At 32.9% G+C, this 70198-nt stretch overlaps 1 protein-coding gene across 1 annotated transcript; it reads left to right on the top strand.

The window, feature by feature from the left end:
* Positions 1 to 12941: 12941 nt before the first annotated feature.
* PPP1R3A (protein phosphatase 1, regulatory subunit 3A) lies at positions 12942 to 47617 on the top strand. The gene is made up of 4 exons (XM_004676955.1): positions 12942 to 13754; positions 43049 to 43107; positions 43197 to 43321; positions 45227 to 47617. The coding sequence occupies exons 1-4, from the start codon at positions 12967 to 12969 to the stop codon at positions 47615 to 47617; spliced, it is 3363 nt and encodes a 1120-aa protein (XP_004677012.1). The 5' UTR covers positions 12942 to 12966.
* The last annotated feature ends 22581 nt before the right edge of the window (positions 47618 to 70198 follow it).

Below are 70198 nucleotides of genomic sequence, written 5' to 3'. Positions count from 1 at the left end.
CTCATGCAGAAGTGGCTTTAGCTTCTTAGTGCTGCTCTTTAACCCGCTGTGCCACCAGGAAGGGCCATATATATATATATGTCAAACAAATAATATCTAAAGAAAGGTTCATATACTAATGTACTGGAGGACACTTTCAGGAAAGGCCTAGGGGTACATTTTAAGCAATTCCCTCAATCATTCAACCAGATCTACTTAATGAATTTGAGGGCAAAGACCAAAGACTTGTGCCAGCTGACTAAGTACTAACAATATACATGTTGCTAGAGCACAAATAAGGAGGAGGGCAAACAATCCATTTTTTCTGTAGACTTAACTTTTTAAAATAAAATGCAGCAGATATTAAATATGTTCTAATATGCAAACATCTTGTGCTAAGGCTATGTACTTGGAGTTGTGGGAGACCTCAATCACATTAATGCTTTCCCAGTCACCAAGATCTAGCTTACCTACTTCATAAGAGAAAAAAGTGGAGAAGACAAACCAGTCCTGCATTATTATGCAAGTAATGGAAGGATCCCATAAGGCTGTTTGTTCTGAATGTGATTATAACTATGATAATTTCTCAATGTATCCTTTTTTGAACATGTAGATTACATGATATACATGAAAATGTATTAATCACAGCAACCCAGTATTGTTCACCCTGATAAATACTTGATGTAGGTAAATTACTTAAATATCATGTGGGAAACTATGGACTAAAATTTAAAAAAAATAAAAGACAATCATAGATTGACTTTTAAGGAACTAAAAGATAACTCTAGCCATTGTATCTTACAGATATTAGTCAAATCACAATGAAGCGATTTAAATTACAATTTCTGTGATATATTGTGTTCTACTGGAAAGCAAGCAATCATTCCTATTTACCCTGGCATAAGCTAAGGTTAGCATTAAATGCTTACTGTAACAAACCTTATAAAAATTGAAGTTTTGGGAGTCAATTCATATTGCTTCTCCTGACATTACACATGCACTGAACAAATAGAAACAATTTGAATTACAAATTCAATATAAATTTCATGGGCATATGGTCAAAATATATAAAATTTAAAAGGAAACGAGATCATATGATTGTTTTTGATAGTGAAATTTTATCTTAATGAGAGAACTTAACTAGAAATCACATTCTCATTCTGTGGGAATTGGGAAGGAGAAATAATTTACCATTTAATATTTGAGGGAATATATTCAATCAAAGTATGCTCAATTTCCAGAAGTGTAGAAAAGAATCATATATTTCCTATTGCCACCTCTTTATCCTTTATGCTTCTAGGAACTTGTGGCTTTTTTTAGTTATTTGGGTGTGGTTTGGGAGGAGAGATGGGAGTTTCTCAGATGGACTGATGGGATTTGGGGTAGGAGATAGGAAGACGAAGAGTTGATGTCTTCAATGGAATATCACAAAATAACTACAAGCCTTTCACTTGGGTTGTTCAAGTACAAACTGAACACTGCAAGTTAATGTTTTAAAGGAGTACCACACAAAACAGACACAAGAAAATATTTGTTTAAAAGAGTATCTGGGCTCTCCCTGGTGGCACAGCACTTTGGAGCGCTGCACTGAGAAGCAAAGCTAAGCCAAGCCATGGCCGCTTCAGTGCGGGTTCGATCCCTGTCTTGGAGGTGACCCAGATGGCGCAGCAAACCTCTCCTGTCTCACCCACTGCTCCCCTCAGCAGTGTACTTTGTCAATCTACCTGTTCTGCTCCCTACTGTTTCTGGCGAATCCTCTCACTGCCCCTGCACCTCTGGCCTTTATATATCACTTTTCTATATGCATAAATAAATAAAATCTTTAAATAAAAAAAAATCTTAAAAAATAAAAGAATATCTAATTCAAATTGTGCTCAGAAAAATGTAATTTTTATGGAGATTTAATATAACACATTACTTTTAAAGTCAGTATATGCTACTGCCAATGGACAATTACTATGTACTAGGCACTGGGCTTGGTACTTAAAAGTATATATTATCTCATTTAATACCTGTAACTACTATTTTATCATCTGCTTTACATATAAGTGTATATATAGATGTATTTATCTCTATATACATAAATCAAAAGAGTATCCTTTAGAAAAGTGGAATACTTGTTTAAGTTCACAAGACTGCTAAAGTATGAACCATTATATGAATAAAATATTCTTCACTCTAGTGCTCTTTTCATAATTGTTGCATTGAATTTTAGTAAATTGAATTCACTGGAAAGTGGTGCACAGATGAAGGGTACTAGCTCTGGAACTAATGCAAAGTCTTCTCTTACTAACTAGCTATACTGGAGCAAGATAGCCCATCTCTCTACCCTTTAAGATGAACATGTGTAAAAACAATAGGTTGTAGTTAAAGTTCAATATTCCTCTAGAAAAATGTTCTAATTTAATATTTTCAAAGACTTTCTTATAAGTTTATCTAAAAGATCCAAAAAGTAGTGTTTTTTTCTTCTTCTTTGTTTCTTTTAATCAGGATAGTGTCTTAAGTTATCAGATGTTTGTAAATGCAAGGATAAAGAATTTTGATTGCATCACAACTTGGGACACTCACTGTAACAAAAGTACTATAACTAACATGTAAGCTAGATGCTTTAGCAGATGAAGGAAACTGACAAGAATATTATTACCTTAGATTTAGGTTCATAAATTTGATTCTGCAAATATAAACTGAAAGATAATTAGCACAATTAAAATATAGAGATATTGACTTTCCTTCCTGCCATTATGCCATATCTTGTGGCAAAGTAATGATCCTACAAAGAATGAGAAATGCAGATAAATGGTTATTAGACATGATGACAAAATCACAATCCTGGTGATCAGTAAGTTCAATAAAAGTGCAAAATGGGGCCCTCCTTGGTGGCACAACGGGTTAAAGCACAACACTAAGAAGCTTAAGCCACTTCCGCATGAGTTCGATCCCCACCTGCCCCGGAGGAGATCCACATGGCATGGCAGACCTCTCCTGACTCACCTGCTGCTCCCTTCAGCAGTGTACTTCGTAGATCTGCCTGTTCTGCTCCCCACTGTCTCTGGTGAATCCTCTAACCCTCTGCATCTCTGGCCTGTACCCCAGTTCTATATGAATAAATGTTTTTTAAAAAAAAGTGCAAAATGAAGATATTTAAAAATTGATACATAGTTCACAAAGTTTTAATATTCACCCTACAAAAGTGCACAATGCAGTTTTCTCTTCAGTATAGCCACAGACCTGTACAACACTACCACTATCTAATAGACATTTTATCATCCCCCAAATAAACCCAGCAGCCATTTCCCATTTTCCCTTTCTTTCAACCTATGGCAACCACTAATTATTTATTTTTTGTCTCAATTGATATGAATATACTTGACAAAATATAAAATAGGGTATTATATAGAAATGAGAAAGGGTAAATCTGAAAAGGTGCTAGGTGCCAATGAGTAGTACTGTATAGTTAATTGAAATTAAGTATAGGAACCAGCAAAACTAACCAGTGGTGTGTTAGAAGTCACAATAGTCGTTACTTTTTTTTTTTAATTATTTATTTATTCATTCAGAACTGGGATACAAGCCAGAGGCTCAGGGGCGGTGAGAGGCTTCACCCAAGACAGAGTGGGGAGCAGAACAAGCAGAGTGATGAAGTACACTGCTGAGGGGAGCAGCGGGCAGGGTCAGGAGAGGTCTGCCACACCATGTGGGCACCTCGGGGGCTGATGATCGAACTCGCATTAAAGCTACTGCTGCCAGCTGGCAGTGCTGCGTCCTAACCTGTTGCTTCACCAGGGAGCCCAGCCTTTACTTTTGAGAGATAGCTATTAAACATGGATATGAGGGCCTTCCCTGGTGGTGCAGTGGGTTAAAAAGCACAACACTAAGGAGCTAAAGCTACTTCAGCATGAGTTTGATCTCCACCTGGGAGGTGATCCACATGGTGCAGCAGACCTCACCTGACCTACCAGCTGCTCCTCTCAGCAGTGTACTTTGTCAGTTTGCCTGTCCTTATCCCCCTCTATCTCTGGTGAATCCTCTCACAACCCCTGTACTTCTGGCCTGTACCCCAGTTCTTTATGCATAAATAAATAAATGTTTAAATAAAAAATGAATGGGTATGAGACAAATTTCCAGAGAGAGAGTGCTACTAATCTTCCATTTTTCAAACTAGTTGGTTTGAAATGAGTAAGTTCACTTTAAGAAAAAACAGCGATAAATATATTTAGGATTTGTGGACTGTTCTTTATGAATGCAATACTTAAGTTTTACTTCAGTTGACAATTTTTATGAAGATATTGTTTAATAGGATACATACCCTGCCTCCGACAAAAGTAAAAACACATCACAATAGCTAATGTAAATGAGACTGCAACACAGATTATTGCATAAGTAAAATGGGCTCCCTTAAGAAGCAGTAAGTTTGCTATAACTTGATGCATCCAAGGTTAAGATAAAAACGTAATGGTCTGAGGTGGTACATTATGGGTGAGTTGTTGGTAGATACACTATGATGATAATACCTGATAGATACATGCCAATGTATTTTAATCTCCGTTAAAAATAAATAAATAATACATTTTAAAAATAATACAAACCGTCCTGTTAATGTCTTCAAAGCGTATTTAAAGAGTGGAAGTTAGATAAAATGACTTCCAGGGAACTTTCCGACTCTAAAACAATGTACATTTAACCTTACAATGAATAAACACAAACTCCTAGTGGATTATCCCAACAACTTATCAGTGTTCAGCAGTGAACAAATCATTTAAACTTTAAAACTGATTAAACATGAAAAATCATTTCACATTTGATAATATTGTGCTATTTGATTCAAAAATATATATTGCTAAGCTACTGGTCAAGCAGGACATTATGCCTATAATTTTTTTTCACTATCCTTAAGAATAATTTAAAATAATCCAAAAACAGGTGGTAACTCAACTGATAAAAAATGATTTGACACAGGAAAATTTAGAATGATGCTAAATATATCTATTCACAATACCAGTAAGTGCCTTATAAAATATTAAGTAAGTTCTATTTATCTCTCACCTAAAAAGCTAGATTAAATATGCATAGTATGTATGTACTTATATAAACAGCATCATGCATTTTCATATTATATAGAAAAAGGAATTTTTATAATAGATACTGATTCATTTCGGGCTGAACTTCCACTGCATGCATGAAAGGGATAGACTGGTACATGTCCTACTTTTAATTCATAGAGTCAACTACTTCTCACTTCAAGTAATCATTTGCTGATATTAATAATTCTCACATTTTTGCTTCCAGACCTGGATAAAAATTGTGTATGCTCAACATAGTAAAGTATAGGCATGTACAAATTTAACATCAAATCTATTAAGTGTCTATAAATCGATTCAATGCATTTATATATTGCAAAGTGATTACAGTTGTAGTTAGTCAACATATCACATAATTGAGTTGATGGGCCGATAAGAGATCTTTTTGCTTATAAATTTTTACCATAATAATTATAAGTGATAATTGTGTGTGTGGGGGTTGTTATTATTCACAAGTTTATACATGTCATAATTTCATCCTAACAATAATTCATAGGAAAAACAGTAGGCATTTGAGCCAGGCCTGTTTGACTTAAAAACTCTTAATCAACATGAAACTTTTTCCAATTAAATACATTTAATTAAATTAATATGTGTTCCAAAAATTAAGACAAATGTGCTCCAAAGTGAACTCCAATAGATATTACTTAAAGAATAATTTCAAATATTAGGATAATGTTTAAAATGATATTTTGGTAATTTGCATTTTTAATACAATTAGAATAACCTTTACTTCTGCCTTCTTAATTGTGTAAAATAGTTGTTTTAGGCTAGGGTTATCTTATAATAGCAGGGAGTATTCTACTGTGATATGAAATTCTAAGACTTTTTTAGCTGATGTTTTCACCTACAGTGAAAGTACAAGAAATGAACAGAGTATTTTTTGGTTAGTATTCTAACACACTAGAGTCTCTGCAGCTGAACAGCCAATGAAATTAACAAAATAAATAAATGCTATAATAATTGGTCTTTTGTAAGGTTTGGAGATCAGTATTTTGTGAATAAGGGATGGAGAGCTCCTAGCTGCTGACAACAGAACTAAAAATAAGAGTCCAATTCTGATACAATAAAGAGGCGAATATGGACAGAACCCCTAAAATTAAGTTCACAAGTATTAGTCTCAAGATTTCCCAATCAATAACTAAGGCCATTAGTATAAGAAGTGAGCTGTATCATGATGGAAAGACTATTTTCCTTCTCGATGCCAGGTTATTGAGAGTAGATACCACATTTTATATTTAACTTTGCAACTGTAAGATCTAGCACAGTATCTGACATAGGGAAGGAAGTCAATATATTTTTGCTTCACTAATAGATGAAAATATTGATGATAATTGAAATATTCATGATAACAAAAATATTCACTGCTGAAGTGTATAGATTCTCCAGTACTGAAGAGATTTTAAATATCAGACATTTACATAAAGCAAGTAATTGACTTCTAATGCCATGCAGTTTCCTAATGAAAAGATGACCAAAAATATAGACCAAGTGACTCCTAATGCAGTGTGCTTAATAATACTTTTTATATCCAAATGCACAAAAGATACATATCTTATAGACCAATTAATAATTTAAACATTATCCTGTGATATATATATATATATATGTTCCTACTAGGGCTAGTGTTGGCATCCCTTGTAACGCAAGCTAAAAATCCAGCTGACCATTTAGATTTCTACTTTCTTTTATGGAAAAAATGGTTAACCCCAATGCTTGCTTGCTAACTGCCCTCAGAGCAATACTTTCTATAACTCTATATTGATATGCTTTTATTTTGGTCAAAGGAGTTTCACATTATACAACTTATATAAAAAAAATATTGGTACTCAATTTTGTATTACTTGTTTTTTTTGTTTTTGTTCTTTTTTTTCTTTACAATTAAGTTAAAGAATATGGATGCAGCCTTTGGTAGCAAATCTTTTCTGCTATACTATGATCGATATTACCTACATGGAGTCATTCCTTTCTCCTTGTAATAATGGCACATGCCTTTAAAAATTTGCCTTTATTTGGCAAATTTTCATTCTCCACTGACTTATCTATGCATAATCTTCTGGTTGTGAACAGTTTCAGATATTTTTCCACAATGATTGGCATCTAAAATCATATCTGTTTTCTCAAACTAGTACTATAGTAAAAATCTCCTTTTAAAATACTAAGTATCATTTTTAGTGCTAAAGAGATCACATAATTCACTTGAATAACTTACAGCAATCATTCCCAAATAACAGTATAACAGACTCTGAAAGAAAGGATACTATAAGATATTATATTTACCAAGTTAAGGAAGGTTGAGAGACTGTCACAAAGAAAAATTACTTGTACACCTATTTCATCAGTTGGAAAAGAAAGTTCACAAAGTTAATTAGCTGAAAAATAAATATAAGCAAATGAATTTTTTGGTATATTGTGTTAAAGAACCTGGATGTTTCTTTTGGTAACAAAACTTCTCTGCTACAGGATGATCAAGATGATTACCTCTAAGAATGATTGTTAAATTTTTAACTCTAAAACTAAAAGTCGTTGTATGTATAGTATATATTATACTATACAGTATAGTATAATATGGAAAAGCAAAGAGAGCTGAGTTCAAGTTTTAGCTCTGTTACAAAACGATGGGGTAGTTCACTATTAAGAATGTCAGTTTTCTTTTAAATTAAAAATATGTTTATTATTATTTTTATTGACCTTATTAGTGTTTCCACTGTACAGGATTCCCCAATGTCCTCTCAGGTACAGCCCCCATAACATTCTGATCACCCACAGTCCTCCAGGATCTTCAACTGTGCTCTCTCTGGCCCCTTTTGCCTCCCCCCTGGACTCTTCCTTTTTGATGCCTCAGATACAATACATGGTCATCTTTCAAGAGTTGGTTTTAATGTTTGTCTTTATCTGACCCTTTGTTTGATTTCTCTACATTCCACATATAAGTGACATCATCTGGTATTTATCTTTCTCCTCCTGTCTTTATTTCACTAGCATAATCCATTCTAACTCATCTATGTTTCTGCAAATGACATGAGTTTATGTGTTTTGAGTGCTAGGCAGTTGAATTTCAGTTTTCTTAGTTATACATGAAGGGACTGGATTATAGGATCACAATCTTAAAATGCTGTTACCCCATAATTCTACTAAATTGTACGTCATTTTTGTAAAAGTATTTTATAGCCTCTATACTAATTTTAAAAAAGCACATGGCTCTTGAGTGGGGGTAGCTACAATTCATAGAAAGTAAGTCCTGAGTCTGTGGCCAACAGACTGATGGATGATGAATCATAACCAGCCTACATACCAGACTGACATGTGGAACATCATCAATCTGGAAAATTTTATTCAGTAGATCTGATAGTATTGCTGAGTTTGATCATTTCTTTTGGCGATTTTGACATGGACCCATAATTAAGGACTACTATTCCAGTTTCTCTTTTGAAGAAGTTTGCTGAGTTTAGGTTGTAGATGAAGACTTATGCTAAGAAAGGAGCCAAATTTAAAAAAAAAAAAAACAAACTATAAAAACTATAATTATTCTAAAAAAAGTCCTTTCTTTCTCAGTAATCTGTGTATAAATGGTCTATTTCTTATTTGTGACTTCCACTAGATCAGAGTTCACATATGTAAGATAATTTAATTCTTGCTTGGCCCTGTGACAATAAAAAATTGGGTAACAGAAACTTAGTTGGCATTAATATAACATGAATAAAGAAAACCAACACATATATTTACTTTAAATTAAATAGGTTTATACTGCATAAAACCATAGAGGTAAGTATACACTAAACCTTTAATCTCTGATTATTTTTTGTTGGCTCCTCTTTTCACTAGTCATTTCACCCCACTGTGCCCTGTTCTCTGGTCAAGAAGACTCACCTGAAAGGACTGGAATAGCCCCCCATACACTCTGGTAAATGGGTGACATGGTAGAATACATAAAAAAGGATAAGAATGAATTTGGTATATTTTGCTATTGGATCATTCCTGGCAAAGTGATCTTCAGCTGGGTGTGCCCTTTGATCAACAATCACTAATCCTCTCTAACTTGCAAACACTTTATAGCATTCTTTGCTTTCGGATTCTAATGCTTACTTCCTTTCTTCACCCTTTGAGGAATAACAACTCTGTAGAAAATGGCCTTCAGTTCACTAAATGAGAAATTGTGACTGTGCTATTATCCTTTGTATAAAGACCCTCGTAAATAAGCCCTGCTGTAATTTTCTTATTTTGCACATGCTATCTGGTTTTACTGTCTACTAGGACCTTGAATAATACAGTCTTTTATGTTAAAGGTGCCGTTGGGAATTTTTGACTCATTCAAAATAAGTGCAGTATGTAGAAACTTGAGTTGTATTATGTAACAAATGCTCCAACACTTTTCCTAGTACACCAAAATACACCAAAAAAGCTGAGGAAGAATTTAGTAAAATTGAGACAGTAGTGAACATGAGAAAATGGTCTGTGGTTTAATCTATACTATAGAAAAGAAGCAAGATAATGTGAATTTTATCTGACTACAAGTACCACATAACAAGAATGGTAGCATTCAAATGTTCCAGAGACACTTGCTCTGTTATATTGCATTCATCTTGGGGCAGCTCATTAACAGAATAATACAAGCACGTTGGAAGGAGTTCAGCTTCAGCGAGAAGTAACAAAATGATAAAAAGGAAAAAAAAAAGTAGCACTAGAGGATTGACATGTGAGAAGAGATTAAAAAGATGAAATCACACTGCTTTAGCTAAGTGATGACTAAGGAGGAGCATGTCAACCATCTACAATTATGTGAAGGTTATAAACTCCAAAAGAAAGGCAGTGATTACTACAAATCAAGGGAGTAGTACTTTATGTAAAAAGACAAATTAACAAGGGAAATTTTTTGCTCAAATAAGAGCACCGTTTTCTAATGTAGAGCTATTTTATGTTTATAAATCTACATTACATACTACAGCTTTTTAAAAAGACAAAAATGAAGCACTACATCATTGCTTAATATATATTGATGGGATTTTACCTATCTCTCTCATCTGTTTATTGATCATATCTCTATTTTGTATCTTACTGTCTTTCAAAACTTACATAGGGGTAAAAATAACTGATATTATTACTGCCGATATTCTGCTTGAAACTTAATAAGTATCGTGTTTAATTGTTAACATTGCATTTAAACAACTAAGAAAGCCTAGCACTAGAAAACATTAATAGCATTCTGAATGTCTACCAATTAATAAATGCAGGGCTGTTGTATAAACCAAGGCTCTTTATCTCTATACATTTGTTAGTAACCCTTGGGTAATTAAATGATTTTACTACACTACTGTATCTATAATTTTTTTATTTTTTGAGTTAAATTTGGTTTACAACTTTGCATATGACTTAGAGGTATAGGTTCACACTATTTCAGATGTTAATTACCACACCACACCTACCACAAAAGAGCACATACCTTCCACCAATGTCACCTGGTTTATCCCTCCAATACTAGCCATCTCCATTTTCCGCATACAGTAGCCTGAGATGTACAGTCAGATTACTAGAATCTGTTTTGATTTAGTCGTGTCTGTTCCTTTGTTTTGTTTCTCTATTTTCCACAAATTAATAAAATCATCTGCTATTTATCCTCTGACTTATTTTATTTGGTACAATCTCCTTCAGTTCCATCCATGTTGTCCCAAATGCAAGATTTCTTTTTTTTTTTTTAAAGTTTAGTAGTATTCCATTGTGCCATATGCCACATCATTTTTTTATTACTTGGACTGATGGATTATTTTAATAATTTCATGAAGTATTTTGTTATGAATTTTCTTAAATTATTGCTCAATGTCACTAAAGTTTGCAAGGGATAGCTACTTCCACAATCATTTCCTCACCCTGAACAACTGATATGTTCACCCATCCTAGTTATATGGAAGAGGTAACATCTAAAACATTTCATTTCCATGTTCTAGACACTATTCATTTTTAATCTTGAAAAATTTCTAATTTCTCAATCTACTTCTTTTAAGGATTTAAAAAAAAATCCTTTTTTAAAAAAATTCTGCATAGAATTGGGTATAGGCCAGAAGTGCAGAGGATGAAAGGATTCACTACAGAAAGAGAAAGAGTGGGGAGTAGAACAGACAAGTTTACTGAGATAAATTGCTGAGGGGAGCAGTGAGGGACACAGGAGAGGTTTGCTGCACCATATGTGGGTTAGCTCTCTGGCTAGGGATTGAGTTAAGGCCATAGTGGTGATGTCTTAACACAATGTTGAGACATATCCCCTAGGCCACCACGAAGACCCTCTTAATCCACTATTTTATAAAATTGAAATTATCCAGTAATCTATAATAGTTATGAAGGCATCATTTAAAAGATAGGCTATTAAGATATCTTTAAAAATAGTTACCTCTCACATTTAATTTGAGCTGAAGATATTTTGAAGAAAAAAAAAAAAAAAACAAAACACCACCCTTGAACTTTTGGCTAACAGTTCAAACAATATGGGAGACAGTAAAATGAACTGAAGAAAAAAAATGCTCTATTAAAATACGCTATAGTCCCAGCTCTGCCACTCCCTGGCAGAGCTTTTTCCCTTTCAAGATAACCACCTAACAGCTTCTTCTTTTGTGTCTTTCCAGTAATTTTCAATCCATATATCTGTGCACATTATTTTTTCACTTATCCATTTGTTGTGGTTATCTTTCCATATCAATACATAAGTTATTTTTAATCTCAAAATGTTCTCTATAGTATGGGTATAAAATTATCCAGAGAATGATGATTATTTAGAAAGTTCCTGGAGCTTTTAAAATAATCCACTTACTGTGTACACATATCTAGATTTATCTTTGCAAATTTAATCCTTATAGGGCAAATTTTTAACTAGGTCATTTATAGATCAAAGCTTATGTATAAAGTGTCTATAGATTATTTTTTTACCAATTACTATCCCCCAAATAGGTTTTACACTAACACAAAAAATATGGGTCTAAACAGGCTGTTCATACTTTAACATTTCCATCAAACTCTAACATAACATGGTATTATCTTCTTTTTGGGGGCAAAAAATGGCAATTTGCCCAAAAAAGGACATTAAAATGTAAGTATTTTACTGCTGAAATATTTTATGTTGAACTAGACTTACTTTCGTTAACTTAGATTTTCAAGTAAGTAAACAAATTTATATATTTTACTAAGGCTTAATGAAAAGAAAGTTACTTAAAACTTAAAATAACTGATTTGACCAATTCTTCATTCTAACTCTTGACTCAGACTTAGCGCTCCTCACTGCCACTTGCACATCAGGGTTTATTTCAAAAGCCATTGCCTCCATCTAATTCATATTTTCTTCCTCAGAAATCCCAATGCATATAAACTTTTTTATAATACACATTTTACAATAAAAGTCTCTGACAAATGGCAGCTATCATTATTATGAGGCACTGAGTCTTTCAAGCTTTATAAGTGTTTTAAATCTTCTCTTGTCTGTTGTTGCCTGTTCCAATGGATTAATTAGATCAACTGGATATCTATTACTGTGATACCATTTTAATTTTATTTTAAAATAAATATTTCTGGTATTTATTTTTCATATCACCTGACTGAAGTAATAATTTTATCCTAAAATTTCAAATTTTCTGATGCTGCAACATGATGGTTTTAAAAAACTTCTTTAAACTCAGCTCACAAACATATGCCACTTTAAAAACTCAGAGTTAAATCTGAAACATGCTGGTGAGCATGACATGAATACTATCATATTAAAGGCCTCTGGAGGCAAGCTAGCATAGTTTACACGCCATCAAAACTATTTATAGAGCTGACTCCTTTTGCAATGTCAACGGTAACACTATACTTATTTTAAGCTTTAGCATCTCAAATATCAGTCTCTACAAGTTGTACAGTTCTCCTTTATTTGATATCAGAGAGGCCAATGGAGCCTTCTAAAGAACCTAGTCACATCAGCAAAGATAAATTTTTAGAAGTTCCTAATTTATCTGACTCTCTTTCTAAAGATGAAGAAGTTAAAGCTACCTTCAAACCTGATTTTGCCCCTCAATCTAGTAGAAGAGGTTCAGATACTTTCGAAGATATGTACCTGGATACTGCATCATCAGGTACAAGAAGAGTTTCATTTGCTGACACCTTTGGATTCAATCTTGTGTCTGTCAAAGAATTTGATAGCTGGGAATTACCAAGTGTTTCAACCAATTTTGACTTAAGGAAGGACATTTTCAACACAGAAGAATATGTTTTATCTCCACTCTTTGACTTGCCTTCTTCAAAAGAAGATCTTATGCAACAACTTCAACTACAGAAAGCGATATTGGAGGCAACTGAGTATTTTCCTGGGTCTACAAGTATGAAGGGCATTATTCGAGTTTTAAATATTTCTTTTGAGAAGTTAGTGTATGTGAGAATGTCCTTAGATGACTGGCAGACACATTATGACATTTTAGCAGAATATGTTCCAAATTCATGTGATGGTGAAACTGACCAGTTCTCCTTTAAGATTGCATTAGTTCCTCCTTATCAAAAAGATGGCAATAAAGTTGAATTTTGTATACGTTATGAAACTTCTGTTGGTACATTTTGGTCAAATAATAAAGGCACAAATTATATATTGGTTTGTCAAAAGAAGGAACAAGAGCCGGAGACTATAAAACCACAGGAAGGAGTTCCTAATAGACAAATAAAAGGCTGCTTAAAGGTAAAATCAAGGTGAGGACATGTCTTATATTTTTCTTAATCTTCATAACTTAAAGTTTCTATAATGTGATGCTTTATTTCATATGTTGTAAGAAATAACCATTCTATTTAAAAATATACTGCTTGTTACGTATAAAGTGATGGTGCTAGGTTTTAACAAGGTCAAAACTATTCAAACATAGCACTGTGCTATCTCTTCTCCAAATATAAGGAAAAATACTGGTATAATGTAATATCAATAGATGGAGGGAGGGAACATGATATGTATATTACTTGCTTAATGAGTTATAAGTGCTTAAATTCAAATGATGAATCTAAATTCTTAACATACAATCAAATGTAACATAGAATACAAAGTAGTATAATTTAGTAAAAGTAAGTAGAGTAGAATTTTTAAAATGACCCCAAAAGAAATAAGAATACTTAGCTTTATAGGTTAGCAATTTGGGATGTGAGCTCTCATTCGTAACTTTGCTTCCCTGTTAGAAAAATGGCACTTGGCTCTCTATTTTGTAGAGTTGGGTAGTGTCTATGACACTAATTTAGTAAATAAAATATCCAGGAGAAGACCCCTCCTGTTTCTCAGGGTGTCCTAGTGGCAAAGCTTAGCGCTGCTATGAGCCACAGAAAAAGTCTGATTATTCAGTGTTTCATCTTAATTACCACTAAACCCTAACATTCTGGAAATTAAACTAGAAATAATGTAATATGATGAAAAGAGATTCACCCTAGGAATTAAAGTAAAAAAAAAAAAAACAGATTCTAAGCAAAGTTTAATAAGGAATGACTTTGGGAAAATGTTAAACTGTATATGCTTTAAGGCCTTGATCTCTTTAATAGCAACAATATTAACTACCAAGTATACTACTCTAATGCATTAATGAGCTAGCATAGATGGAAGCAATTTAATAATATAAAATGATTTTATTTTCACTGTCCTTTAAAGTAATTTGAAAGACTGGCTAATTCACTTGTGAATTATGTCAACTTTCTAAATTAGATTTTACTGAGGCTACTAAAAGAAATGATATAACCATAGTTGATATTTCTTAGAACAATAACTTTGACCTGTATAAAATCACTCAGCAATTTATTAGTTATGGAGACAAAATAAGTTCAATGCCATTTGACAAACTAATTTACATATGCAAACATGTTCATAATAAATACAAATAAGATCATCATCAGTGAATAACAAATATGCTGCAACTTGGTATAGATGTAAGAGAAATCAAATTTACAGTAGATGTAGTTTTACCGTAAACAAATTTATAAAAGAAGTAATGTTTAACTTCTTTTGTGTCTGTAAGTTAAGGCTGAAAGCTTTACTTATAAGCCATTCATGCTGAATTATGGTATACATAGAGGATTCCTTTGCAAAGACTCAACTTGACTTAATACCAAGATGAAAATAGACACCTGATAGGCTTAATCTTCTACACCAGTCATGCTATTATTGGACCTTCTTCTAGTCTAAGATATGTGTAACTATATATATCTCTCCATATCTCCAGTCATACATTTGTATTCAGAACAGTAATCACTGGATTCACAGTGGACACTGTTCACGTTTTAATATTGCTTTGGGGAAAAACCTGAGAAGAACTAAACCACAAAATGGTCTAAAGGCCTGTAAAGTTTCCTAATGAGTTATAAAAATGGAAAAAATCTCTCTCCTTCAAAACCACAAATACATTTTCTGTACTTCTATAACTTAAAAATGACCAACATAATTCAAACCACATTTTGAAAAAATATTTGCCTCTGGAGGAGGCCTTTTGTGCTGAATTTCAGTCCAACATGAATTTTTACATCTGATTTATATACCACTCAAAATGGAGTGTATAAAGGAAATCCTGACAGATCCTTAGAACAGCATGTGCAATAATAGAATATTTATACAGCGTTTCCATGATATAATTTATATGCAATGGGGTTTCAAATATTACTAAAACTCACATAAGAGAGCATTATCAAATTTCTAAATGAATATTACAGTTGGATTTCATTGTGAAAAGTTAGTTCAATAAAAATAGCACACTTATTAGTTTTATTTTATAAAATGTGTACTTCGCTAAAATAAAAATTAGCTAATACTTTATCGAAAATTTTTCATTTCTAATATCCTCTTCCCTCCAAAAAGTTACAGGATCTAAATGGATCTTTTTTGAGCATTTCCATATTTCCTATGCAGCAAAATTTGGATGTTACCTCTTATAGAAAATAATTACAAAAAAAATGTGAATTTTTGCTATATACACGCAAGTAGACTAATGTAAGTGTGTAATATGTCAGAGTTAAAATGAAAATAAATCTGTCCTAATGTATACAGTATCACTTTACATGAATTCCTCTTAAAACCAAAGTTAATTTGTTCTCAGTTCCCAGAGATTGTATCTTCTGAAAGTGTCATTGACCCCTCTAAGAACTAAAGTATGAACTATTGAAATGTACTTATTGAGATAGCATTTTAGTTTGTCAATCATTCCAAACACTGTGTTTTCTCTATGGGTATGTTTTCAGATCAGTGTGTGCAAATATGTAGTTGTCTATTTTCTTTGACACTTGTTATTCTATCCATTTTGGTCAGAAATATCTACTTATAGAGGAAAGCAGTTTGTAACTCATGACTAAGTGTGATTTAGAGTTATCCAAAGGTATTTTATTGCACTGAAAGGCATGCATCATGAGATAGGTCAGCATCAGCATATGTATGGCACTTAGCTATATGATGACAATCAAACTAAGCAGATTTCTATTCTATATACTGGGAACACCATTTCAAAATAAATGCACAAAAGACAAAAATGACATCAACATAAATTAAATTAAATGTACACTGATAAAGAAGCTTAAATTGCATGCAGAATCAGTACAACCACAAAGTTAAAATTACGGTATTAGAGTTAAACTCATCTAGTTTGAGTCCAAGCTCTACCACATACAACTACAAGACCCCAGACATTACACTTGTTTTCCTTATCTGTTAATTGGTAATAACAGTATTATGTCATAGGATTGCTTGAGATTTCTATGAGAAAATACAGTATGAACTTTTGACACAATGTTTGTCACATTAAGTTACCAGTTAAATGCTAACTGCTATAAAAAGACAAATCTCACTTTATCTGAAGGTGTGCCTGAAAAAATCTAGAAAGGTACAACCTGTCCAAAAATTCTTCCAAATTTTCAGTTTTGGAGAACCATCTCTTTGTTACAGAATTGTAATCAACAAACAAAACAAATTGAATTGCAAATTTTGTGGAACTTATGTCTGAAGTATCTTGAAGGTAGAAGAGATCTTAGTGACTTAAAATTTCCATATATAATTGATGGAAAAGTAGATTAAATTGGAAGAGGTAAAAAAGCTATAATTGGGTGTTGAACAGAAATATTTATTGATACCAATAAAATACAAAATAGTTATGTGACTACAGACACATTACTCAACTCTTAAAGATGTCTTTTTATTGATCTGTAAACTAGGAGAAAATATGCCTGAAGATGTGATGATTAAATTCAAGTTAAATGAGATTATAATTTTGAAGTTTCTACTGGGTTGTTGCCCACATACAAGTAGTCCTCAAAAGTCAACTATCATTGCCATCATTATCATCAAATTTTCTTTAATTCCCTGGTCCTTGAATTTACGCTACTTTAGAAATAGGTTTATTTGTTCACATTCTAAAACTCATTCAACAAGTGTTTATTGTGTTCTGTGTGTCAGGTACTGTTCTGTTGTCAGGCATTAGTATCCAACTAAGAAATATGGCTGGGAATGTGAACCTCTGAGACAAGGAAAAGACCTCACAGGGGCTGAGAGCCAAGAAAGAAAGAGAGTACAAAGACCATGCTCAGACTCTTCAGAAATGAATAAAAAATAAAGTAACAATAATTTACATTACATTAGGTTTTCTAAAATACATGATCTATAAATGATCTGGTTAGGGGTGTGAAATTTTCAGCATCTTTACCAGCTGTTAAATGTATGTTCGCAACTATTAGGTACACGGAGAGATTTCATCTGGTTTTATGTTTTATTACGTGAAATCATTTTATTATTTTAAGTGAATAAATGGCATAATATAGGTGTCAGATGGTATTTATAGCTTGGCCAGGTGAATGCAAATAAATTCCTGAAAAATTTTAACACCAAAGGAGGAAATTGATCACTCTTCAATGTTTGTACCTGAAGAATAGGAACAGGCACATTCAAGAAAGAGAAATAGTTTCTCAAGCATGATTTTAAGAAAACAGAGTATTTATCTTTAAGGGTGGTAAAATCATTAAAATGTGGCCAATAAAAACATTGGAAAATGGGGCATAAGATACGGTCATATTGTATGTTCCCGTCAGAGCCATTGAACTGTGAGACTTCCTTAATTTACACTCACAATATAATCTGGAATCCTGGAAATAATCCAAAGAGGTGAAAATAGTCCCATGAGACCTTTAGGGCATAAACTATTCCATAACTAACTTGTTTTGAATCTACACTAATTGTGGGGGTCTGGTCTGTTTAAGGCAGAGACGGCTGGCAAGGCCATATGGAAACATAAAACACAGCTGCCCAGGAACCATCAAGAGGACTTCTTGGAAACTGCCATTTGGTTCACTGCAAAGAGCCAACTAGTTTAGAGTTTCCTTGGAGATGTGGAAGGGCTTTGTGGCTTCCTGATGTTGAAGAAACCCATACCTCTCTGAGCCTAGACTTTCCCTAGAGTAGTTTTGAAAAATGTTCTCAGAAGAGGAACAGAAGACTCCCATCATTCAGGGCCTCTCTCAAGCTTTAGCTGTGGATACTATGTGCTGAATGGATCCTTTGGGATCTCAGTGAGCCCAGATTCCCCACCCAAAATCCATTTGCAGCCTATAAAAATGGTGCAAAGCCCAAAACTGTAAGCCAATAGTATTGCAGGGAAAGATCTATTGAGAAAGTGGATGCTTTGTTTTTTGTTTGTTTATTTGTTTGTTTTTTTAGCTTCTTCCAATTCTGTAGCTTGTGACTTGCTCCAGTTTCAAGTTTTCCAATAAGAATAACAATAATGTAGGGGAAGTGGTCTAGGGGAAGACAACAAAACAAATATAAGTCTTATTTATGGTCCAGGGCCCTGTCCTGTCAGATTTAATAATTCCTCTAAACTCTCATACCTCATTTTGAAACCCTCCTTTCTTATATACAGATACCTCTATGATGGCAGGGGCTTTCTTTATCTTACATTTGATTAAGGGCTTAGAGTTTATATTGATTGAGTGGAAATGAATACTTACAGAGTATAGTGCACTGTAGAGGTACAAGGCAGATTTGAGTAACCACAGAGTTTCTACTACAGAGTTGTATTGGAAATATGAGGAGTCTGAAGAGAGAGAGAGAAAGAGAGAGAGTGTGAGTGTGTGTGTGTGTGTGTGTGTGTGTGTGTGTGTGTGTGTGTTCATCTGAGGGCAGGGAGAAGAGAATTTAAAAACCAGTGAGGCAGAATGGAAATAACATGGGCTTTAAAGAAGGACAGACATAGACTTGATTTTAACATTACTAATTGTGTGACCTTTGGTAAATTATAATTTGTATTCATTTTATTCAGGCATAAATTAAGAGTAATAATTAAAAATTAAGGACAATAATCTCTACTTGGCAGAATTGCTATGAGAAACACACTAGCTATAGCTATTACATAAGCATCCCATCCAGTTGCTGATACTTTGTAGATAATCAAAATGGCATTTGTGATTAAGTCTACAAATATAAGATGTTTATGGTTACTGCTATGCCCCAAATTAACAGAGGAATGTATTTTGTCCATTACCATATGGCTGCTAATGCTAAGTTTCAAATTAATTATGTTATGGATTTTATAAGCTTTTAGGTTTCAAATAGGAAAACTAATATTTATGGCCTTTTATGGGAAAAATGATTTTCAAATTCCAGCAACTTCTACATTACAAAAAAAATGGGAGGCATCACATATGCATAAGTTTACACCAGTTTTTTTTTTCTTTACTTTAATGAATTGCAACATATTTTTCCTTAAGGTAGTTTTTTTAAGATGGTTCTTTTGGACTAAATAACTGAATTTGCTACACACAACTCCACCTAATCATACACACACAAAGCACATGATATATACACACTTATGAATAGAAGATGAAGTTCAATTTTATATAATTATTTTGCTCTAGGAAAATTCATCACATACCATTATCGTTTGATTATTCCTTCTTTAAAAGAATTATTTTTCCCTTAATATTATATAAAAAATTAAAAATTCCTCAGAACACACCTCTCAAATATTTTCAGGTTTTTAATCTGCTTCTTTAATAACTTTGCTTGGGTAACTGACAAAGTGGTGTTATTATCTATTGCATAAATAACTGGTATTTAAGCCTGAATCGTGCTATCCTGCTGTTTAAAGATTTTATGACAAACAGCAATAAATTGCTAAATTGGACTGTTAACACTGCATTGTTTAGTAACAGAGACCAAGTGCACATTAAACAAACCTGTCTTCGGAAATTTTACTATTCCCTCCCCCTCGTCACTTCAAAATAGTCTGTCAGTGTTGTGTGTCAGCGCTGTTTAAGTGAGCGCTAGAAATGAAATCCAAGCATCAGAAGATCATGACTGTTCCATATGATATCGTGCAGTATAACCGTATACCTTTTGAAATTTCAGTAATATAAAAACACCAAAACATTCCTTAAATTTGTCATTTAAAACATGCAAATAGTTGATGCTTTTCCTAAAACGTGAAACAGATTTTATAATCTGTTTAACATTGATGGTATTGTGATTTGTTCATTAAGTCATTATATAAATTTAATGACTCTAAAGTTATAAGAAAAGTCCTGTGCTGACTTTCATTCTTAAAAATTAGTGTGGATAGGGCCCTCCCTGGTGGCGCAGCGGATTAAAGCACAGCACTGAGCAGCTAAAGCCACTTCCGCAAGAGTTCGATCCTTGCCTGCTCCGGAGGAGATCCACATGGCGTGGCAGACCTCTCCTGACCCGCCTGCTGCTCCCCTCAGCAGTGTACTTTGTAGATCTGCCTGCTCTGCTCCCTGCTCTGTCTCTGGTGAATACTCTCACCCTCCATATCTCTGACCTGTACCCCAGTTCGGTATGAATAAATAAAATCTTTAAAAAAAAATTAGTGTGATATCGTTATACACTATGAATCAATAGAAATGTTCAGATAAACTTCAGTTTCATAAGTCATATAAAATAAAGCTAGCAAAATTCTTCCACTTTACTCTTTTTGTGAGGGACACTTTTTTAAAAGATTTATTTATTTATACATACAGAACTAGGGTGCAAGCCAGAGATGTGGAGGGTGAGAGGCTTCACCATAGACAGAGTGGGGAGCAGAACAGGCAGATTGACAAAGTACACTGCTGAGGGGAGCAGCGGGCGGGTCAGGAGAGGTCTGCCATGCCATGTGGTCACCTCCAGGGCAGGCGGGGATCGAACTCATGCGGAAGTGGCTTTAGCTTCTTAGTGCTGTGCTTTAACCCGCTGCGCCACCAGGGAGGACCAGGACACATGTTTTATAAGTAATTTTTTCTTCAATTATGATTGAGGTAAAGTTGGCTTACATAACTGTACTTTTTTTTTTAAGGGATTGTAGGGTCAACTTCTATAAATGTTAAGTTTTCATAGCATGCCCACCACCTGTTCCCCAACATTCCTCCTCCACGCTCCACTGGGCTCTCTCCCTTCCACCCTGGCCTCCTCCCCTTCTGATTGTCTCTGTTTTGCAATCAGATTTCAAGGATTTGTTACTGCTTTGTTTCTGCCTGATTCATTGTTTTGTTTATCTGTACCCCACATATAAGTGAAATCATCTGTTATATGTTTTCCTCCTTCTGACTTATTTCACTAGTAGTATCCTGTCCAGTCCCAGCCATGATAACTTTGAAATATATTTGTAGAAGTCAATCTTTTAAGTATTCAACAATATACAAGCTGCATAAATTTCTAAAATCTCATTACATGCAGCAGGGAAAAAGCCTTCATATATAAACTTACGTAGGTATATAGAACAATGGCTTAGTATCAATAAAGTTACAATAATTTCCAATGTTACTACAACTCTTTATTTCTAAACAATTTTCAATGAATCGTACAATAGAAGAGACCACTTACCTTATCCTTTGCTTTCAGGCAGAATGATTTGTAAACCATACAATCCAAATGGTTATATATTCTCTTCTTAATCATCTCCTAGGAAAACTGTGTCCTTTAGTAATGTGTTTGGTTAGGAAAAACTGCATCTTTCACATGGTCATTCATATTGTTCTGTCTTGTCAATAGTTTTAAGTATTAAAGAATTAAATGTTGGATTCCTATCAATATCCTTAAAACTTATGTGAATTTTTGTACATTGTTTCCGTGATTGGTTTCTATTTTCTAAATCAAGTAAGCTCAATAACTATGTTTTCCCATTACTAACTACTAAAATAATAAACTAATTTTTAGTGTTTTGACACAAAAGTTAGAGAAGAAAAAACTCATAACCAACTGGATTCTCTTAAGGAGTGGATGGCATCACCACTCTTTGTCTGAAGTAATGTATTATGGGCAGCTCAATATGTTAACAGCCTAGCTGAGGAGCTTTTCCAGTCCTGCTTTCTTTGAGTTCTGAGTATTGGACTCCAAACTTCCTATAGAATCAGAGAGAGGAAGAAGATTTTATTTTATAAATTTAAAGAGTTAAAAAAAATCTTCTGAAACTCACTCAGTTAATTTCTCAATTCTACCTAAAAATAGAGCTGTAATAGAAGTTTTAAACATTTTTAGATAAATAATATTTTAGAATAATATACTATATTCTAGATATAAAATTTTAAAATAAATTTTCATTCAAGAATGTAATTGTATAAATTACTGAAATTTCAAAGAGACCTATACAAATCAAATGTGAAATGGACCTAAATTTTAAATTGGTAATACAGGTATCCTTTTGTACAAAGGTTAATACTATACCTATGAACAAAATTATTTGAATATATGTTAAATTTCTTCACTCACATGTATATGTTTATTTGTGAAAGATTTTTACTAAAAACTATTTGTGCTGATCAATAATGATCAATAAATATGTGTAGAGGACTTGTAGGCCCAATTCAGTCCATAATTTAAGTAGGAAATTGAACACAAGATGAAGTATAAGTAATGCTGCCCATCTACATAGAGATTATACTTGATACATTAATGTGTGTTCTTCATGTAAACCCATCAATTTTGTTTGTATGCAATTAACATATGGTATATATTGTGTTTATGTGCACTCACAATAATGAAGACATTCTTCAGGTAGTTTATGTTTTTTCTAGTAGATAATATTTTATGTATTGGTCATATCTCATTCAAAACTACCTTGGTAAAACCAAGTTAAGTTTTTATTTTGCTAGTTATATAAACTTCCAAGGTATTTGGTTACAAACTCATGAAGTTTATGTAGCCCAACAAGACCCCTACTTCTACTGTTGGTTTATCCAGATTATAGGAACTACTTTTGCCCTGTCATTGCTCTTGTTTCCTTTAAATTTTAAATATTTCTGGCATTATTTTCTCAAAAAGTGGCTACTGCTCAAGTGCAACATAAAACTACCTTACTTAAATAAGAATTTATGTTTGCTATGTTTATATCAGTTACACCATATGGGGGAAAAAAGCACTTAATGTTTATCAGCTACTTTTCTCTCTAGAAGGTAGGGAGCTTTGCAATTCAGTTTTCTCTATCTGTTTAATCAGAATGCTTATTCTTACAAAGGTGGCATTTACAATGGTGATCTTTTTCTGCACTAATAAAATACTTTTAACTTGTGTCCTATATTCCAAATAAATCACAAACTTCTTGAGCTCAGGGATGACAGTTTTGATCACAGCATTATTTCCTATAATCACTTACAAAGAATTCTGAATTTATTAAAAAAATCTATTGAAAGAATTGTTTTACATACTGATAATCCTAAATCTGTTAAAATCCAAAAGTGCCTTCTGAAAAATTAGACTAAATTATACATATGATGGCTTTAAAGATGGTGAATTTACTGTTTTTACAATCTTTAAAAAGCAGATACTTAATGCTAATCTCCATTTGGATATCCAGATGGCAGATTAATTTCCTTAGGTCCCAAATAAAACTTACATTTCCCCTCTAATAACAATTCTACTTCTTTCAGTCTTTGTTTGGTTTAAAGGCACATTCATTCCAATCAGACAAAGAAACTTCAATATAATAAATTAACTTTACTTTTCCTAAGTCCTATTAATTCTACATTTATTTTATATTCCATGGCCCCTTGAGTTTATAGCTAAGTATTGAATTTTCAGAAATTAAAATTTGTTGTAAAAATATTTACAAGCCTTAAGGGAACTAATATTGTTATCTTCAGATATGCTATAATGCTTTTAAAACTTAAAATTGTATTCTGTCTCTTTTTATGACAAAAGAGTTGTAAAAGAAATACACACACACACATATATTAGGAAATTGACACAAATAGTTACGTATTTTGTTCAGGAAAGTAATATGCCTACCTATAATGAAACATCAGTTAATTCTAGCATCACCACTCTCAACTAAAGTATCATAATATTCACTAAGCATTTTACTATAATTTTCCAATTTCCAAAAATGTTGCCTTGTAAAAAACCTACTCTTTGACCAAAATAGGAATGTATAACAGAAGCAGGTAATGCATAGCATTCATGAACCATTATTTTTAACTTTTGCAGAAGTTTTTTCAATGAAAATTAAAGTTTTACCATTTTATTGATTTCTAACTAACTTTCAATATAAAAATGTAGATGATTTCTCACTGGAAATGTTACATGGGAAACTGAAAAGACAATATCTGGGGTAAACTTAACTTCTGATTGAGAAATATGGATTTTTTAGTACAATAGAGAGTACTTATCTATGGTGAATTGTCATCTCTGAGAAAATTATTTTGGAAATCCCTTTCAAAACTGTATTGTTGTAATTTGTAAGGGTTAATTTTAAGACCACTGGTAGTTAGGGACCAATTGCATTTATTCTATCACTTTTGTATCTAAAGATTATAACATTTGTTAGAAATTAACTGATAGCCAGTAGAACCTTCATGTACTCGCCATAGACTAACAACTTTAATTCTATATTTTGCTCCTTTAAAAAATTAGCTTTTTATTTAGACATTTCTAGTATAGAAACTGAAAGAATACATGCTTTAAATATCTACTTTATTTTTTTAAGATTTACTTATTTGTGCATACGAAAACTGGGGTATAGGCCAGAGGTTTGTGTGTTGTGTGGAGGATTCACCAGAGACAGAATCGGGAGCAGAACAAGTGGATCTACTGAAACACTGCTGAGGGGAGCAGTGGGTCAGACAGGGGATATCCACTGCCCATGTGGGTCTCCTCCCTGGTCTGGGACTGAATTCGTACTGAAGTTGCTGCCTCCATGTTCATAGTGCTGCACTTTAAAACTTTGTGCTGCCAGAGAGGGCCCTCTATTTTACTTCTTAAGTGACATAAAACTATTTATCAATATATCACCTCTATACACTTTAGTAAGCAAAGCCAGTTCCATTTCGCTAAAAGAAACTTAACGAAGAGATTTATTTGCTCAGTTCTAAGAGATGTGTTTGTGATTTAAGGTCTGTAAATCGCTTATGACACTGAACCATGGTGCCTCAAGAAATTCACTGGTTACAAAGAAATTATGGAGTCCTTATTTAGGTAGCACTCTTCTAGGTAACTTCTACCTTTAAGTATTACTCTGTCTAAGAGATAATATTTATATACATGAGAAGCTAACTATCAAAAGATTATGTGTCAAATGGAATGATACAATCTCAGAGGAGATACTGAGCAAGAAATTAGAGAAAGTGATCACACTGTAGACTGCCTCATTACAGATATCACCACAGAATAATTAGACTTGACCTTGCAATGGTAAGATTAGGATAGATAGATAAAGGACAGAAATGCATATAGAATAAAATGTTTCTGGAAAATGGCACCAAATGGAGGTTTAGCTAGTTAATTAGTCAGAATTATTTGTGGAGTTCATGTTTAAAAACCAGAAGGGAAAAGAAAATGTAGTCTTGATAGACTGAGAATTTTGAACTCTAGTCTTCATGTTCAAGGAAAAAGTAGTACTTTACTTATTTTATTCCAGAAAGAGTATGTGGGAAGCAGAATGGAAAGAAAAGTATGCACTCGGTTGCTAACTATAAGAAAGGTTTTGGAATGTAATTTAAATGTTGAGTATAATTTCCCCAGTGTGTGCTACCTATTAATTATGTAACATGAAATATTCTTTATTGCCTTGAAAAACTGCTTATCACATTTATGAATCCATGATTGCATTTGGGCATACTGTGGATTAAATAATCTTTTCTATGTTTATGGCCATTTACTTTCTGTATCTTTCTATATACTGTCATGTTTAAAACAAAGGTTTTATTCCTCTCTCATTATAACTATTACTTATTGCATTCTGCTAATGGTCGTTTTTAACAGAAACAAGCAGATGCATATTATGGCACATATTTTTAAATATTTCTATACCTATTTCATGGGTGATTCATTTTACTATTCTTGTCACATATGGGAGTTTTTGTGTTGTAATTGGTTTTGCTCCAAAATCTTTCTTTCCTTTCATGTTTAGTTAAAAAAAAAAGTGCAGACATCTCAATCTTGAATGACACATGGAAATGAAATAGTTTGGCTTGTTCTATATCACTAATTGACTTTAAGATTAAGGTGGCATGGTTTTGGTAAACATAAAAGATAAAAATCAAACTCATAGCAAAACGCTTATATGCTCTTCAGCTTGTGTATTAGAAAGAACTTAAAAAATAAAAACTGACTGGAAGAAATTAATAAATGTTCTCATACCATCAACAATTATTTTGAACACATACTATCCACCAGGTACTATTTTAAACACTAGGTCTACAACATTAAAAAGACAATCTCTGTCCTCATGTAGCTTAGATTATGATGGACAAAAAGCTAATAAGTAAACATAAAAAAGTAAGTTATGTTAAAGGATGATAAATGTAATTAGGAACATAAAATGTACAACGGCAGAAGAAGAATAAGGAATTAAGATTTCATTTCATTGAGAAACTGATAATTGATCAGAGACTTGAAGAGAATCAGTCATGAAGAAATTTGGGGAAGAGAATTCCATGCTAAATGAAGCAGCCGTTACAAATACTCCAAACAAGTTCTCAGGCTGATCAGGTCTCCTGGGTTCACTGCCCACACGACCAGTAATTATCTGCTGGATCTCTGAGAGAAAGAGAAAGTGCAGGAAAGGCATGATCTTCTGTGGGATCAGCAGTCTGTCTTTCAGGTCCTATCCCCTTTCTCTAATTGCTGTCTGGATCCCCAAAGAGCCAAGATCCCCAAACCCTATCTTTTAATGCTTTCTTTTGGATTGAAGGACTTGAATTGAAATTTTATTTTAGTGAAGATGGATTTGCATTATAGTTAGTGTAATCAAAGTAGAAATTCTACATCTGTATTGTCATCAAATGTAGTAATAATTTTGTCTGTTACTTTCATTTTCAAGATGTTTTGATTACCCTAAGGTTAAACTACTAGTATTTTAGATATCGGGTGTTTATGTAAATGAGTGCTCATAAGTAGAAAATATTTTTCATAAAATCAATACCATACACATTTAAATCAAACACACCATTTAAAAATGATTCTGAAAGCCATCATGTATAATATAAGAAGTGCCTTCACTTATTTACCAAATCAGTAAAAAAGAGAACTTGTTTAGAGTGTTTGTACATTTTTACATGAAACGTTCTCTTACATATGATAAACTCCAAACAAATTAAACTATCAGTATTATCCACAAACTTACATTTAAAACATTACATTGAATATTCTTGTCTTTAAAAAAAATCATCACACTTATCTCGATGACTTTCACCTCAAGTCTCTAATTGTTTCTTTATGGAATCTGACCTACTTGTGTCCTTGGCAATATATTTTATGGTACTTGCATTTACAATAATTATATGGGCAATTTTCCACATAGTAAAAATGGAAAACATTTTAGTAGCCCAGGTCTAAATCTTCACGAACATGATGTTTTATAATGATCATTACAGTTGTTAACATAGTGATGATGAATGTTTCTTACCCTAAACAGATTTTTCAGTTAAAAAAAAATAAGCAAATTTAAATTTAATGAAGTATGCTTAGACAATCCCCACGATGGATGAAAATTAACTGTTTAGACTCAATAGTACCAGAAGTACAATTCATATAAAATTTTGCATTAGTGTTACCCTGTTTACATATACCTTTTACTCCCCCATAGAAAATCTTAATAGCAGTGTATTTTTACTAAAGGATTTAATTACACACTAGCCTTACCTTTATATAGTAACAGGAAGTATAGAATGGTAATGGAAGCCACTGTTTCTTAAACTCGGCTGCAAATAGGAATAGGAAAATCATACTCAGGCCCCACTGCAAAGACAGAACATTTTAAAACCTATTTGATAGTGTGTTCTTCAGACTGTATTGTGAAATCCTGTGCTGCCTTGTTAAATGTGGTAGAGATCCCCATCTTTGGCAACATAACTGCATCTCAGCAGGGTTCAGCTCTTGCACCTGACATTCGGCAATCCCCAAATGTGGTTCAACTCCTTTAGTGAATGCTTTCTACCTATCAGTTTATAGCTGATACACAATTTGCCCATCCCAAACACCATATTGCCCTTGTGCTGATAATCTCCAACCTTAGTCTATCTTAGTCTTTTTCACTTACTTTAGGGTTTCCTGATAATGAATGAACTTTGCTCTATTTATTCAGGGATCCAAATGCTTCAACAAGAAAAGCCATCTACTCCATCTCTTTCTGTGGTAGGTTCAGGAGAAATTAAAAAAAAAAAATGTTTTAAGTGCCCTAAATCAATTGGACTTCTTCCTTGTATCTAAAAGTTCATTTGCAACATTTCTGAATCTCTTTACATCTACTCTAGTCTAGAATTTGGGTAGGGTCATTTATACGGTGCGTGTCTTGTTTTATATAGATGTTTCCTATTTAATAATATTATAATAAACAAAATCATAATATTATTTTTAATAAATTTACAGAATTTTAATAAAAAGGTTGATCTCATCAAAGAAGCAAAGATCTTAGAGCTATGTTAAAAATTATATAATGTGGACATTATCCAAATTAACAACTTTTGCATTTCAAAAGACATAATCAAGAATGTAAAAAACAAACAAACAAACAAAAACAGCCTGCACACACCGGAGAGAACATTTATATATCATATATCTAATAAATGACAAGTTGCTAACTTTGAACTTAATAGCAAAAAGAATAATAACCAAATTTTAAAGTGAGCAAAGGGATTAAATGGGGGTTTCACTATATACACTAGTAACTTAATAGCATTGGCCACAGGAATGCATTAGAATGCACTTCATATACAGTAGAATATTATATCAGTAAGACAGATAATATTAATTATATATGATATGGAAAAACCACAGCTCTCATTCAGTAATGATGGGATTATAAAGTGGAGCAATAATTTCTTTTGAAAACAGTATGATGTTTCTCTAATTGTCACAAACAGAACTAGCATAAACTCAGCACTTCACTGCAATATCTGTCCAAGGGAAAGAATATACTCATAAAAATATTTACAGCTAAATATTCATAGAAGTACAATTTACAAAAATCGAAAGGTAGTACAATGCAATGCCCAAATAACTGGCAACGGATAAACAGTCCATACATTGGAATACTATTCAACAAGAAAGATGAAATATTAATACATGTTACAAAACTGATGAACCTCAAAAAAAGTGTGCTTTATTTAAGAAACTGGATAGAGAGGCCTCCCTGGTGGTGCAAGGTGCTAAGTAGCAACATTATGAAGCCACTGCAGCATGAGTTTGATCCCCAGCCAAAGAGGTGACTCACATAGCACAGTAGACATCTTGTCTCACCCCCTGCTCCCTCCCTTCAGTGATCTATTTCAGTCAACCCACCTGTTCTGTTCCCTACTATGTCTCTGGTGAATCCTCTCACCCACCTGTACCTCTGGTTTGTATTCCAATTCTTATATGCGTATATAAATAAATATTTTATTTATTTATTTATTTTTTGTAAAACAGAAATGACAGAGAAGTGTGTATTAAATTATTCCATTTATATAAAATACCCAGAAGGGACAAATAGAGATAGAAAAATCTCTATCGCCTAGGTTTGGCAAAGAGAGTGAAAAGTAACTCTAATGGAGATTAAGTGTCTTTTTGAAATGTTTTGCACATGGTTACACAATTCTGTACATATACTAAAGACAGTAAAACTCATTGAGTTGTACACTTATGTGGGTGGGTTTAAAGGTGTATACATCGTAATTTAATAAAGTTGCTAACTTTGAATCCATAGTATTTTTTTTAGTAGGCATACAAATATTTTAGGTAAATATTATTCTGTAAATCTACTGAGTAATTTAGGGTTTACAGGGTTGATAAGTTTAGAAATAGGTGCTCTTTCTTCTGAACTCAGTAAAGGATTTATTGTATTCTAGTTTACTGTATTGTAGAAAAATAAAGTGGCAAGAAAATAAATACAGGTAGCATATAATGTCCCCAAATAAAAGTTATATAGTTTCCATACATGGTATGTTGATGCACTTCAAAAGATATATTACCTTTCCACAACTGTAGTGAATTTTTCTATAGAATTCAGGAATATAAGCTTGATCTCCTTCTTCATAGCTTGTTAATTCAAAGATTGAGTAACTTTCACTGCCTGGCATTTTTCTTATTATTTCAATGAGGAATGTGGGCATTAGATTCACCTTTTTGCAAAATGCATAGGTAATAATAGATAATACTGCTGCATACCAGACAATAAGCAGTTAAATCAATTTATTCATGTATTGGAATCAATACTTATTCTTTGTACTTGGTTTAACTGCATTTTTTTTTTCTTGTGCACTCTCTCGGTCTTTTCTCTGCTATCTTTTTATTTTCTCTATTCCACTACTCTTTCCCCACCCACCATTAGTTCAAAATATTCAACTGCTGGTTATATTAGTCACGTTTCAGAGCCTCATTTTTTAGAAACAACCACTTTGTTCCTGTTTTTTCGCTTAAGCCAAAAACAAATTTAACATTGGAGAGAGTCATCAAATTCTGTGCAGAATTTTAACTGATTTAGTAACAATGTTCAAGTGGTTTGTATATGTTAACCTTCCTTCAATCAAAGAAACAAGGACTGAGGTGGAGAAGGGATTTGAATGTGAAGTGCCATATTTCACACAAGTCTTGAATCTTTTGTGAAGAAAGCTGCAACAGAGGATGGATGAAAGAAAACAGCTCACAAAAGGTGTGGGTGAAGGGTTGCAAAGAAAATATGTAACACAGAATGTGGACATTTGTGAGGTATGCCTCAATGCATTGCATTAATAATTTGCATATTAAGAAGTCAACGAGTCTTCATGTTAATGAATCCCTAACTAGTCTCTGACACAATAGACTGCAACGTCCCTGGAGGAGTCATTATGGCCTATCATGTCAATGATCCGCATATTAATGACTCTCTTACATGCTCATCAACAGGTAGTCTAATAGGCTTCCATCGAGTTCTTTTTCATTTGCTTTTTAAATGTATCCTCTCCTCCCTTCCTTTTGTAATACTATTGTGAGGAATTGACAAAAAGGTGCATTAAGATGATTTTAATGTGTGACGTAAGTTCACAAAAGCATTAAATTTAGAAATAATGCTTTAAATCTTACTGAGTCTGCCTAGATAACTTTTTAAATGCAGTTAAATACAAATCCAGTTTGATAATGGGGTTCTATTTGGATTTTAATACAAACCATCCTACCCAATTTACCATACTTCTCTTTTCTCTGATATATCAATTTATGCTGTGATTAGCATAAGTAGAATAGCTAGTTTGAAAATATGTTTGTGAAACTGAATTGCTTGAAAATGGAAATGAATTCCAAAAGATTCATATCATAGAGGTTACCAAACATTTATTAAAACTAACAAGGCAGTAGCTGACAATATAAAAATTTTAAGATATTGAGGAAATACTAGACATACTGATTGCATTAAAAAAATGGTCCAGGATCCAAATAGTCGCATAACTTATAAATTTAGTAATTAAAATTAGTCACAGGAAGGTACTGAGCATTTTAACACTTCCAACTTGCTTTGGTATGATTTTATTTTGTTTTCCAAATTGTTATACTTAAAATATATGTTAATTTTTGGCCCTCCCTGGTGGCGCAGCGGGTTAAAGCACTGCACTGAGAAACTAAAGCCACTTCCGCATGAGTTCGATTCCCGCCTGCCCCGGAGGTGACCACATGGCGAGGCAGACCTCTCCTGACCCGCCCGCTGCTCCCCTCAGCAGTGTACTTCGTCGATCTGCCTGTTCTGCTCCCCACTCTGTCTCTGGTGAATCCTCTCACCCTCCGCATCTCTGGCCTGTACCCCAGTTCTATACGAATAAATAATAAAAATCTTTAAAAAAATATATATGTTAATTTTTATAAGCATAAAATCTATAACACCCATAAGAAATACTGAAAAAGATTTTTCTTTCCTTTTCTATTGATGAATTATACCCTATCTCATGTGATTAACTCTACAAACAAAAGAAAGAGTACTGATATGTGTGCAAAATTCTTTGTTATGGAATGGGAGAAAAATTTAAGAAAAAAGTTGAAGTTTAATACTTTGTTCATCATAAAAATTAACCAAATGAACAACCATGGGCAGGGACTGCTATGCGGATGAGCAATGGAACAGTGAAGGCTGCACTTTGGTGTCATGACTGCCCACTAGACAGGACAGGTGTCACTTCTGAAAAATTTGATTTTGGAGTCTGAAAGTCTCAGGCCTCTTTCTTCTCCCTCTTCTTTCCTTCCCAGTCATACAATGTGATATTATCTTACATTTTAAATTATCTTTTCTTTTAAAACAGTTTTCAAAATATATATTACAAATGCTATTAGACTGGATGTTAAAACTCAGTATAATAAACAAAAAATCTCAGGGTTTTTTACAGAAATTTTTTTCAACTGTAATTATCTGGTTCAGTAGTCATGATGTGATAATGACTTGTAAGCAACAATAAATCTGCTTAACTGTTTAAAATTTACCACCTTAATTTAAAAAGTAAACATGAAGAATATTTTGACAGTTTTGGAAATATGGATATAGTAATTATAAAGCTCTTAGTAATCACTTTGCAGGGAAATTGTGGAGAATGGAATTGTCAGATTCTTAGCTGGACAGTCACCAGTTTCTTGTCGCCTAACTCCCTCATAAATGAAAATAACTTCCTCACTAACTCATAAAACAAGCACATGAGGCAATAAATTTAATATTTTTCTGTTATTTCTCTGATATATATTCTTTAGTCTTTCCAGTATCCATCACTAAAGCCATTTTCATTTCTCTCTCAATGGAATATAATTGGCAGGTTGTGGCAGAGGAGTCCTTTGGGCTAGGTTAATCTAATCATCTTCTTCCACTTAAAATTAATGCATTCTGCTTGTAATTACATCTATCCCAAAGCAACCTACAACTTTTTGTTTCGCACTTGGACCTCTAAGCTTCTATTCATTATGCACCAGATCCTCACACTTTAGTACCACTTTAGAAAATCCACATCTCTAAAAATTGCACATGGAGCTCAGATTCAATCATAGAATTAAAACTAAACAGTCTCTCTGGTTCCTGATGAGAGGGCAAGAAAAAAAATAGCACCTATAACACTGACATGACAAAACAAATTTAAATGGGCAATACTTAGGAAACAAAATTAGGAAATGAAGCAACTTTGGAAAAGAAAACTTACCAAAGAATTCTTCAAAAAGACTATGGTTTTCAGTTTCTTCTTTCTATGGTATTGCAATCTCCGTATCAAAAAGATGTGGTACCATCATTTTCAGGACATTTTCAAGATCAAGCATCAAGGCAATGGGTAATGTTCTAATTTAGAAATAGAAAATGAGATTTTTAGGAATGTAGTAATTCAGCTTTATGGAAAACAGGAAAATGACTCAATAAAACTAATGGTATGTTCTTAGTTGAATGCTCAAGCAGTTCACTAGTTTACTCAGGGAGGGTTGTGGCTTGCAACGGTTTATGATTATATTTTACAAGCAGTAAATTAACTTATATACCATATTATCTAATACATTTATTTGTCCTAATCAGTTATAAGTAGGTAACATTCCAGAATTTGAGAAGTTTACCTGGTCACAGAAAAATAACGTGGAAATAAATCATTCTATAATTCATACTACAAATAATGTAAGACAAGTTCACAAATTGTGTAGGTACTTTTTTAGTTTTAATTGATAAGCTGACTTAAGATTTAAATGAAAATTTATCTTTGTATTGAAATTTTCATAGTCCTATGTAGATATAAATTTTATTTTTATTTATATTTTTAATTTAATTTTTGGGCAACACATCATTTCTTCCTTCAGATGTGGTGACCTTAATAAGTTTACTAGCATTTATATTTCTTTTGGAAAAAAATTAAGAAATTTCCATATTACATACAATAAAACTGTAATAGTTATATTTAGAACTCAAAGTGGATGTTATTTATTGTAACAAGTGAATGTTTTTCATTAAAATTGAGAACAAATTGGTTCCAATATTTACAATGAAGGAGAAAGGTCACAGTTCTAATTTGGTCCCAGCAAGGACATCCTTGTCAGTGATTGCTAAGGGTTCTAGAGAGACAAGACAGCATAACTAATGTTTTTGCATCTCTAATTCAAGCATTCACTTTGAAGATAAGGAATATAATGCCAATAAATGTCATTCCCTTAGCATATTAGTTATTAATCTCTAGATTCAATATCATGAACAATATAAAACCATTTAAAAATTAGAAGTTTGCTTTGATATTATTTGTAGCCTTTTTCAATTCCTGTTAAAAAATACAGAACCATTTTCATTTCTTCCGCTTTTTGACACTGTCGTCTAGGAACTGAATTTAATGCTTTTCATTCAAATTGTTTCTGCATAATGCAACTGATTTTCTTTAGTACATCCGTGGTGCCATAGGGGTTAAGTCTCAGCGTTATCAAAGGCCTGGATTCAATCCCCTGACAGGGAGCAAACCCACATATGGCACAACAGACCTCTCCTGCATCACTTGCTGCTCCCCTTAGCAGTGTATTTCAGTAGATATGCCAATTCTGCTTCTACTCTGTCTCTCTAACACCCCCTATACCTCTAGCCTGTACCCCAGTTCAGCTTGCATAAGTCTTTTTTTTAAATTATTTTCTTTAGCTACTTCTTTTCACAATTAAACATTTGTCTTTCTAGTTATCTCTCTTTTGTTCAAATATTTTTCTACTCTTGTTTTTTGTTTTTTTTTTTTTTCTGATCAAGTACAGACTACTAGCATGTAACACACACAATTGCTTTGGAAGTTGGTTAATATATTATTAACTTTAAGTACAAGTTTTTGCTTTCTGCCTTCCTCCAATTTATAAGTGGACAATAAAATGTCAGAATTATAGAGTGTCAATTTTTAGAGAAATATTTCCATAAAATTATGGAAATAAGTGGGAGACAATATGAAATTATTCACACTAGGGGATTTTGAGGGGAGGATTCCAGTAAGTATTCAATTATGAGTGACAATGCAAAAATGATACTCTAAGAGTATTTACAAAGTTTCAGTGGGCCTTGATGGTGGCACAGGGATAAAAGTCTCAATGCTATCATGCTATCTCCAGCCCCTCAGGCATGAGTTCAATCCCTGCCCAGGGAGTTAACCCCACATTAGACCTCTCCTGTCTTGCTCTCTGCTTCCCTCAGTAGTACATTCAGTAGATCTCCCTGGTCTGCTCCTGACTCTGTTTCTGGTGACCCTTTTCACCACCCTCAACTCTGCCTACAGCTCAGTTCTTGTATGAATAACTAAAAAAAAAAAAATCTTAAAAAAGAAAGTTTCAATGAGGTGAGTGGGTGTTGTTTCTAATTTAAAAGCTTCTATTATTTTATTGTACTTTCTCTCTTCAGGGAAGGAGGTTAGAAGAAATCAAATGAGCCCACAGCTTTGGATAGAGAGAACTGGCCCAAATTCCTTGATAAATTTAATCTTTATGTTTAAAGTAAGAGGTGGTGCTCAAGAATTCCAGATTTGTTTCTCTGTAGGCAGCTGACCACTTTCAAGCAGAGTGTTAAGAAGGCACAACATTCATGATGCATTTCGAAAATGATCTTTCTATACCAACTTTTTGACTCCTTTTGGGACAGAGTTACACTTTTGCTGCCTACAACCTAATCTTTCCTCTACCCTAACTGGTTAGGTCATTCCATTCGATCAGAATTACATTGTGTGGAACAAGTGCCTGAGAAGTCTCACTCATATTTTCAGAGACATGGGTTTTTAGCATGATGGCATTCAGGACCTTAGGGAAAGTCATATTATTACTGATAGTAAAACTACTACTTTTTGACAATTTAAAATGAATCATAACCCAAAAGCTGAGTGCCACATATCCAGATACTGCAATATTAACAAAGTACCTAAATCCTGACACTGAATAAATCAATGGGGTAATAATAGAAAGTGTGAATTAACATTCCTCTGCACAGTGTATTTGTAGAGGACATTTTCAAATAAAAGTTTAATTTCTCTGAAGAGCTAGTGATTTTTTTTTTTTTTGGAGGGAGATTCTCTGGTAATAGGACATATTAACAAAAATAAGCAAATGTGCTTCATGTAGACTATATATTTAAATCTTAGTTTGTAAATCAAGATATGAAAGGAGTGAATAGCAAAACACATAATTCCACGTAAAAAGAGAAGCATGAGAATATGGTAGTGTTGTAGTACAGAACAAATGATCATAATGTATTTACCACATGTCATTAGTAATAATGATAATAACAGTAATAAACAGTAAGTTTATTAAATACTTCCACATATTGAGAACTATGGGAAATGATTTTTCTATGCAGTACAGCCAATATTTTGGACAAAAATGAAGTATGAGGATTAACTTTTAAATTTTGTTTTAATTTATGCATTTAAGAACTGAGGTATAGGCCAGAGTTGTTGCTGGTGAGATGATTCACCAGAGACAGAGTGGAGAGCATAACAGGGAGATCTACTGAAATGTACTGCTAAGGGGAGCAGCAGGCAAGAATGGAAAGCTCTGCTGTGCCATGTGGGGGTCAACTCCATGGCCAGTGATCAAACTCATGCCTCAGGGGCTAGAGATAATGAGACAGCACAGAGACTTTAGCTCCTGCTCCATGAGGGAGGCCCAATAAATTAAGAACCTTATCTATGGCTATGTAACTATTAAGTAGATTGAACCTGCATAGAATTTAAATCTAGATCTAGTTTGGTTATTTGTTATCTTAATTAGTACTTGTTAAGTGATGATTGGTTGAATATATAAATTAGATTTCTGTATGTTTAAGATGTTATTACATTTCATCAGATCACAATTTGTTGAAGACCATTCACTTCTTTATATATTTAGCACAGATTTATTTAAAATCAAGTGGAGATCATCACATAAACTTTCAATATTGTGTTATATTTTCCTTGAAGTGGAGGTAAATTGACTTCAAATATAAAGATGGTGGCAAGTATGTGTAATTCTATTATAAGAACTAAAAGAAAAAGTGTAAAATCTGGGCTTTTTTTTATATTTGGCAAGCACTAATTTTAATTTTCCCATTTAGCCAATAGTCTGTACCCCAAAGATCTTACAACTCTAACACATTTCCTTCAATGGAACTCTTCCTCCTTCCTTAACATTTGCTTCTCATCACAAATCTCCATCTCAAGTGATGGTGGTCCATCTTTTAAAAATCTCAAACTAGAAACCTCGCATCATTCTTTATGTCTCTCTAGTGATTAGCATTATATAAATAATAGCAAAATATTTTATAAACTCATTAGTGAGAAGTAGAGCAACTGGATCGGGAACAGAAGTTGTAACTAAAGTGGAGAAATGACTTTCCCCACTGCTTATCATCATGGGAAGGGTTAGTCTGAATAACTAAATGAAACAGACTTAGTGTCCTGAGATACAGCATCATCTACATCAGAGATCTGCAAATCTGGCCTTTCAAAAACAAAAGGTAAAGATTTAATGAAGTTTCCAATGTCATTGTTATCCTCCCCCTCTCTATTAACCTCCCTCTCCCCCCCTTTTAATTCACTTGCAGGTCTACTAATTTAGAATATACAGAAATAAATTATGTCTATTGATTGTATTTCTGACATCAAGGAAATTTTGGAAAGAGTTGTTATATTCAAGACCTATAGTATCCATTGAAAAAGGGATGAACGTTTCAGAGTTCATGAACAACAAGATACTTAAGGACACTTAAAATACTAGAACTTGATCTCTAGTTCCTTAGATATTCCTCTAGATAGAATGCCAAACCTAGAAAAAAAATAAAGTTTGGTTATTATTCACAGGTTAAGTGCGAAATTTCTAGAATGTTATGGACTCAAGGTGAACAGAATGAGAGTGGAAAAGCACTCTCCCACCCACGCCCCAGACATAAGCATAACTTGCTAGGTCACTGTCCAGCCCATAAGACATCAAATTAATTCATTGTGAAGACTACTCAAGACCAAGTTGACCACAGAATTTACCTTTCCCTTGTCTAGGTCATGAAAGAAGCAAAACTAGATTTCTAAATGGCATGAATGAAAAAGAGGTTAGACAAAGAATGGCTTTCAAACAAGTCGAAGTACGGGACTTAATCAACAAATGATGTTGCTGTTACACAAAAGCTGTAATTAACATTTGTGTCATCTTCTCTTTCCTCATTGTCATCATTTTGCACCTGAATTATTGCAGGAATCTCATGACTAATTTTCCTGCTCCACTGTGATTCATCTTGTCCAGTTTCTCCTAAAAGAAGCCTCTAAATGTTCTTTTAAAGATGGGGGCCTCTATATAAATTAACCATATCTCTCATTTAAAACTCCCACCAACACATTGGTTAAGAAGTACATGGGGAATTCAATCTCATTTTGCTTGTCATGCTAAGATCTGTTTTAAACTAATGTCAATTCTGTTGTTTGGCATTCTTTACCCAAAATAATCCAAGTTCTTTGAACATTTCATTATTCCAGGATGTTGTTTTTCTGTTGTGCTCTATTAGCCTTAAAGCTCTCATATACTTACTCAATTATTTGAACTCATTATAAGTAATACCCTGAGCTTTGATAGTGTGATACATTAAGCATTGTAAGACGTATAAAAATACATGTTTTTACTAGAATCTTATCTATAATTAAATTTTCATGTGGAAAGAAGAAAACAATGCCATAATAATGTTGATAAGATGAAGAGAGATGGAAGAATAGAAAGGATTCTGTGAATTTACTCAGTAGAATTCATATGCCACTATGTGTCAAGGTTTAGTCCCAGTGTGTTAGTCACTGGGACTAAAGATAAGAAACTCCTCTGCTCAAAAAAATCTCGACTAAATATATATTTGTGAGTCCTATCATTATTAACTATCAACTTCTTTTATCTTCTCCCTCAAATTTTCCTAGGTAATTTTAACTAAACATTTTAGATGTTTTGGTCATATGATAGATATTTTGAATGTTAGAGTGGGATTTTATTTCTAGCTATCCTTTAATTGAGCTCAGAGAGTAACACATTTATCTTAAATTCTCTGAAACTAGAATTTAATTGTTTATATGTTTAAAATAATGTACCAGGAACTTTATAAGCTCCACCTAAAACAATTACTTGTGACAACTTCCTTATTCTGTTTCCTTAAATTTCCATATCTGCTGTGATCATAATAAAACTTAAGTTATTTTTATATGTTTTCATTGAGTTATTTGAGTTTCTTGAAATGTGTGGAACATGTATATACATAAAATATTAAAATTTTAATTAGTTTTCACCTTCACAAAAAGGAATATCCTCTAATGTATTATTATAGGATTATTCATTTAATATTATGTTGCTAAGATGTATTATTATATATCTCTGTAATTTATTTTAATTTTTAGTAGCATAATTTTTCTTCTTTGATGTCATAGTTGTATTAATGACATTTTGGTTGGTTCATCTTCATGCAATTAATAGTAGTTTTTTTAATCAATTAAATAAGTATAAAGTAGTACCTTTTATGGTATTGGTATACATTCTGTGTCCCTTAATAATGTTGGCCATCCTTTTATAGGTATTTTTGTTCTGTAAAACATCATCTCCTTTCTCCTAATCTATTGAATTGGTTGTGCTTTCCTATTGATTTTAAGAATTTTTTATATATTCTCCTTATTTGTGTCAATTTTGTGTAATATAAACATCTTCTCCCAATTTGTAATATATATTTTTAAAAGATATTTTCAGTGAAAAAATTTTATATCTTGAGAGTTCAACTGAAGATTTTTCAATAGCAACTGATATTTTCCCTATTTATTTTAAGAAAATACTTTTTAAAAAAAGATTTATTTATTTATTTATGCATACAGAACTGGGGTACAAGGCCAGAAGTGTGGGCAGTGAGAGGAATCACCAGAGACAGAGTGGGGAGCAAACAGGCCCACTGACAAGTACACTGCAGTGGGGAGCAGTGGGCAGGTCAGGAGAGGTCTGCTGCACCATGTGGGTCACCTCCGGGATGGGGATCAAACTCAGGCTGAGGTGGCTTTAACTTTTTAGTGCTGTGCTTTAGCCTGCTGTGCCACCAGGGAGGGCTCAGAAAATACTTTTATGCTTAGGTCTGAGATACATATATTTTCTGTGAAGAATTCCCTCAAGAGTTATTTTTTAAGTATACAGTTCACCAATTTTATTTTTTTTTCTGAAAGGATAGCCATTTTCCTTATATTTAATTTTACCTGTTTGAAATGTTAATCTTTTCATATACCAAGTTCTATAAAAAGATATGCATGTATCTGTTACTAAGCCCTTAATCCTGTTTCACTTGTCATTGTCTTCTCTTTACACCAACATAATAACCTAAATAACTAAATCTTCATAAAAATTTATTGCAATAAGGTAAAAAAAAATTTCCTCAACCCTACTGTTTCTTAGAAATAGCCTCGTTTATTTAGTCTCTTAGGAATCATATTTTCAAGTTTTCTTAAAAACTTTGCAAATTTTGACTATAATTATATTGAAACTGTAGGTCAGTTTGGGAGAGAACTGGCATCCTCATTCATAATACCTCCCTTCTATCAATGAACACGGTATATTTTCAATTTTCAGATCTTTAATAAGTCTGTCACAGTTTTATTATTTTCCCTGTAAATATCTTACAAATCTTCCAATTTTTTCAAATATATGTGATATAACTTTTAATCTTCATCTATTTCAGTATATTTTTATATTTATATCTGAATCTAATTTTCCTACCACATTTCTCATAATTATGTTTTTGTAAGATATCAATATAATACTCATCATGGGATAGTTATATCAAAATAAGTTATATTACTGGTTTATAAATGCCATATCCAAAATGACTTAAAAGCAGATTCCTTTCCTTTGATGTAATCACTTTAAACAATAAAGTATTTTAGAGAAAAGAATTAGAAAATTATGGATAACATTTGCTGTGCCAAAACAAAAGATTTTAAATGGCTATTATTTTACTAATTTGTTGTTCAGTATTATTATAAATAAAAGAGAATAAAAAGAAGCAGTAGGCCCTCCCTGTTGGCGCAGCGGGTTAAAGCACAGCACTGAGAATCTAAAGCCACTTCCTCATGAGTTCGATTCCCGCCTGACCCGGAGACGACCACATGGCGTGGCAGACCTCTTCCTGACCCGCCCGCTGCTCCCCTCAGCAGTGTACTTCGTCGATCTGCCTGTTCTGCTCCCCGCTCTGTCTCTGGTGAATTCTCTCACCCTCTGCATCTCTGGCCTGTACCCCAGTTCTGTACAAATAAATAAATAAATAAATAAAGAAGCAGTAACAGTTAAATATTTAACAGTTTATATATTATTGAACACCTAGGAATAATATACAATGAGAAGGAAAGATGTACCAACTTGCATTTGGAATCCACAAAAATAAATTTTGCACTTACTGGCCTCATTAAACAATAAAGACTTATAGACTAAATCACTATTAATTACATAAATACCATATTTTTTCTATGAAAATTACATATATGTAAAAATATTATTTTAACTCATGGGTCAAATGTAAAGTACATTTTTTTTCTTAAAATTAAAATCAAGCACTGTAAATATATAGAAAACATTTACTTTCATTACTTGAGATAAGAGAATTTGCATTTTTTTTCATTATTTGATATAGTAAGGCTTAGATCAGACTGTTCATATAGTGAAGGCTAGACTCCATTTACACAAATTTATTAGCCACTGCCAACTCTCTAGATTTCTTTACATTACAGCAAAAGTCATTGTGAAAATTCCATTTAGACAGTACAGGAAATTGAATACCATACCAATCATTTCTGAAAGACTGACTTGGGAAACAGCTATACACAATGTGGGCTTTTTCACTTATTTCCCAACTCAGTTCATAAACAAATCTAAATTCTAATAGTTCCACAAGACATCTACAAGGAGATTACATTTGAAAGAAAACAGTATTTGTCTTTACCAGTATGCAAAATATGACTATAATAAAGAGTACAACCCAAGTCATTTAAAAGAAAGAACATGCTTGAAATCTTATGTGATTGTGACAATAAACACAAAGACTTTTAAATGAGCATTAATTTAGTTGCTAAGATTGTTTCCCCCCTCCTTTCCTATATAGAGTTAAGTTCTATCAGTTCAACTGAAAGATTTGCAGAAAGTGGGAAAATAATGATTAAGTGGTATGTTAATTAATTAATTGCCACTATTTTAAATGACAGGTCAGTTCATATAACTTTTCATATGAAAATACTTATTTCTTGAAAATTCATATTTTATGAAAATACTTATTTGTATTTTTGACTTTATCATTCAAAACAAAATAAAAAGTTCTCATTTGTAAAAATCCAATTAATAAATTATGGAATAATCAACATTTACATATATTTTACTTTGGTTACATAAGTTTTAAATATATGCAGTATAATCTTATTTAGACATATGGCATCAGGTGGTTGCTTTAAAATTATTGTTCTGATTACTGTATGATCCAGATCAATTTATTTTAAAATATGCAAATTAAGAAAATATGAAAGGTTACAGAATATAATTTGGCTGAATATTAGATTGAATTTCCCTTTTGCATAAAAATGCTTGGAGTTAGTATGTTTGGACAGAAAACAATAACATTATCTTTTTAATTTATTAGTAAAGAAGAAACAACAGTAACATCAGTTGACGATAATTTTGAGAATTCAAAGATGACAGGTATTATTTCTTATTTCATTTTTTCATAAAATTCATCTTGATAAAACCTATAACAGCCTCACATAGGTACAATTATATTGACTTTTTAGATATCCATATACCAACCATTGTTTGTTCCTATGAAGACAAGGAGGACTTGGAAACCAATAATCAAAATGTAAAAGACGTACACAGTGAACATGATGAAAATAATGAAAAAGAATTAGAATTGATGGTAAGTGTTCTGGTTGCCACAGTACTAAAGATGAATCCATTTATGCTTCAAAGAAGCTGTGATGCTTGCTTCTCAATAGCTTCAACAAATATAATTTGCAAATGTTAAAGCACAATTTATTCTGTCCTTGTATCTCTAGCTTGATCAACAAGATACGTTTGGTTTCAGTGTACTGCTTCTAGTCTCTGCTGTGGTGAATAACAACATTCATTTTGTACCTCTTTACCAAAGGCTCTGAGTAAGTTTGTAGGAATTACAGAAGAGGTAGCACTATCCCAATGTATATCTCTAATCTTTGTAACAAGTGTATACTTAGCATAAACTCTTCTGTAAAATGAGAGGGCTGCACTAGATGACTGCTAAGTTTCTGTTCAGTTCTACAAGTCTCATCTTGCATTTCACAGCATTTTATTTATGTCCATCTTTATGAGAATCTCAATGTTCTATATTGTTAGAGAGTATTAAATTACCAAATGAGGAGAAAATAGCTTGTGCTATATTTTTTAAGCAGGGAACAAATTCAACACTGCACAATCTAGTATTAAATTTGTTACCATGAATTTCACACTTGGTGAACATTCAATATATTTGGAATTTTTTGGGGGGTGGTTTAGATAGCATTTTTTATCACAAAGAAAGAAATAGGAGTAAATGAGTCACAAAATGCAATTTATCCTTTATTGCATTTGGTTGGAGCTTATAACATTAGGATACATGGATTCCTAATCAACCAAGATTAAAATGACATTTGCCTCTTTAAGTGTCAGTGGCTGAAAAAAGAAAAGAAATAGAGCTCATCTCTTCCACCACACATTCCACCTTTGCTTTATTGATATGGAATCTGCATTACTAAAGTATGCAATTTACTTTGCTCTAACTTTAAGAAACTACAAAGTTGTCACCCATTGTGAAAATTCTCACCAGCTGAAAGTTAACATCCCCATTTTTTTTCAAACCACAGTATATAATGAAAGGGCCCTCAAAAATCACATACTCCACCAATCCACCTCATTACAATGAGCAAGCTCAAATATAAAGTTTGTTTAGAAGTTACTGAGATTGTAAGTCCAATAAATGAACAGGGAGCTGTAATTTAGATGCTAATTTGCTCCATGCTGACGTTAATGCATAAAACAATGAAGCTCTATAATAGATGGAAATACAACCAAATCTGTGGAACCCACAGGCATTGGCTTACAAGACAGCTGTGCAGTTGACAAGTAACATGAGCCTTATGTGAGAAGAAGGGGAAAACGTAAGATTTGCATATAATTATTGAGATCATGCAAATGTCAGTTATGAGGAGAAAAAAAAAAACACACAGGCATCTCACTGTTAAATCCTGACAGTTGGCATCACTGAAGAGCTCAAATACATTTGAGTACCAGTTGGCAGAGGGTCATTAAAACAGAATTTGCAGAGACATTAACTCCCTCACTTTTCTTTGAGTGACGTTTTGCTATTAATAGTTTGCAGAGGCTTTGCAGAAAACATATTAATAAGAGAAACTGTAATAGGGGCACCTATAGCAAGTGTAAATGCAGCAAGGGGCACCCAGGAAGCTGCTCTCTAATTGATTAGCATGGAGCTATCAATGTGTATATCCCAAATGAGGAGAAAGTGCAATGACAAGCAAGAATAGTTGAATAATACAATGTGATATTTGGAAGCTGGGAAGGAGAATGATTAATTTTGGCCCTTTTCTTATTAATCTTATTCCCAAGTCATAGCCTACAAAGATCTCCCCAAAACATCTGGCTTCCAGAATTTGTACATTTTCTACAAATGAAATGAATCTAAGAAATCTACCAGATAATTACCAGACCAATTAACCAAATTTATCAGATTTACTTTGTGTATTTAAAATAATTTGGTGACTATTTTTCTGTTGTTTTATTTCTTAAGATAAATCAACGTTTAATAAGAACTAGAAGTTCAGTTTCCGGAGATGAAAATAACACATTTTCAATTGATCCACTCACTTTTTCAAATAAAGCTGAGGGGCTAAAGAAGAAGAAAGTTCATGGTGAAGTATTCAGTGACTTGTCTAAAAGGTCTTTGTCTCTGAGTTCATCAGCAGAAAACTCCTTAAAGGGAAATTTTTACTACAATGAAAAAGATTCCTCAGGAAATGAGTGTAGTCATCATTTTCCTCCTTCAGAGGAAATCACTTCAGATACAGAAGAAATCAAACCATCACTGAGTAATACCAGTAATGATGAATTAGAGCAATTATATGTTGGTACCAAAGATGTACTGGATGATAATGCTAATCCAGCCGAAGGGAGAGGCAGAATGCAATCCTGTTCCTCCTCAGCTCAACCAATGGCAGACAACCTTAAAAAACATGAAGGAGGAGCTAAGGCAGTGGAAATAAAAAATTGGGGATGTTTAAGAAGAGATACCCATTTGAAAGAATCAATAGAAAAAGGATCTTTCAAGCAAAAATATGGCAATGGTAAGGAGGAGGAGGAGCAAGGAATGAATTTAGGTGTTAATGAAAAACGAAAGAACAAGTTTCAATCAATATTTCAAGACCAAGAAGGAAAGATGGGCCACCCTAAAGAAAATGTGCAAGGGACTGGAGCTAGAAACAGAGACCTTGCCACTCTGTCAAGTAGAGACACCACAGTTCCCACCCAGGCAATCACAGCAGATAACGTTCCTTCACTGAGGACAAATCTAATTTGGGACAAAGTTTTGTTAACAACCCCAAAGCATGATCTCTTGACCAGTGAGGTCACCACTGTAGGAGAGATCCCTGATCAAGTTTGTTCACCAAGAAATGGAAATGTTTTGAGGAATGACTATATCTCTCAAGTTGAAAAAGAAAAATCAGATTGGACTAATCCTGAAAACCAGAATAAGAATACACAGCATAAACAAATTTGGAATGTTCTGGAAAGTCAGGGAAAAATCAGAGAGAGCATGACAAATGTAACAGAACAGATCTATGAACAAACAGATTGTAAGAATGTGTGGGAAAAAAGAGATAATACACAGAATCTGAAAGCTACTCCTGCAGAAGAGTTGTTTACCTGCCAAGAAACACTGAGCTGTGAACTGTCTTCTCTAGCTGATCATGGTATTACCGAGGAAGCAGAAGCAGGTACGGCTTATATAATTAAGACAACATCAGAAAGTACTCTAGAAAGCATGTCTGTTAGAGAAAAAGCAATAATTGCTAAGCTACCTCAAGAGACAGCACGAAGTGACAGGCCCATCGAGGTAAAGGAAACAGCGTTTGATCCACATGAAGGGAGAAATGATGATTCACATTATACCCTTTGTCAACGAGATATAAAGGGTGTAATCTATGACAATGATTTTGAAAAAGAATCACGTTTAGCTATTTGTAATGTACATGAAGATGAAATGGAGAAGGAAGAAACCATATCTATGTACAATCCTGGGAAGATACATGACAGGAAGAAATGTGGCACTGGAAATACAATGTCTGCAGAAGAATCCTTACCGGTCATTACAGACAATGAAAAAACATCCTCAAAATTGGATTTACATTTGGGAATGCTACCAACAGAAAAAAAAATATTTCTAGAACATAGAGAGCATGAGCAGGTCCAAGAATTATCAAAGAAAATTGATACAGATACCACTTTTCATTCTGCTTTTATCCCAGACAGTAATAGGGCTTCTCCAAATGAGTATCATGTTTCTAATCACCATGCTAAAAATTCAATGCCAACTTCTGAACAGGCAATTGCTATCAAAAATACAATTACAACCATGACTTTCCAACCTATTTCTAGTAAATCAGAATACAATCTTGATACAACAAGTGAAATGCAGGTTATTGAGAAACATCATCATCCTGGATCTAAACCACAGGAAGATTCCAAAAGTTCAGGAATCATGACATCAGGTAGTAAAAGAGCCAGATCTATAGCCCAGATTTTCCACAAAGGAGAATGCAGTGTGGAAAAATCTCTAGGGCCAATGATTTTAGTCAATGAAGCATCTGAGAACATAGAAGAGGCAGGGCATGAAAATGAAGGATTAATAACCTCTGGACAATCACTGTGCTCTTCAGGTGACAACGTATCTGAGAGTTTGTCTTTTTCTAATCTTCCTGCTCAGGAAAGTCAAGCAGAAAGCAGTGAGACTCTGCTTTCAAAATACATCCACTCTAAAGTATCTTATATCCTTTTGTTTCTAATATTTCTTGTAACCATTTATTACTATGACTTGATGATTGGCTTAGCATTCTACCTTTTTTCATTGTACTGGCTATCCTGGGAAGGTGGGAGACAAAAAGAGTCTGTCAAAAAGAAGTAACTTCAGCACTATTATTATTCTCTCTTAAAAGATGCTATTTAGCTCCAAACATTTGAATTGGTGAAAGAGACTATTCATTGTTCAAAGAGCCAGTGCAGTTTTTCTCTTGAAGGATCATTTAAAAAGGAATGCATCTGAAGTTTATTCCTTCATATAAGTAATTATTCTATATAGGACCATTATGTTTGGATCATTAAATACCTATATGAATATGAGATCTGAAGCACGTCAAGTTGAAATTAGGTACAGCTGTTGCTCCTTAGTAGGCTATGAAGTTGCAATGCTTCACATCTCGTCACTACTTAAAGTGCCATTTCTTGCATTCATTTCTTTTGCAGTAAAGCTTCATTTTTTCCCTCAAGAGTATTTCCCCCTACAGTTCTTAAAAATACATAAAACATGGACAATAGCAGAGGTCTCTTGGTCTTGTAGTGTTAACGATGAAATGTGCACTGTATCGTTTATCAGCACAATTTTAATACATCGAATCTTTTGATCTCTACTTCATATTTTAAAGAACAGTAGCATGTATATTAAATGCACAAAATTAAAATGAAGAAACATATTGCTTGAATAACAACTACACACACACATAATTCACATTTTCTTTTCTTTATGCCTTCAAAATTAAGGATAATTCATAAACTCAATTTGAGAAAGACTGAAGTAACTGGGAGATGATCTTTCATTTCTACAAAATGTTGTCTGTAGCCTATCTTTCAGCAAATGTTTTTCTTTTGTAAAACTGTAAATCACAGTAGGACAATTTCAATGTCAACTATTATTCAGAGTTGAAAACTTAAATGAAAAGTTCCTCAAGCATTGCTGCAAATTGAATTTGTACCTATAAAGCCATAAGTGATAATAAAGATTCCAAATAAACCATTCTACTTAGTATTTTTTGTCTTCAGGTGAATGTTTATCTTTTATCATTATGAGACAATGACATACATACATATATACACATGTTTATATAAAATTACATATATGTACATGTATGTATATACTGTATAGATGTATATAGATCTAAAATTGCATTTAGAAAAGGGACAAGTAACCAATGCTGATACACAAGGTTAATAGTCATGTTGTTAGACTGAAAAATTTACATAAATAAATAGGTACAAATGGAAAGCTACTGAGGAAGAAACAAATATGCACTATAGCAGAAGCTTTGGTTTCTGTTATTATCCATGGAGAAGAACATCAAATAATGGAGTTAATCATTTTAATTGCATGGATAATGCAAATATTCTTATATAAATTTAATTGATTGTTTCAACTATCTATTGAATGACTGTTATATGGAAAATGCTGCCCTCTGTTCTATCACACAGAATTTCCTTTCATGCCAAACAAAGCCAGTCTTCAGAGAGGAAGTTACACTTTTGAATTGATCAGGTATATAAAAGAGCCATGTCAAGTGAGCCCAAGTGGATGATACATTTTTTTCATAGATATTTCTTTCATATAATATGTAAGATTGATCTTCAGGGGGGAGAAGTAATGTATTTATCTGAAAAGAGTAAATTCAGTGAGGAAAACTTGCATATATTAACCCACACTTCCATATAATATGCCTTTATCTAAAGATGAAATGAGAATGAAACATTTCAACTTTCATGTGGTAGTAAATGATTAATTTTCATTAGGTATACAACTATTTCCAAATCCCCTTAATTGCATGCCTTTCTCAAGTCCCATTGAAACTGAATGCTTGACTTTAACATTTTAGTTGAACAAATAAAAACATCTTGAGGTAGAACTCAGGGCAAATATTTGATTGTTTGAAAAAGCACATTTTCATTAAATATGAGTAGAATACTATATGCAGTACCTAAAATATTATCTTTAAAATTGATGCCCTGATAATTCTGGTGACAGGTCTAAATTACAGTGGCTAACATTACCATTTCTTTAGCTCTCAATGGTTTCATTTTTGCATTCTACCTTAAGAGTTTCAGTCAATAAGCCATATCTTAATGCAAAGAATACTATATTACTTTATGAACACAGGTGCCCAAACTGTAGTTCCTTATATAAAAAGAATGTTGCTTTTATCTTTTATATTTGACTTTTGGTAATATTAGCTTACTAGACATTCTCATGAATAGTTGTACTATGACAAATGTACTTTATTCAAATGAAATAAAGAAATAATTGGTGATTTAAAGCACTTCCCAAATATTTCTTACGGAGACTTAAAAACAGAGCCATAAGCACAAATGAAACTATTACCAGGCTGAACTGGAATTTTTGCAAACTATTTTGCCCTATCATTGCATTAAGCAAGAAAAGTGAATTTGGGGAAGCACACACAGCGCCTGGTTAATATAGATTCCACTGTGAGTCTTTGGAGGAAAAGTAATCTTTATAAGCTAAATTGTTCTTGCTGTCTCAAGTCTTGGTTAAAAGCCAAAAGAAACTATAGTATAAGAGTAAATAGAAAAACACATTACTCATTTGTTTTCTATAGTGGGTAAGGAAGTAACATAACAACCATCACTTTTTTTATCTTGCTGGTCTTCTATTAGAAACAAAATTATAAAAATTGAAAAGTCAAATTATCAGTAACAAATCTTTTCTTAAGTCACAATAATATAAGCCATCAATAGTTGAATAGATTTTTCAATGTAAGAGGAAATGAGTCAATGAGATGACATTCACCCCTCAATATTCAAAAAACATGTTTCCCAGCTAAGCGCTAATATTTTGATAGTGAATTCTTTCAAACATTATATATACTGTCACCATTTTGTGAGTGAAAAGAATATATGTTATGTGGCATCTTAACCTAGTTTTCTAGTTGAATGGTGGAAAACTTAAAAATATCTAGATCAAATTTGGGAAAATAAATAAAATATGTAATTTTCTTAGATTATATTCAAATTGTATTCTCAGATTTTTCAGTCATGAATACCATTTCATGTCACCATATTAATAATCAACAAAAGTGATTATTCTCACTTTTGAATAAGTGAAAAATGTAAACAAGGCAAAAACAAACAGTTAATCCCTTACAGATCTAGCAAAACTTAAGGTACAAGTTCTGTCATCTCCAGGGCCTCTGCATCTACTAGTTTCTATTATAATATCTAATTTTTTCCCCAAATTTTCCCTGAGAGAATATAAAAACTAAACTATGAAATAAGGATCACCTTTTGTTTTTGAATCCTGTCCTAGTCAGTTCCTGTGGAGCTAAGGAGGAGAATGGACTTTGATTCTGCAACAGGTAAGAAAGAAATGAGTGTCTCAACACCTGTACAATTACATAAAGAGAACAGATAAAGAAGTTATTTTGTTAACTTGAACAAATGATTTTTTTTCTATTTTCATAAATAATTCATAATAAAAATCTTGGCAGCATAATTTGCTTTTCATTTTTTAAAAAGATCAGTCATTAATCTAAATTTTTAAAATAAATTCATGCAAACCTTTTAAAACAACAAATTAAATGTTCACTAGATTTTCTGCCAACTTTTGAACAATCTTGTTTTACAGAAAATGTCACTTTTATTTGCTTTTTATTAAAGAACTCCCTAACAATTTTGATTTTTTTTATTTATTTGTGCATAAATACTACTTTCACTTGTCAGTTATATATTATTTAAAACTCGCTAAATTTTCTTAGTAGATGAAATTTTTTTGAAGAGTAATTTTTTTAAACATTTATTTATTTATGTGTACAGAACTGGGGAAAAGGCCAGAGGTTCAGGGGCGGTGAGAGGATTCGCCAAAGATAGAGTGGGGAGCAGAACAGGCAGAGAGATGAAGTACACTGCTGAGGAGAACAGCATACAGGTCAGGAGAGGTCTGCAATGCCATGTGGATCACCTCTGGGGTGGGGACTGAACTTATGCTGAAGCGGCCTTTAGCTTCTTATTGCTGTGCTTTAACCCACTGTGCAAGTAGGGAGGGCCGATGAAATTGTTTATACCTCAATATTTAAATCAAAATTACCCAGGTGTAAATTAATAGTGGCTTATGGAAGAATCACTTTTCATTTGGTGGAGATGTCTCCAAGTTCTGATTTCATAGTATATCAGTATTTCATTGTCTAATGAACATACTAGTCTTGGTTGGAATTGTTGCATCTTTCTTAACACCACATCTGAAACATGTTGCCTTACTTCCCATTTCTCTGTCTAACTAGAATTAATCCTCTGTAAATCAAGCAAGTCATATTGTCTAGAGCATGCCATCCTTTGTTCCTCTTTGACTTTGATCAAGTATGTCCCTCTGCTTAAAGTACACTTTCAGTTACCTTTACTTCTCTCTTCCTATTTAATTCATGTTATTTATGTAAAGCCTAAGCTCTGATCCTTGTGATGTGTCCTACTATCTCAGTTGGTAAGAGCTCTCTTTAATTCAGATCACTTAAGACACTGATCTTCTTACATGTATTGGGCATTTAATTATTTTTAGTGAACTGTGTGTTTGCTGTGACAAAGACAAAAGTTTCCTCTTCCCTCTATTTCTTCACAAGGTCTAATTTAAAGGAACACTTATAGATGGCATTGAATTGTATCCATTGAATTGTATCCAGTCAATAATTACATATGAAATTGAATTGAAGTGATTTCTCCTTCCTATGTGTTGCTGAAACGTGGACAGGAACTTGGACATTTGACTTTACAATAAATAAACTTATTTTCTATATTTCTTAATTTTTCCATCACCAACAACATTTCTTTCATTCTATTTCACAGGCAATAATATACAGATTACATATCAAAAGAACAATAATATATATAATACTCACTGGTTGATGTAACTGGTTAATTTGTTTATTTTCAAATAAAGTGTTCAGTAACTTAAAAACCAACATCACAAGGTATGACATGTAAGAAACTCAGTCTTCTAACTGCTGCCATGCCCTTTGAAAATTGCTGATCTCTAATTTCACAACTGTTCTGCATGTCAATTTTTTGGGTAAGCAAATTAGAGAATATGCCAAGATAGTAAGTAGATTTTTTTTTTAAAAAGAGAACATTTGTCATATTAATATTTATTAAGTATTGCATGCACACACACATTATTCCATATCTGATGACAGTAACAGCAGTGAATAGTCTACTAATACAAGGTGTAGTGATGTATATAATATGTCAAGGTTTATTCTTTCCTTGAAGAGATTCATTCTATCATGTTATATAAGAAATTAAAATGATAACAAAAAGATATGACCATTGCTGAGGAAGAGTCTAAAGGAAAGCAGTATATGGCCTGGAAATTTAGTAGCATGTCATATAACAACTTAAGAGCATTTACAATTAGTCTCTCAAGACTAAAAAATCAGATATATGTCTACTATATTGTAGAATTCATCACTATCATGTATCGGTTGACTGGGTTCTGAGTGGAAACAGATTTAAAATTTCTTAAAGACACACTCTATTAAATATAACATTAAACAGCAGAGAAATGTACTTAAAAATCATTGTAAGAGGTGAGATTTTCTCTTTTTAAATACCTCATAATCTACTTGTAACAGTTTTATGTAGGAAGCTTTTAATTTATAGCTTATGACATTTTTTAGCATGGAGCATTTATGAAAATATCTCACATTTTAGTTACTATTTTATACATATAGTCTAAAAATGATATTGATAATTTATTCCTACCGATTAATAAAACTTTGGAAAATCCAATTATTTTTTCTAATTATGTACATAAACTTTCTATGTTTTTAAGTGAAATAGCCATATGAACTAGTTAAGGAAGATTGCAGAAAAAAATTTATATTTCCTATCTATAGACATAAGTGGAAATATTTAAACATATTTTCACAGTATTAAAATTAAATAAAAATAGGAAGTAAAGATAAGAAATTCTAAATGTCTTTAATTTTCTTTTTTCAGAGTCTATAATATTTCAAGTCAGGCCTACAGATTTCAATTTAAGTCACTTGTATCCTCCCATGCAAATTATTTGGCCTGTCTTATTATTTTCATCTTAAATTAATCCTTAATTTAAGTTTGACCACTGATGTTTTTAATTACACGATAAGCAATTTAATTGAATCTTTTAGTATAATATCTACATATACCTCTTATTGATTTGTGTGTGAAGGTCGATCATTAGTAATGATAGGATCCCCCTGGTGGCTTAGGAAGTATTACGCTACAACCTGAGCTTGATCCTTGTCCAGGAAGCTAACCTACATATGGCACAGTCATCCTTTCCTGTCTCGCCTGCTGCTCCCATCAGCAGTTTATTTCAGTAAATACGCTTGCTCTGCTCCCCACTCTGTCACTAATGAATCCTCTGATCCCCTGCACCTTTGGCCTGCACCCTAATGCTACACAAAATAAATAAAAATCTTATAAAAATAATAATAGTAATAATTATTGTATAATAACAAAACAATAGTTTTTTCAGTGTTTATAATGAATAGGACACTGCTTTAAGTTATTTCTTTAAAATAACACATTTCCAATTTACTCTATGAATGAAGCACTATAATTCTTTCATTTTATAGATAAAAATAGATACACAAAAAGGTTAGTTTTTCCAAGTTATACAGCTAGCCAGTTGATTAATCTAAATTCAGATTTAAGCAGTCTTTCTGTGGAATTGATCCTCTTAAACATTATGCAATTGTTGCTCCTTCAGAAACACCAAGTAGTATCATTAAATGTGTAGTATTATATTTGCGTGCTGCACATGCTATATTGGTATTTAAGTACATCACACAAAACATAGCATATTTTTGACAGATTATTCTGTCTTTATCAATTCCCCTAAAAAAGATAAAAGTCCCGGGCCCTCAGGGCTGGTGGTGCAGTGGGTTAAAGCACAGCACTAAGAAGCTAAAGCCACTCCATCCCCAGCCCTGAAGGTGATCCACATAGCTTGGCAGACCTCTCCTGACCCTCCCACTGCTCCCTTCAGCAGTGTGCTTCCTCAGTCGGCCTGTTCTGCTCCCCACTCTGTCTCTGGTGAATCTTCTCACTGCCCCTTCACCTGTGGCATGTATCCCAGTTCTGTAAGCATGAATAAATGAATCTTAAAAAAAATTTAAAGTCCCTAAAGACGATCAATTTTCTATATTTATTCAAATCAACTCAGTTTATAAGATAGCCATTAATTTTCTTCTAGTCTACAAACAATGCACTGATCATATCTTACCTTACAAAGTAGTTGGAGATATAAACCACTAATGACCAGCGCAATAACAGAGCTAGGGTTTGGGGGACAGAAATGATGCAAAGATACCTCTGAATTAAGTATAGTGGAGTATATAAATATTATTTAATTAAAAAAAAACTTTAGAAATAATGGAATCAAAATAGAAACCTCCCAATTTTTCATTATAATTGTTATATACATAGTAATTACACTGATGATACCTCTTGATGTGATTACTAAAATTATGAGTAGTGTTTCTTTCTGTTCAAGAGTAATATGAGATAGATAAAAAATTATATGGCCAGCCTTAAATTCAAGAAAATATACTCATCAGTTGATGTAAATCAGTCCAAGTCACATAAAGAAAAGGTGCAGTTTGCAAAATGAATGTCATCTGTAATCTAAAGACAGAATTCTTGTCCTGAGGGCCACAAAATATAATTCCAACATGCCAGTTCTTGGTCAGCTTAGGTAAAGCAGAGCAACATTACTTCATTTCAATTATTTGAATGTGGTACCAAATCCTTTGTAACCTTACTATATTGTAAATTTGTCTGTAATTTCATGTACATATATTAATTTTTGTGTTCAAGTCTGTAGATATGTATTATTCAACTTTTCTTATTTATTGTTCCAAATCATATTTCTAACTAATAGTCAGTCTCACCTATCATTATTTGAAATCATCTACTAATCTTATGTAGGAATCTATTTCTTTGTGTAACTTCAATAGTTTTCCTTTAACACTCTCTTCCTTTTATTCTCAGTTATAACCAAAATCTTAACTATCAATTACAAGTTCATATTGTTTCCAATTTTTAGTGAATTTTTCTTTCATTATTGTACATGATGTCTTTATTTTGCACTAAATTGTATGTTATCTGATGTTAATACTGCTGCACTAGTTTTCTTATACTTACTAACCACATAGTATAACTTTCTCCATCAAATTGTGATGTCTCTCACCAGTAATACTGTTGCATAAGCATTTTTCAAAAAAATCAATTCTACAGCCTCTTTTAATATGAACAATTGAGTCATTTGTCTATTCTGATTGGCAAATATTTTTGGATTGATTTTTTTCATGTTATTTTGATTTCTATTTTTTAAAAAAGTCTTTACTCTCTATGCAGTATGCTTAACAAACTCCTTGAATTAACCTTCAAATTCACTAATTCTACTCTAAAGTAGAATTTTTTTCAAACTTTTATAATAATGGTATTTAATTAATTATATAAAATTTGTTTTTCATATCTAATCATTTTAATCTTTTACTTAAAAAAATCCCTTATCAAAGTTATCTTTGATTCTCTTAAAGATAGATAAGTAACGGCTTTGTGTGAATATTTATATAACTAATTTGGCTTGGAGTGAATGTTCCAATTCTTGATTTGGTCATTGTATTTGGTATTTGATTTCTTCACTTTTCAGAATTTTTATTTATAAGCTCATTGTCTCTTTCTGTGAATGTATTTTTCCTGTCTCAATGCTGTTTGTAGTTGCTTTCATTTGATTTCTTGATTCTCGTATGCAGAACCAAATCATATCATCAGGCTTGCAGACTTCTGTGCCATGAAGGTTAATGGAACATTACAAAGTTGATTTTGTGTTCTTTGTAATAGGGAGACTCTCTGTATTATCTTTAGACTTAAGTTTGTTAAAGTTGAATTATAGGTTTTAGTTTTTTTTTTTTTAAGTGATGAGAAGCTGATACAAATCTTGCTTACAAATTGTGAATAGATCTTGAAAATGTTTCTTCAGTTATCCCAAAGGAGTATGTGTCACATTCTAGGAAATGGCAAGAGAGTTACGAGAACATTCAGTACCATTAAAAGTGAAATGGGTGCTAAAGGAAGAGGAAAGATAACTATGTCTGTTAACTGTGTCAGGTTTAATATTGCATTATTTAGGATTATTTCATAGCCAGTTTACTACAAAAAAAAAAGACTTGTTTAGAATATTTAAGTGATCTATGCCAATTTACAATAGCAAGAGGTATTGTTGATTATGTTGTGTCATTCTTTTCTGATGGGTTTTAAGAGGATCTTATAATGAACATAATTCAGGTCAAAGATGTTAATGAGACATACTTATTGAATAATTATGATGTATCCCTGAATTACAAAACCAAATATCCCTTTATGGAATTTAAAATATGTAAAATATATTATTTAAAAAGCATTATGTTTGAAAGAGAAGGAAGTGATCCATTATTACAGGTTCATACACACTTGATAGAATGCTTAATTCAGCCAAAGGATTCCCTAGGGCTTGAAAGGTGTATGTCTGAGTGACCAGTGGAATCAAACCTCTGTTGTCGTGAAATCGAGGTACATGTGTTTCAAGTAGCTGACATTATTTCCCTTGTGTTTCTTGCACAGTTGGCAGAGAAACTGCAATTGGTCTTTTCAGAAGAACACAATTCCATGAGAAAACTAAGAAAAAAATTCAACTTTCTGATTTCTAGCCTTTTAACTTTCATTTTATATCCCACTCTCTTTTTCTTCTTAATCTATCTTTTTCATGGTATTTTCTTAGTTACCTTGAGTTGATCTCTCTCATGCTCATAAATACACACCTATACATACATATATGCATGTGCATGTACATATATATACATGTACACACACACATACACACATACACATATTATTATTTCAAAAGATCTTAGGAAGAAATCAAAGCAGATATGAAATAAAGTATATTATTATATAATGTTAGTCACACTAAATAACTAGAGAAAGGGGGTGAAAAAGAATTTCAGTACTTAAAACCACATTAGCCAATGATTGACTTACACTACTTTCATGTTTCAGTTTGAAAAGCCATGACCAAAATACAGCAACATTAAAAATACCCTGTTGCAATCTCTCCTCTGATTATTTGTATCACTTGCCTAACCCACATTATCTGGAATGATTAACCTAACAAGCTATCAAGTCCTGACAATTGTAAAATCCCTGTAATCTTATTCAGGAAAAATATCTGTCATATATTTACTTTTCATTATAGGAAAATACATCTTTATGGATTACCTCATAAAAAACATGCTTTAATATAACCTAGAAAATTGAGTATGGTTCCTCAGATATCAAAACAATTCCTGTATGGGAAAAGATTGAATTAAATTGGGATTTAACTAGCATATTGAGTAAATACTTCATCTTTGATATGCTAAAGCTACCTAGGGACTTGAGATAATTTTTATAATTCAATTTTTAAATTATAATTCTACTATAGTTGTGATCAATAAAGTTTTTGTTTTGTATATTCTCACTCAAATTTTTAATGAATTTGGCTTAGAATATAGATAACATTTACATGTTTAAACAAGTCATTAGAAAGATTGGATTCAAAATACAAAAAAAAACTTTTATTTTTTGTTATAAGAAAAAGTTGAGGGTGCAACGGGTTAAAGCACAGCAATAAGAAGCTAAAGCCACTTCCATATGAGTTTGATCCCCGCCTGCCCAGAGGTGACCACATGGCATGACACAACTCTCCTGTCCTGCCCACTGCTCCCCTCAGCAGTGCATTTCGTCAGTCAGTCGGCCTGCTCTGCTCCCCACTCTGTCTCTGGTGAATCCTCTCACTGCCCCTGCACCTCTGGCCTGTACCCCAGTTTTGTATGCACAAATAAATAAATCTTTAAAAAATGAAAAGCTGATACCTCTATAGCTATTTCTCACATCATGGCTAACTATAGATGGACATAACTATTTCCTAAAACTAATGGATCTCACTATTAGCTTTTGTGCAAAATTACAATTACATAACACTGTGAAAGAATGTCCTAGTTGCCCTGGGAATGATTTTTGCAGAGGAATAGGCTCCTAGGCAATTCCTTAAAGCTAGAATAGAATTTTTAATAGGAAAGGAGAATGTAAGAAGCCTATTACCCAAGAGGGTGAGTTAAACTCAACTTAATAAATAATTAGAACAAATATAATAAATAGACTTAACTCCTAATCCATACTATGTGTTAGGTATTACTCAATTTAACATGAATTATCTACCTGAAAATCTACAGTATTTAAAAATCTGAAATAAGCATTTTGTCAATTATCAATTATCTATCTTAAAATCTACAGTGTTTAAAAACCTACCTATGATTGCTATTTTCATTTTATAGATGAAGCCCTAAGGCACTGAGAAATCATTCAACTTTAAGTATAGAATCAGGATTCAATCCAGAGCAACTGACTCCTAAGGTCATACTAGTAAAAACAAGGATCCTGGAGTCAACTGCGTGGTTGCAAATCCTGACTCCATATACAGAAATGACATTACTGCCTGCCACTGCCTGAATGTCTAATAAAGAGTTAACTGTTATTGTTATTGTTATTGTTATTGTTATTGTTATATGTTATTGTTATTACTTTTAAACTGCTATTATCACTACTTTTCTGTGGCTATGTTTAAGTCATTCACTGTACTACAGATGGTACAAATATTGTAGGTCTCAGTCCTCAATCAACTTTTATATTTTTAGGAGCAAGAAATATGTACTGCACATATATAATGGACTAAGTATGTGAGAATTAATGCCAATTGGAAGAGAGAAGATTGTGAAAGATACCAGAAACAGTTTTTAAACAGAACATAGGATGGATTGGCCTGAAGTTGAAGGGAAAAAGCGATGGCATTACTATGTGAAAAGAGGGTGTGCAAAAAAGACACAATGTTTAAAAAAATGTTCAAAACTTGGTTGAAGAATAGCAGTTTGTATTTAGTTTACACAGAGGCAATTAAGGTAGTGAGCTAAAGGGGGAAGCTGCCATAAATTCATATCTCATGGAGCCTTGAAGAAGTCAGTGACAGATCAAAGATTTTATAAAACTTAATTTTTGTATAATACAGGTTTTATCTCCTCAGGTATGGTCACCATAGTTCTCCTACCACAAAGTACTCATAATCCACCACCATATTCCTTTGCATTCTTCCCTTCTCCTTTGTTAGATATTATACTCTTCTTTGTTGCTCCTCCTTGCCCCCCTCCGTTCATGGATGCCTCGTATCTATGACCAGCTTTGCAGGTTTGTCATTGTCAGACCCTTTGTTTTGTTTTGTTTTTCCTATACTCTACATAAAAGTATAACATCCATTTTTTTTCTTTCTGACTTATTTCACTTAGCATCATTTCCAGCTTCATCCATGTTGCCTCAAGTGGCTTGAATTTATATTTTTTTGATCACTGAGTAGTGTCCCATTGTGTATGTATACCCATCTTCTTGATTCATTCATAAGTTTTGGAGCATTTAGTTTGTTCACATTTTTTACCTATTGTAAATAATGCTGCAATAAATATAGGAGTACAACTTTCTTTTCAGTTTAGCTATTTTATGTTAGTGCAGATTTCTACGAGTTGTAAGAGCTGCATCATATGGCAGACTATTTCTAATGTTTTCAAGGAAGTTCCACACAGTTTTTCATAGTGGTTGGACTAGTTTACATTTATGCCAGCGGTGTAAGAGGGTTCTTTTTTTTTTTTTTTTCTATAGCCTAGCCAGCACTGCTTCTTTTCTTTTTTAAAGATTCATTTATTTTTATTTTTTTATTTATGCATACAGAAATGGGGTACAAGCCAAAGGTGCAGGAGTGGGAGATGATTCACCAGAGGCAGAGTGGGGAGCAGAACAGGCAAATCGACAAAGTACGCTGCTGAGGGGAGCAGCTGGAGGGTTAGGAGTGGTCTGCCATGCCAAGTGACCACTTCTGGGCAGAGGATCTAACCCCCACTGAAGAGGCTGCAGCTAGTCTGCCGTTCTGCATCCTTACCTGTGGTGCCACAAGGGAGGTCCCTCTTTTCTTTTAATATGGACCATTCTTACCTGTGTGAAGTGGTATCTTATTGTGGTTTTGATTTGTATTTCCCTGATAACAAGTGTCAGTGAACATTTTTTTTTTTTAATATGCCTGTTGGCCACTTACATTTCTTTTTTGGAGAAGTGTCAATTAAGTTCTGCCCACTTTGATTGGGTTAATTTTTATTTGTTGTGTGACATCTTTGTCGTCTTTGTAGGTCTTCAATATCAACCTTTCACTAGATGTATGGTGTGCAAATATTTTCTCCAATTTAGTGGAGTGTCTCTTCATTTGTTTATTATCTCTTTTGCTGTACAGAAGATGTTTAGTTTGCTGTTTCTCCTGGTCTCCTTCATTTTATTTGCTTCTGGAGATGAATTCTCAAAGGTGTTTCTACATTTTATGACATGGAATGTTTTGCCTATTTTTCTCTTCAGTATATTTTGTGGTTCCAGGTCTTATATCCAAGTGTTTTATCATTTTTGAGTTGATGTTTTGCAATGGTGTGAGATAGTAGTTTAGTTTGTTCTTTTGTAATGGCAGTCCAATTTTCCCAGCACCATTTGTCGAAGAGACTTTTGTTTTTTCAGTATATCATCTTTGCTCCTTTGTCATAGATTAGTTGACCATATATGTGTGGTTTTATTTCTGGACTCTCATTTCTAGCCACTGGTTTGTATGTTTGTTTTTGTTCCAGTATTATGCTGTTTTAATTATTATGGAAAGATATTCCCTGCTCATGGCTTTGAAGAATCAACATTATCAAAACAGCCATCTTACCCAAAGCAATTTATAGATTCTATTCAATTCCAATTAAAAACTCAATGGCATTCTTCAAAAAAATGGGACAAATATTGCTGCAATTCAAATGAAAACACAGAAGACCCCAAATAGCCAAAGCTTGCCTGACTGAAAAGGGGATGGACATATGACACTTCCAGATTTCAAACTAAACTTCAGGGCATAGAATGAAGAAAGGGAAAGCAGAGGTGTTATTACAGGCATAAAAATCAGTTCAAGCTTGCTGCCACAGCTCAGTTACACTTTCATAATTCTAATAGTACATTCTCATTAAATTTTTGCCTGCTGCTAGAAAAATCTACTTAGTACTTTAATCCTCTGTTTCCTCATCTACAAAATATGGGTACTTAAATAATTTTTGTTTCAGAAATAACTTTGTTCAGAAATTATTTTTGATGGTTCAGAAATGGTTATCTTCTCTCCATTAGTATATTCTTGTTTTTATTTATTATTTCCATTCATTTGTTATAAAATACTGTATTTTAATCATTAGTTTAACTTTATTTGCATTTCTTTTTGAGTAAATTAAACTGAAGGAAATTAACTAATGAACTAAAAAAAATCACATTTTAAGACTTTTACACCTGAACATATATTAGTATATATGTTCAAGTGTTATTTACTTATCTAATTGATTAATGACAATATGAAGTTTTAAGCTTTGATAATGGTCTTTTTCCAGTGAGTTAAAGAAGCTACCAGATCCAGCTTTAGAACATGCTTGACAGATAAATTTAAAATGATGGTTTGTCTTTCCATCTTTGCCTAACTAAACTAAAATATATTAACTTTTATAATATTTTATATCTTACCTTAAAATATATGATGATATGCAAGAAAGGCTGAAGAGGGAATTTTTTTTTTCAGAAACCAAATATTCAAATCACTAAAGTTAAAGAAAATTATAGAAAGGAAATTGCTAAACTGTTAACACTAATATATTTTTCAAGCAAGAAGAGGTTATCTCCAGTTAAATGGCTTCTATTTGGAAACCTTTGCTATCACTTTAACACATTTTCATATTGCTCTTTGGGCTAAAATAAAACATACATCCCTGGATATTTGAAGCCTGAACGTCCCCTAGATACTTTAAGATGCTACAGCAAACAAAGAACAGTTGGTCTGAGAAGTCACTAGAAGCAAATTTTAAAACCAATTATGGTTCTCCTGCTGAGAGTTTCTATAAGAGCCACTTTCCAATTTCTGTCAAACATTTGCAGTTCTAGTACAAATATATTTATTTTTTTTCAGAATTAATTCACTTACATTTCAACTTCAAGATAGTGTTTGCATTTCATTGTGAAACAGAGAAAGGTTATGAAGGAATCAAGGAATTAAAAAAATTAACTCTTAAAATCCTATTTCAATTTTGCAAAAACCTAATATGACCAAACCTACAATCATAAAGTTATACAATTATCTTATGAGATTACAATAGTCTCATCCATCGCCTGCCACTTGTGTGTGTGTGTGGGGGGGGGGGGAATGAAACCTAAAAATAAACCTTGATTTAATTATGTTACCAATCTATACATTAGTACAAAACTACAAAATATCCTTTATTTTTTAAATAATATTTTTTCTCCACAAAAAAAGCAAACAGGGTAGCAATGAATTCCCTAAACTGTTCTGTGACCAACACAGCTGAAATGTTATTACCTGTGACAGATACATTCTGCCCAGTCAGAAGTTGCATGGAAACTTTCTACATTAAGGTGTCTCCTTGCCTGACATAATTTTTGTTCAAGGAAGAAAGTGAATTGGACATAGTCCAATTTCTCTCTACCTCCATATCTTTACTTTTGTTCAAAGAAAGGAATCAGAATCAACATTAAGTTTAATCAGGTCATTTTTACCAATTAGAAAAACTGTTATTTAAAAAATCAACATTTGGGACTTAGGTAAATATCATCAATTCAAGAATTAATTATATAAACACTGCTGAATTTACATTAAATTGTAAAACACTAAGGAAAATACTATGGTTACCATCTTTACTAAATAATTTATGGAAAGCATCCCTTGTAGCCTCGTTGTATTAACAACCAAATGGAATGGAGACTATTATTTAGAATTTACTAAGAAAATGTGTAAACTTAGTTCCATTAACTAGGTTTACATAATGCATTTTTTTATGACAATCATACCTCTTATGACATTCAAGGATATAACCATTTAATAAATTTTAAATGAATGACTCACTTTTTTGTCTTGTTTCATTGTCATTTGACTGAACTCCCTAGTTATATCCAGTAAGAAGAAAGTTAAAAATGAAGTTTCTGTCAACTATTTTCCACTAGCAAACATAGTGACTCAGTGCTTCCAAATAAAAGCATATCAACATGAAAGTATCCCAAGGGTATATTCTAGGTCATAATCTTTATGTTAATGAATTCCTTACTGAATAGTAAATTGTAAGAATATATTACCTTATTCCTGTAACACATTACCTGTCAGCAGGTAATTACCCATCAAAACCTAAACAGAGAGGAAGATTGCCCTGTGACACCAGTGACCCCTACAGGTAAAATTAAAGAAAAAGGCACAATAATTGGACAAAAACTACTACTGTATGTTAGAATGTAGCTAGATAATGTCAAAGCATTACATTCATCAGTAACTCTTCATGAAACTTGCTATTATTATTTTTTAATAGCCACTGGAGGTTTTATCATTTGTAGAATAAATCAAACACATGTTTTGACATTTTATTAACTATTATTGAACACATTTACCTTTTTGTATATCTCCATTAGTTTCTAGAGAACCTTGATGAGGGTCTTTAAAAAGTTATTTGGAGTATTTTGTTAGCAGTTAGAAGTGATCACAAATGGCCTCCTGGATTATCAGCCTGCCTAATAATTACTTTCAGTAAGTAGTTAACTGGGTGCTTATGACATACTAATTATTGCACATCGCTTGGAACAAGCGATGTAATTCCAATAATACAGAAAAAGGTAGTTAAATGGCAATATGTAGTAAAGCAGGGGAACATGCCCCCACATCTTTGTATCTGTGAAAACTACAGGGAGAAGGTAATGTTAAAAAATGTTCACTAATAAAAGAAATGGATATGTTGATTCTCAGCCTGTATGGCATACATTCAATGACCACTTCAGTTTCATATGTATGCAATGCTTACTTAATATATCACTATAAATTGGACCCTAGTATGTATGAAAAGTAGCCAATAACTTGCATGGGGAATTTTAAAGAATAATGTATCACATAAATGGTTTAAACAAATGCACTTTTGATACTTTAATGATAATAAAGATAGTAGCCAACAATTCAACCATTTCATATATATATATATATATATATATATATATATATATATACTGGAGTAATTATTTATAGTACTTTTATCAACATTAACATTCTCCAGCAACCTATGAAAGTTATGAATCACTTTTATTGCTAGACATATTTTTTTGATTCTGATACAATTTTTCACAAGAGACAGCTATCTTTTAAATAAATGTAAGTTGGAGTCATTATCAAGTTGGTCTTTTATGATTGTACTTAATTCATATAAAATGTAAGGTACAGAGGAATGATTTTTTGTTTCTCAAAATTAATGTAATTTATAGTCAAATATTGCCTTTTAAACAGCTGCCAATTAACCACAAAACTACTAACATTGAAATATTGACACTAAAATGACCACTTAACAAGAATTAAATCTAATACCTTGGTAATTCCTTGATTTCTAACATACAATAAAAAAACAAATAATGAAAAACATAATTAACATTCAAACATAGCAAGAGTTCACAGAGAAGCCATGTATTAAATGTATGTTGATTTTTCCCTTTAAATATTTACCAAATACCTAATGTTTGTCAGGCAATATAATAGAAACTGGGTCTAGAGTATTCAACAAAGCAGATGTACTTTCTGCATTCACAATCTAAGGGAGGAACTGGTAATAGCTAATAAGCAAATAAATAATTAAGATAATGTTTTTAAGGAAATAAACACTGCAGAAAGCAAGAGAATAACAAGGGGTGGTAGGGAAGAAAAAGCTACTTAAATAGAGCAGTAAGCAAGGAAGGCATTCAAGAAGTGTTTTAAAATGAACTGAGGACAAAAAAAAAAAAATGGAAGCAGCCAAGGGAAGGCAGAGGAAATGTCATGGTCAAAGGATTCAGAGAAAGAACTGCTCTCATTGAGGTACTAGCTATTGGGAAATTAGTGTGGTAGTATGGAGAGTGGTAGGCAGAAGGACAGGTAAGTTAATGCTGGGCAGCATAAGATGCTGAACCATGATGTCTAGTTTTAATCCCATTTAATGTGTAATGGGCTTCAGGTAGAGATTAACAGGACCTTCTTTTGTGGCTGTATAGTAATAAATCATAGATGAAGACAATTAGAATGGGGAGATATGAAAGGAGGATACTACAGTAGATAACAGCTGTCTTAACATTAGAAGAAAGTCAATTATTTCCTCAAATCCTTTAATGGGCTAGGCCTAGGGATACTCTTCAAAATATCAAGGTGCCATATTAATGCTTTAATAAAAGGCTTGTACAGATTGACTTGAACTCAGTATTTGTTATACCAGGTAAGCAAATAGGTTTCCATATTAAAATGGCTTCACAATTAAGTAAATTTACTTACAATTAAGTAAAATAAAAGAGTATTCTGATAAAAGAAAAATGACTCGTTTTTGTTTGTTTATTTGTTTGTTTTTTGGGGGGGTAAGTCTTGAAAAAACTAGTGAAAAGTACAAAAAAAACTTCCCAAAAGTGTGTTAAGGGTGATAGTCCTCCTTCTGCAAAGAGCACAGAATAAATAGAAAATAGTAATGAGTGAGTATGTATATAACTCAAACTAACCAGTCAAGTCAATGAAGAAAAATTATCAAATCAGTTATTTGGCTTAAAGGAGGACTCAAAAAGGTGGGATTTCTGCATTCAACACTTTATAAGAAGCTGTTGGCCTTATAAATCTAGAATTACTTTGTTCATGTATATGTAAAAATGTAAAAATGGATACTGTGATGGCACTATAATAGGATTTGAGGGAAAGCTGTATAAAAAGCTTCTTCCTTAGACTCTGGCACGCAACGCAACAGGTATTTGGTTTATAACCAGAGTTAGTCCATCAAAAGTGCATTAGAGGGTTAAGGAAGCTATGCTGATTCATTAGCAGTTTGCAAAACATAATAGTTAGCTTCAGATTAAAATTCCATCAAATGAATAATAAAATTGAGAACTTGATTCAGAAAATATCTACCATGTCTAAAATATAACAAAGTGAAAAGAATGCTGCCATTAGATTGAGAAAGTACAAGTCAATGAAATACAGACATAACTGTAATTTTTCACACACTGTTATTTGCTGAGATGTTTCTCTTCCTCTTATATATAAATATACCATCCAAAACATAACAGAATTAGGAAAAAAAGATTGAGACTTGTATAGGTTAAACTAAGTTCAAAAAATATGTTAAAGACAAAATACTAGCACCTAGAATGTGAACCTATTTAGAAACAGGGTCTTTGAGGATGTAATTCATTAAAACCAGGTCATAAGCCTTTTCTACAACATGACTGCTGTCCTTATAAGAAGAGGGGAATACAGACACAGAAACTCAGGGAAAATTTGGTCATGTGACAACAGAGGAGGAGGTTGGAGTGATATAGTTTTGTTTTGTTTTTTTTTTAAAGATTTATTAATTCATATAGAACTGGGGTACAGGCCAGAGATGCGGAGGGTGAGAGGTTTACCAGAGACAGAGCAAGGAGCAGAACAGGCAGATCCACGAAGTACACTGCTGAGGGGAGCAGCGGGTCGGGAGAGATCTGCCTGGCTATGTGCATCTCCTCCGGGGCAGGCAGGAATCTAACTCATGGAAGTGGCTCAAGCTTCTCAGGGCTGTGCTTTAACCCGCTACGCCACCAGGGAGGGCCCTGGAGTGATACAGTCTTAAGCTAATGAACACCAAGAATTGGTAGTACCAGCAGGCTATAGAAGCAATGAGTGGCTCTCTCCTACAGATTTCAGTTGAAGGATTTCTCTGCCAACAATTTGATTCTCGCTTCCAGTACTATGAACCAATATATTTTTGTTACTTATTTAATCTCCCAATTTGTGGTATCCTTTCTTATGGCTACCCTAAGGAACTAATACAAAGTACTATTAGAGACCTACCTTACAGTGAACTTCAATCTATAATTTGTTAACCCATCAAAACAAACAAGAAAAGCTAAACTCCACAAAGAATGAGAGAATACCAATAGCATTTCATTCTTAACCCCAATTTTGATCTTGCCCAAAGCATACCTTAGTAAAATCAAACAAAATCAAACAAAAGGCAAACAGGCAAGCAAGTAAACACTCTTCCTTTCCCCTTTAATTCACAAACAATAACTGAATCTTCTCTGAGTCATTTAAGCCTCATTTAAGTGACAGACACATGTTTTATCACCACCAGACCTCCAAAGCTCACCAGTAATACAGAAAAAGGTCTATCCCATTGACTTTAAGTATCTTTAACAAAGGTACTACTGTGGTTAAATACTAGAAATATTTTTTTACTGGTGATGAAGTATGAAACTAAAAAACACAATCTGATTTCTTTTCTTTCTTTTCAGACCCAAGTACATTATATTGAGTTCACAGTGTGGCAAGTTAGGAAAAACCTTGTTTTTAAGGCTGTAAAATGCCTATAACTTTGTGAATGTATTCATATGTATGGCATTAAAATAGCTGTGTATGCCTGAAATCCTAGATTATAAAAATAGCACTTTTTTTTTCAGTGGAGGGTCTCTTTCTGTGACCATTATAGTTTTCTATGTCCTGTCTTTCCTACACAGTCTTATTTGCCATCAGTCTTAATGCATTTTTACAAAAAAATTAAAGCAGAGAGCCAGATGAGGTATGCAATGCTATTCTCTATCATTCACTTCCTTGTGCCTCTGTCAGAATCAATAAATGCTTATTCAAAGAAGGGGGCTAAGCAACTCATTAATCCTGCTGCTCCCTGTGTCCAAAACTGGGTGGTTGTTAGGCCCTCTGAAATCCACAAAGTCCCAGTGATGCAGGAGTAGAGGCTGGGGAGAGGGAATTACTAGTGATAACTACACAAGTTTATGTGCGTCTGAAATTCAGCCATCCATAGCAAATTCAAAATACAATCTTTTATTCATCAAAATGTCTTGCTTCTGGAGACTCATCCAAATGATGTCTCCTCATTTAATTTAAATCTACTCTTGAAAATAAACAATACTCGAATTTTCCAATTTTATACATTTTCAAAGCACACAAAAAAAAAAGTTCTTCAAACTTACAAGTGAATAGTGATTGCTGCCTTGTTTAGTTTGAAAGAGACTCCTTTAGCAATTTGCATGAAGAATGTGGATTTCAACACTGGATATATTCACATATCATTTTGGGGGTTAAAGGAAAACAGACTAATATAGGGCTTAAATGGTCTGTATGCTTAAGTTTATCTTCCTCTTTGAGCTTAAAGTTATGGGTGTGGTATCTTGGGCCCACTCTTCTAACTCTTTTGTAGCTTCCCATTTGGGGACTCTATTGTTATTCCTTAGGGGGTTTCTAACTCTAAGAGAAGTGATGTGAAAAATAGCACCAACCTGAACTTGGTAACCTCTTCTTTATTTTATTTTTTTAGCTTGAGTTGGCTAAGAGCCACTATAGGAGCTGTTTATTATTTCAAAGCACCATTAATACTCACTGTATAATTCATTTCCATGTAAATTTTTCTTTTAGAAAGCTTTGATTTGAAGCAATGTATGTCTTGGGAGGAAAGCATCACATAATTATTTACTTAAAAAACAAGAGGAGGAGGGTTGAAGAGAGCATATCCTGTGAGATTTAAGACTGACAGATTAGCATCAGAAAACCTTTTGTCTGAGTAGTAAGAAAATGATCCTAAGAACTAAGCACAATATACCTCTCATCTTGTCAAAACCAAAGGAGGTGCTTTATATGTACAAAATATTCAATTCTCATACTCAACTAACTTGGAAATTCACCTGACTTGGAAAATAACCAAATTGATTTTTACAGATAAAAAATAAAACCACTGGATTTTTTTTACAAGAAGGACTTTGTTGCTTCATATTTTCAAATATGTTCTAGTTCATTAGTTCACTGATAAATTATAAGGTAATTGCTTATCAAGTAAAGACTTAGAGTATCAAATATTAGAGATATTGAAAATAATAGCTGCCTTGTAGGCACTTACAAAATTCCAAGAATAGGGCCCTCCCTGGTGGCACAACAGGTTAAAGCACAACATTATGAAGCTATAGCAGTCACTACAGCACAAATTCAATCCCTGGCCAGGGAGGTGACCCACATGGTATGGCAGACCTCTCCTGACCCTCCTGCTGCTCCCCTTAGCAGTGTATTTCCTGTTCTACTCCCCACTCTGTCTCTGGTGAATCCTCTCTCATCCCCATACCTCTGGCCTGTACCCCAGATCTGTCTGCATAAATATATCTTTAGAAAAATCCAAGAGTAATACTAAACGCTTCATTTAAAAATTTCCCTCCAATCCTCACAATAAACCTATGAATTCAATAGCTTTATTTCTGTTTAACACATGAGGCATCTGAAAATCAAAGAAGTTAACAGTCTGTCTAAAATCACATAATAACTGAAGAGTGAAAAAGTTGGCGGTTATGTGCAGGTTTGTCTACCTAAACTAGGTGTTTTGTCTACTATGCGCAAGTAGCTGTGCTGACGGGATGTTAGAGCTAAGTCTCACCAATTTACTCCATCTCCCAAATTAAAAATTTACTTTGTTCCTCCTGTGTCTCTACCTCCCTTACTCTCTACCTCTATCATCTTCCTTTCTACTTTCTCCCT

Source organism: Condylura cristata, unplaced genomic scaffold (assembly GCF_000260355.1).
Source record: "Condylura cristata isolate star-nosed mole 26May11 unplaced genomic scaffold, ConCri1.0 scaffold00005, whole genome shotgun sequence".
Classification (NCBI taxonomy): Eukaryota; Metazoa; Chordata; class Mammalia; order Eulipotyphla; family Talpidae; genus Condylura; species Condylura cristata.
The sequence above is the reverse complement of the archived record's forward strand: the minus strand, read 5'-3'. Positions and strand labels throughout refer to the sequence as shown.

What these genes read in the sequence shown, in the direction of transcription:
- PPP1R3A (XM_004676955.1), top strand. Translation starts at nt 12,967, where the DNA reads ATGGAGCCTTCTAAAGAACCTAGTCACATCAGCAAAGATAAATTTTTA. An exon ending in TGCTTAAAGGTAAAATCAAG is followed by an intron (nt 13,755 to 43,048) that starts GTGAGGACATGT and finishes TTAATTTATTAG; the next exon opens with TAAAGAAGAAACAACAGTAA. An exon ending in AAAAAGAATTAGAATTGATG is followed by an intron (nt 43,322 to 45,226) that starts GTAAGTGTTCTG and finishes TTATTTCTTAAG; the next exon opens with ATAAATCAACGTTTAATAAG.